A 71,545-nucleotide genomic window follows, 5' to 3' on the forward strand; every position below is an offset into this window, starting at 1 on the left:
CTCAATGGTGGAGGGTGGGGGGGGGGGGGCGGCATCAGAAGCCAACTCCACTGCAAGGGGCATCTCTTCGGGTGGATGGATGTACCCTTCCGGTACATTGGACGCTGAAACATTTGAACAGAAGCAGCACCATATGTGCCTATATAAAGTTTATATTTAAATAAATCAAGTACAATAACAATAAAATAAACAAATATTAAACAAATAAATAGAAGTGCTCTTAAACTTATATTATCCAAAAGAATGAAATATCAGGTTTTCTTAAGTTTTTCAATTTGATGAATATATAATTAATAACATTCAATGTAACAATAGGAAGACTCGTCCAATATTCAATTCTATATTTATTGTAATACACCAAAACTAAATAAACATTTTCTACTACACGGGTTCGGTTAAAGAGATCTTGGGAACAATGCTGGTGCCTTTTAACATGTTCACTGTAAGATTTCAAAAACCAACAGAAAATGCCTATTCATTTATGTGTATTTCTTAAAAAAAAGAAAATTTGACTTATTGATTGAAACACATTTTCGGACTTTCAACAAATTCTAGAAAAGTGAGCAAAATTAAACATAACTTCTTTTATGGTGTTGTCCGCAGAAGCAGAGGAAGCGAACTCCACTGCTAGTAAAGCTGCATCCCGCCAACCTGAGAAAATAAGATTAATTAACTTTAAATGGGCAAAACTTGAAAAGTATAAACGAATCGATTCATCAGCCTTTTTTGCAATGTGAATATCTTAAATGCGAAAGTTAGCAATAATCTTCTTCTTCTTCTTCTTCTTCTTCTTCTTCTTCTTCTTCTTCTTCTTCTTCTTCTTCTTCTTCTTCACACCCCCCCTCTTCACTCCCATCATTTTCAACATCGTCTTCACCTGTCATAATCTTCAGCTGTCATAATCTTCAGCTGTCATGATCATCCTCTTCGTCATTCCTCATTCATCATCATCATCATCATCATCATCATCATCATCATCATCATCATCATCAGCAGCAGCAGCAGCAGCAGCAGCAGCAGCAGCAGCAGCAGCATCATTATAAGCAGCAGCAACAGCTGTCATCATCATCATCATCTTCATCATCATCAACAACATCATTATCAGCAGTATCATCATTATCAGCAGCAGCAACAGCAGCAGCAGCAGCAGCAGAAAAAGAAGTAGCACCATTATCATCAGCAGCAGCACCACCACCACCACAACCACCAGTAGCAGAACATTCTTCTTGTGTTCCATCCGCATCTTCATCCATATCCTCACCCGCCTCCTCATCTTTATTCTCCGAATGCAAGATTATTATCACCATCCATTACATATTCAACCCTTGAATTATCACTAACTATACGCGTTTTACCCATCTCTATTATCATTATCTTTTTTATCAATATAAAATATAGATATATATATGAATAAGGTTTCTAGACCTATTCTTACCTCATCCAGTCCCGCTATGAGCCATCGCCTCAATGGTGGAGGGTGGGGGGGGGGGGCGGCATCAGAAGCCAACTCCACTGCAAGGGGCATCTCTTCGGGTGGATGGATGTACCCTTCCGGTACATTGGACGCTGAAACATTTGAACAGAAGCAGCACCATATGTGCCTATATAAAGTTTATATTTAAATAAATCAAGTACAATAACAATAAAATAAACAAATATTAAACAAATAAATAGAAGTGCTCTTAAACTTATATTATCCAAAAGAATGAAATATCAGGTTTTCTTAAGTTTTTCAATTTGATGAATATATAATTAATAACATTCAATGTAACAATAGGAAGACTCGTCCAATATTCAATTCTATATTTATTGTAATACACCAAAACTAAATAAACATTTTCTACTACACGGGTTCGGTTAAAGAAATCTTGGGAACAATGCTGGTGCCTTTTAACATGTTCACTGTAAGATTTCAAAAACCAACAGAAAATGCCTATTCATTTATATGTATTTCTTAAAAAAAAGAAAATTTGACTTATTGATTGAAACACATTTTCGGACTTTCAACAAATTCTAGAAAAGTGAGCAAAATTAAACATAACTTCTTTTATGGTGTTGTCCGCAGAAGCAGAGGAAGCGAACTCCACTGCTAGTAAAGCTGCATCCCGCCAACCTGAGAAAATAAGATTAATTAACTTTAAATGGGCAAAACTTGAAAAGTATAAACGAATCGATTCATCAGCCTTTTTTGCAATGTGAATATCTTAAATGCAAAAGTTAGCAATAATCTTCTTCTTCTTCTTCTTCTTCTTCTTCTTCTTCTTCTTCTTCTTCTTCTTCTTCTTCTTCTTCTTCTTCTTCTTCTTCTTCACACCCCCCTCTTCACTCCCATCATTTTCAACATCGTCTTCACCTGTCATAATCTTCAGCTGTCATAATCTTCAGCTGTCATGATCATCCTCTTCATCATTCCTCATTCATCATCATCATCATCATCATCATCATCATCATCATCATCATCATCATCATCATCATCATCATCAGTAGCAGCAGCATCATTATAAGCAGCAGCAACAGCTGTCATCATCATCATCATCTTCATCATCATCTACAACATCATTATCAGCAGTATCATCATTATCAGCAGCAGCAGCAACAGCAGCAGCAGCAGCAGCAGCAGCAGAAAAAGAAGTAGCACCATTATCATCAGCAGCAGCACCACCACCACCACAACCACCAGTAGCAGAACATTCTTCTTGTGTTCCATCCGCATCTTCATCCATATCCTCACCCGCCTCCTCATCTTTATTCTCCGAATGCAAGATTATAATCACCATCCATTACATATTCAACCCTTGAATTATCACTAACTATACGCGTTTTACCCATCTCTATTATCATTATCTTTTTTATCAATATAAAATATAGATATATATATGAATAAGGTTTCTAGACCTATTCTTACCTCATCCAGTCCCGCTATGAGCCATCGCCTCAATGGTGGAGGGTGGGGGGGGCGGCATCAGAAGCCAACTCCACTGCAAGGGGCATCTCTTCGGGTGGATGGATGTACCCTTCCGGTACATTGGACGCTGAAACATTTGAACAGAAGCAGCACCATATGTGCCTATATAAAGTTTATATTTAAATAAATCAAGTACAATAACAATAAAATAAACAAATATTAAACAAATAAATAGAAGTGCTCTTAAACTTATATTATCCAAAAGAATGAAATATCAGGTTTTCTTAAGTTTTTCAATTTGATGAATATATAATTAATAACATTCAATGTAACAATAGGAAGACTCGTCCAATATTCAATTCTATATTTATTGTAATACACCAAAACTAAATAAACATTTTCTACTACACGGGTTCGGTTAAAGAGATCTTGGGAACAATGCTGGTGCCTTTTAACATGTTCACTGTAAGATTTCAAAAACCAACAGAAAATGCCTATTCATTTATGTGTATTTCTTAAAAAAAGAAAATTTGACTTATTGATTGAAACACATTTTCGGACTTTCAACAAATTCTAGAAAAGTGAGCAAAATTAAACATAACTTCTTTTATGGTGTTGTCCGCAGAAGCAGAGGAAGCGAACTCCACTGCTAGTAAAGCTGCATCCCGCCAACCTGAGAAAATAAGATTAATTAACTTTAAATGGGCAAAACTTGAAAAGTATAAACGAATCGATTCATCAGCCTTTTTTTCAATGTGAATATCTTAAATGCAAAAGTTAGCAATAATCTTCTTCTTCTTCTTCTTCTTCTTCTTCTTCTTCTTCTTCTTCTTCTTCTTCTTCTTCTTCTTCTTCTTCTTCACCCCCCCCTCTTCACTCCCATCATTTTCAACATCGTCTTCACCTGTCATAATCTTCAGCTGTCATAATCTTCAGCTGTCATGATCATCCTCTTCGTCATTCCTCATTCATCATCATCATCATCATCATCATCATCATCATCATCATCATCATCATCATCATCATCAGCAGCATCATTATAAGCAGCAGCAACAGCTGTCATCATCATCATCATCGTCATCATCATCAACAACATCATTATCAGCAGTATCATCATTATCAGCAGCAGCAACAGCAGCAGCAGCAGCAGCAGCAGAAAAAGAAGTAGCACCATTATCATCAGCAGCAGCACCACCACCACCACAACCACCAGTAGCAGAACATTCTTCTTGTGTTCCATCCGCATCTTCATCCATATCCTCACCCGCCTCCTCATCTTTATTCTCCAAATGCAAGATTATAATCACCATCCATTACATATTCAACCCTTGAATTATCACTAACTATACGCGTTTTACCCATCTCTATTATCATTATCTTTTTTATCAATATAAAATATAGATATATATATGAATAAGGTTTCTAGACCTATTCTTACCTCATCCAGTCCCGCTATGAGCCATCGCCTCAATGGTGGAGGGTGGGGGGGGGGGCGGCATCAGAAGCCAACTCCACTGCAAGGGGCATCTCTTCGGGTGGATGGATGTACCCTTCCGGTACATTGGACGCTGAAACATTTGAACAGAAGCAGCACCATATGTGCCTATATAAAGTTTATATTTAAATAAATCAAGTACAATAACAATAAAATAAACAAATATTAAACAAATAAATAGAAGTGCTCTTAAACTTATATTATCCAAAAGAATGAAATATCAGGTTTTCTTAAGTTTTTCAATTTGATGAATATATAATTAATAACATTCAATGTAACAATAGGAAGACTCGTCCAATATTCAATTCTATATTTATTGTAATACACCAAAACTAAATAAACATTTTCTACTACACGGGTTCGGTTAAAGAGATCTTGGGAACAATGCTGGTGCCTTTTAACATGTTCACTGTAAGATTTCAAAAACCAACAGAAAATGCCTATTCATTTATGTGTATTTCTTAAAAAAAAGAAAATTTGACTTATTGATTGAAACACATTTTCGGACTTTCAACAAATTCTAGAAAAGTGAGCAAAATTAAACATAACTTCTTTTATGGTGTTGTCCGCAGAAGCAGAGGAAGCGAACTCCACTGCTAGTAAAGCTGCATCCCGCCAACCTGAGAAAATAAGATTAATTAACTTTAAATGGGCAAAACTTGAAAAGTATAAACGAATCGATTCATCAGCCTTTTTTGCAATGTGAATATCTTAAATGCAAAAGTTAGCAATAATCTTCTTCTTCTTCTTCTTCTTCTTCTTCTTCTTCTTCTTCTTCTTCTTCTTCTTCTTCTTCTTCTTCTTCTTCTTCTTCTTCTTCTTCACACCCCCCTCTTCACTCCCATCATTTTCAACATCGTCTTCACCTGTCATAATCTTCAGCTGTCATAATCTTCAGCTGTCATGATCATCCTCTTCGTCATTCCTCATTCATCATCATCATCATCATCATCATCATCATCATCATCATCATCATCATCATCATCAGTAGCAGCAGCATCATTATAAGCAGCAGCAACAGCTGTCATCATCATCATCATCTTCATCATCATCAACAACATCATTATCAGCAGTATCATCATTATCAGCAGCAGCAGCAACAGCAGCAGCAGCAGCAGCAGCAGAAAAAGAAGTAGCACCATTATCATCAGCAGCAGCACCACCACCACCACAACCACCAGTAGCAGAACATTCTTCTTGTGTTCCATCCGCATCTTCATCCATATCCTCACCCGCCTCCTCATCTTTATTCTCCGAATGCAAGATTATAATCACCATCCATTACATATTCAACCCTTGAATTATCACTAACTATACGCGTTTTACCCATCTCTATTATCATTATCTTTTTTATCAATATAAAATATAGATATATATATATGAATAAGGTTTCTAGACCTATTCTTACCTCATCCAGTCCCGCTATGAGCCATCGCCTCAATGGTGGAGGGTGGGGGGGGGGGGGCGGCATCAGAAGCCAACTCCACTGCAAGGGGCATCTCTTCGGGTGGATGGATGTACCCTTCCGGTACATTGGACGCTGAAACATTTGAACAGAAGCAGCACCATATGTGCCTATATAAAGTTTATATTTAAATAAATCAAGTACAATAACAATAAAATAAACAAATATTAAACAAATAAATAGAAGTGCTCTTAAACTTATATTATCCAAAAGAATGAAATATCAGGTTTTCTTAAGTTTTTCAATTTGATGAATATATAATTAATAACATTCAATGTAACAATAGGAAGACTCGTCCAATATTCAATTCTATATTTATTGTAATACACCAAAACTAAATAAACATTTTCTACTACACGGGTTCGGTTAAAGAGATCTTGGGAACAATGCTGGTGCCTTTTAACATGTTCACTGTAAGATTTCAAAAACCAACAGAAAATGCCTATTCATTTATGTGTATTTCTTAAAAAAAGAAAATTTGACTTATTGATTGAAACACATTTTCGGACTTTCAACAAATTCTAGAAAAGTGAGCAAAATTAAACATAACTTCTTTTATGGTGTTGTCCGCAGAAGCAGAGGAAGCGAACTCCACTGCTAGTAAAGCTGCATCCCGCCAACCTGAGAAAATAAGATTAATTAACTTTAAATGGGCAAAACTTGAAAAGTATAAACGAATCGATTCATCAGCCTTTTTTGCAATGTGAATATCTTAAATGCAAAAGTTAGCAATAATCTTCTTCTTCTTCTTCTTCTTCTTCTTCTTCTTCTTCTTCTTCTTCTTCTTCTTCACACCCCCCTCTTCACTCCCATCATTTTCAACATCGTCTTCACCTGTCATAATCTTCAGCTGTCATAATCTTCAGCTGTCATGATCATCCTCTTCGTCATTCCTCATTCATCATCATCATCATCATCATCATCATCATCATCATCATCATCATCATCATCATCATCATCAGTAGCAGCAGCATCATTATAAGCAGCAGCAACAGCTGTCATCATCATCATCAACTTCATCATCATCAACAACATCATTATCAGCAGTATCATCATTATCAGCAGCAGCATCAACAGCAGCAGCAGCAGCAGCAGCAGAAAAAGAAGTAGCACCATTATCATCAGCAGCAGCAGCACCACCACCACCACAACCACCAGTAGCAGAACATTCTTCTTGTGTTCCATCCGCATCTTCATCCATATCCTCACCCGCCTCCTCATCTTTATTCTCCGAATAAGATTATAATCACCATCCATTACATATTCAACCCTTGAATTATCACTAACTATACGCGTTTTACCCATCTCTATTATCATTATCTTTTTTATCAATATAAAATATAGATATATATATGAATAAGGTTTCTAGACCTATTCTTACCTCATCCAGTCCCGCTATGAGCCATCGCCTCAATGGTGGAGGGTGGGGGGGGGGGGGCGGCATCAGAAGCCAACTCCACTGCAAGGGGCATCTCTTCGGGTGGATGGATGTACCCTTCCGGTACATTGGACGCTGAAACATTTGAACAGAAGCAGCACCATATGTGCCTATATAAAGTTTATATTTAAATAAATCAAGTACAATAACAATAAAATAAACAAATATTAAACAAATAAATAGAAGTGCTCTTAAACTTATATTATCCAAAAGAATGAAATATCAGGTTTTCTTAAGTTTTTCAATTTGATGAATATATAATTAATAACATTCAATGTAACAATAGGAAGACTCGTCCAATATTCAATTCTATATTTATTGTAATACACCAAAACTAAATAAACATTTTCTACTACACGGGTTCGGTTAAAGAGATCTTGGGAACAATGCTGGTGCCTTTTAACATGTTCACTGTAAGATTTCAAAAACCAACAGAAAATGCCTATTCATTTATGTGTATTTCTTAAAAAAAAGAAAATTTGACTTATTGATTGAAACACATTTTCGGACTTTCAACAAATTCTAGAAAAGTGAGCAAAATTAAACATAACTTCTTTTATGGTGTTGTCCGCAGAAGCAGAGGAAGCGAACTCCACTGCTAGTAAAGCTGCATCCCGCCAACCTGAGAAAATAAGATTAATTAACTTTAAATGGGCAAAACTTGAAAAGTATAAACGAATCGATTCATCAGCCTTTTTTGCAATGTGAATATCTTAAATGCAAAAGTTAGCAATAATCTTCTTCTTCTTCTTCTTCTTCTTCAGCAGCAGCAGAAGAAGTAGCACCATTATCATCAGCAGCAGCACCACCACCACCACAACCACCCGTAGCAGAACATTCTTCGTGTGTGCTATCCGCATCTTCATCCATATCCTCACCCGCCTCCTCATATTTATTCTCCGAATGCAAGATTATAATCACCATCCATTACATATTCAACCCTTGAATTATCACTAACTGTACGCGTTTTACCCATCTTTATTATCATTATCTTTTTTATCAATATAAATATATAGATATATATATGAATAAGGTTTCAAGACCTATTCTTGATACATCCAGTACCGCTATGAGCCATCGCCTTAATGGTGGAGGGGGTCATCAAGGGGCATTTCTTCGGGTGGATGTACCCTTCCGGTGCAATGGACGCTGAAACATTTGCAGATTTTTATATTTAAGGTAAAAAATTGATGCTTTATGCATTATGCAAAAACTAAAAAAGTTATCAAAACGGTTAATCTGTTAGAGTGCAGCTTTAAGATCGGAACAAAATCTATAACTAGCTTTTCGCATAAATTTCAACATGAAACATTAGTACAAAATCGATCGATTTAATTTATAAAAAGGTATGTCGCTTTTCTTCTACGAAATTACTCCCAGTTTTAACGGGATATTTTTTAACCAGTCCAAAAGTAAGAAAGGTCCAGCAAAAAATACTTAATCTCTGATATAATCATGATCTTTTTCTTTCTGTTGTTAATTCAAAGAGTAACGGCTATGATTTGTGTTCATTACTTAGACTTTAAACCAGTCATATAAATAATAAACAATAAAAAACATTCCAAGACACAACATTTAATCACGAGAAGACATGACGTTGACCTGCCAGTGTTGTCCAATTCAGCGTCTCACCAAATTAAATAGAAATCCATGACCCTAAGCTCGAAAACGAATAAGGCTACAAACAACCAATTTATAGAGTTCCACGGTCAATGATTTTTTCCATTATTTACAGTACAAACTCATTTCTTTTTTAATACAGAGTCAGATTATGTTCAGTTATATGAAAATAGAGCACCCGTTTCTTCTCTTTAATTCATTTTTAATAAACTATTGTATTTGAACACAGGCACTCTTTTTTTCTGTATTAACATCCGGATCTTGGTCAACGGAGGGGTAGGGGAGATAACTGTGGTATTAAGTGCATCCTAGACCACATACGGGAACTTGACATTTTGTTATAACATACCTTTACTGTTTAACTTTTCATGATAATAATTTTCATTTTATATTTCATAAGCCTCTCCTAAAATAGTATCAGTAATCTCATTAAAACGCAGTCCGCTTCGGAAAATGTCTGCACCAATGTGCAATATCATATTTATGACAACATATATACACAGAAATGAATCAAATAGTTTCTGATAATCGGGTTAGAGGTCTTTGGAAAGATGCTAAGAAGTCTAAACCCAAAAGAAAATTTGTGTTTGTTTCATGTGTATTTCTTAAAGCTGCACTCTCACAGATTGAACGTTTCGACACATTTTTTATGTATTGTCTTGAAACGAACCAATTCTTGCGAAAATCCATTGAAACCAGTTATAAAAGACTGCTGACAAAAAATAAGTTTGCAGGTTTTTATAAATAAGTTCAAAACTTGATGTTTTATGCATACTTCTTAGACCGTTAGTAAAAATTGCTCTTTCCAAGACAAAAAATTAAAAAAAGTTTTAAAAATGGTAAATCTGTGAGAGTGCAGCTTAAAATTCAAGCTCATGAAATATAAAATTACCTATTTAGTGAAACATGCGTTTTGATTATTTTTTTATTTTAATTGTGCTAAACGTTTTCATTGTTTTACTTTCGTCGTGAATTAAAATGCAAAAGAGATTTTGCGTTCTTGTGGTAAACTTGGAAACACGAGCACTATTTTTAGAAAATATCATGCATGTTTGTTTATCTTTTATAACCAGGATACCTGTAACCTAGCATTATTGTGTATTTTTGTGTGCCAGGTCAGTAATAATATAATATGTAATAATTTATACCAACTATAATAATAATAGAAATAATAATAATATCTTTATTTAGAATATGGATATACACATTATGACATAATTACAGGTTCAACCATAACAACTTCATATTTACAATGTGGCCTTCTATGAACAAAAAACAATCTGATTTAATTTTATTTACTATGAATAACATGCTAATCAGGTCACTTCAAATCTAATTTGAGCTGATATGCATTAGTTATCTTTCATATTTTTAAAAATACGGAATATATTACAGTTTGTCACGTCCGCACACCCGGCAAAACGTTGACTGACAGACGCCGACTCCACCCAAAAATTGATTGACAAAGCCAGGGAAATAATCTAGTGGCGCGGCACCGGTTCTTTGATGTCACGTGATGTCTGGTGCGGTACATGCAGACCTAAGAATTAAATTGTCGCAGTCTCATCAACATTTTACAGTAAACAATACAGGCTCCGCCTACACTCTAGAAAAGTCACGTAGGCCAAATATCACTGTATTTTCTCTGTATCGGAGTTCATATCAGGAACGAATTGCAGAATATGGGAAATATTTTTCAAATTTAAAACGAAATGCAGCAATCTCATTGGCTTTCAAAGTAGGACCAACTGTAATGTGATTTCTTATGCCATTTTTAAAACAAACACGTTTGTGCCATTTACATTTATTTTTATCTTGTACTAATATTTTTTAAGCTCTTTCAAACCTCTTTTTGTAAGATTAGCATGTCTCCCATGGTTTTTATGTTGTAATTATGTATGTTTTACTCTCTTGTAGAGCTGCTTTATAAATGTTAACCATGTACATTTGCTAAAATGTCGGTTATAAAGGCTCAACAGAGCTTATGTTGTCTGTATATCTGTCTTGCCGACTTTAAATAAATCTTATCTAAGCACTACGCTCTGGTTCTGGTTAACCCACAAACACTACATAATACCATTCGGAACTCCTCGGCCTTTTTTTCAAAAACAACGTCGGATGTATTTGGACGGTTTACATACTAAAAAAGTGGTACTTTTAAGTCCGCTGCAAGTAGATCGCGTAGTAATTTTATTTAGCAGTTAAACTTTGTGACTTAACTCTTGGGGTATTTAATTATGTTTGCAATAATACAATTCAATGGCAATCAATTTAAACTTAGATCAATAAATACAACTCTAAAATACTACATTTAATTAATGATATAATTCAAAAATTTACGAACTACTTCAACTGATATACCTGCATACATCCGAGTTTGTTTTTGAAAAAAATGGCCGAGGAGTTCCGAATGTACATAATACTATACTAATGGCCAAAAGTCTTGTCCGGTATGGGTTTCATTTGTGCCTTGCCAATTTTCAACACATTACTGTACCGGCAGTACTGGCGCTAATTCCTAAATTCGTTTTTTCATTGAATGCATATTAATGTCCGTTTTCCATCGATACTTAATTTATGAGTGTGCGATATAAAACAAAACAGATATTGTAGTTTTTGTAGACCGGACAAGTCTTTTGGATTTTGTAGTTTTTGTAGACCGGACAAGACTTTTGGCTATTAGTATACAATGTGAGCAAAATTGAAATTACCTGTAAATCATTATGGCGTCATTAAGCAGTACAGTGATGGAGTTGACAACTTGACGTGGGGTGCGGGGTAGTTTTTGTGCCAGTACGCGGGAGTTTATGTTTGATCCTGCGAAGTTATCTTGCGATGGTGACTCAATGTACGTTCATAAACAGATAAGTTCCGCTTCGGATAACAATTCATTTACATAAAGTCCAACCAATAGTAATATCAGGAAGCATTATGCACTCAAATACCTATAAACAGAAACATTTGTCCTGATGACAGCCATTACGAAACATCCGTCTTGTACCTCTCCTGCCTTCACCTGAGTGACCAATGTACATGCAATGCTGATCACCCGACCCTCTCCATTCATTCATACCGAAATATTCACGTGCCCGGGGGCTAGAAAGCATTGTTCGAATACAATACAATGAATACACAGTATAATATTTGCTGATGCTTTAATACGCGTTGCATTGACACGGATCATTCGAAATATATACTGCTCTAGTTGGTACTGTCCTGGTGGGGTGGCGTTAAATCATGCATATATTGTATTTGTATGCTAGTGGGTACTGTCCTGGTGGGGCGAAGTTAAATTATGCATATATTGTATTTGTATTCTAGTGGGTGCTGTCCTGTTGGGGCGTAGTTAAAGTATGCATATTATATTTGTATTCTAGTGGGTACTATCCTGGTGGGGCGTAGTTAAATTATGCATACATTACATTTCTATTTCAGTGGGTACTGTCCTGGTTGGGCGTAGTTAAAGTATGCATACAATATATTTGTATTCTAGTGTGTGTTGTCCTGTTGGGGCATAGTTAAAGTATGCATACATTATATTTGTATTCTAGTGGGTGTTGTCTTGGTGGGGCGTAGTTAAAGTATGCATACATAAAATTTGTATTCTAGTGGGTACTGTTCTGGTTGGGCGTAGTTAAAGTATGCATACAATATATTTGTATTCTAGTGTGTGTTGTCCTGGTCGGGCGTAGTTAAAATATGCATACATTATATTTGTATTCTAGCGTGTGTTGTCCTGGTCGGGCGTAGTTAAAGTATGCATACATTATATTTGTATTCTAGCGTGTGCTGTCTTGGTGGGGCGTAGTTAAACTATGCATATAATTATTATATTTTAAACAGTAGTCCCTTTAAGTGTTTAGTATATTTATGCATGTTTTATTAACTGTTTTATATTTAAGTGCAATATGGACAATTGACAGTACTATCTGTGACGTAGGTAACACATCGGCAAATAAGGGGTCAATCGGAACACCTCTGCATGTTTTCATAGAAAACAACCTCGGAGTATATGGACGGTTTAAAATGTCATAATTCTTTCATTTTGCGGCATTGCAAGTGGATTGCGTAGTAAATTTAATTCATAGAGGATAGCATTTTAACCAAAGGAATTTTGATTATTTATGCAATATTTAACTTCACTTGGTATCAATTTGAAATACGTAATACAAATTACACTTTAAAACACTACAATCAATTAACATTGTTGTTACATTCAGCTTAGGAACAACTTCCAATTAATACAGCGAAATACATGACCAATACTTTCCGATATTTCCCAATACGGCATTCAAGTATGTAACGTTGGTTACACCGGCGGTCTCATACAAGTATAGGTTAGAGTTTATTAAGTAATTTCTTCGTGCATAAGTAACCTAAGGAAGCGGAGCGCAGCGAAGTGACCGTGATTTCTTATTCACAATATGACTATAGGTCGGATACGAAATGGCTATCTTAAGGGTACGAAATGACCAAAAACGGAGTGTACGAAATGGTCAGGGTAAGAAATGACTATTGGTCGGATACGAAATTGCCATCCGAAGGGTAAGAAATGACCAAAATTCGGAGGGTACGAACTGGTCAGGGTATTACATGACTATAGGTCGGATACGTACGAAATGGCTATCTAAAGGGTACGAAATGACCAAAAATGGAGGGTACAAAATGGTCAGGGTAAGAAATGACTATTGGTCGGATACGAAATTGCCATCCGAAGGGACGGAAATGACCAAAATTCGGAGGGTACGAACTGGTCAGGGTATGACATAACTATAGGTCGGATACGAAATGGCCATCTGAATGGTACGAAATGACCAAAATTCGGAAGGTACGAATTGGTCAGGGTACGAAATGGCCAGTTCCCAATGTGTCTACCGCTCAACCGAGAGGTTGTGGGTTCAATCTCCAATACAGGTACATACCCATGGCCTCACAAAATGGACACTGGTACTGGCCCCAATTTCTCGAAACTTCTTAAGTCCCTTTTATCAGGATTAAGCTAATCCCACTATTTGTGTTGTTCTATAAATTGTGTTATATTAACTTCTTCAAGAAGTTTTAGAAATTATGTAGAAATTATCTGTATGATTATCAAAATAATTCATTTTTCATTTATCGAAATCCATTTTCAGTATGTATTTTGGCTAATTGAAATAATCGACTTAAGCCTGTTAAGCTTAAGAAGTTTCGAGATATTGGGGCCTGGTGTCTTCGCAGAAAATATACGCGAGAGGGATTATATAAGCTATAGTTCCAGCCTTATCTTTCTCATATTTTCGTAATTTTTTCCTAACTGGTTTCAAATATGACGTGGCAGTTGATTTTTCATCTGACAAAATACGAATATCTTTTTATGCATATTACTGTAAACTCGTGTTTTAACATGTTTAAGGTGTAAGTGGTTTTAGCACATTTGCAACTCACCAAGACGACCCGGGTTCGATTCCCGGTCTGGGGGCATGTGAGTTTGGTTGGTGGTCACCAAACCGGACAAGTGGGTTTTCTCCGGGTACTTCGGTTTCCCCAACAATCCAAGACCACCCTCGCACAACATCCTGCCGATGAGAGTGACTAAGTGAGCATAAGTAAATATAACTTTCTTCACAATCGTTGTAAAATGAATAAAATTAATAACGTTTAAACTTTTTACGCTTATGTGTATATATATATTGTTTCCCTTGGACAGTCGTTACATAGTGGTATCAGTATGACAGTGAAGTTAGCAGTCTGGCAGACTGGCAGCGCTAAGTAAGCAGCCTGGTAGCATGGCAGTCTAGCAGCGTGAACTCAGCAGCCCAAGAGCTTGGTACGACACTAAGGGAGATACTAAGTTGTTTTTAAACAAACCGCTGTAGTAAAGATTTTCGACAATGTTTTGGGAAAAAATGGACATTTTCTCATAGCCTTTATTCAGTTATCAAAATAAACTGAAAAGGTAGGTTATATTCTAAGCACTATTTCTTCATACTTGCTCCTGTATAAGGTGAGAGGTGTGGGCGTCTTTCGGCGCTTTTGTTCGTCTTGTTCTTATGTGTCTGACCTTAGCATGTTAGATACAATCGCCCTAACGACACAAATAAGGTCCGAGAACATTGTTCCACACTACCCACCAACCGGGAGGACCGAGAACTACACGAGAACATAATGGCTTATAGTAAAGGTAATGCACCAGTCAATTGTAACCACGCCCCCCCCCCCCACCCCGTGGTTTTCCAGGGTGTAAATTATTGCAAGTATAGTTGAAAAACATTTAACCATTACAAACGCTTTCAACGTGCGATTTTTAACCAGAGGGCCCTAAAACGCAAAGGGCCACAACTCTGTAATAAAGCATTAAAAAAAGGTTGCAATTTAAACATATTTTTACTGATGACGATGCCTTGTTTTATATTTTTAAAGGGGTATGCAATGAAGCTACCTGTAAAGTTTTATTGAATTTGGCCTGGTAGTTTCAAAGATTTTTCTAAAGCAAAACAGTAAGTTGGCCATTTTGTTGATGCTGTTATTAATTAACGGTGACCCCTTGTTGTATTTTTGTAGAGGGACACCCAAGCAAGCTTGGTGGTCCGACACTGTACATGGTCTGTATTTGATCGAAATAGTAGAACAAATATTCTGTAATTTTTCATTCTTATTTTATTTCATAAACATATCTAGCATTACTATCGGTAACAATCATTTATTTAACATATTACACAGTGGTAAAATAACTGAAATAAGTATAATAAACAGGCAGGTAAATCTAATTAATATTCCATTTAATATAATTCTAAATTATGACATAATTTTAATAATGATTTCTTTGTTTACAATATCTTATCTATGACAACTAAAGGGACTTAGCACCAGATGATACCAGAATAAGAAAAAAAGAAGAAAAAATGTCAAAAAATTACATTAAATTGATTAATAATCGTTGTGTACAACGCATTGACTCTTACTCACTGATGTGTCACATGGCTTACGACAAATGTATCTTTCGCCGTTTTTGCATAATTTTTCAATGCGAAATTTACTGGGTTTGACTACCACGTAAATCCTAGTAAAATTAAAAATAGCGTCGGTAATTGTATCTGTACTAATAACGGGACCTTTACAGACTACCGTAAATATACGCATTATAAACTGGGAAACCATCATGAGCTATTTTTAAACGTGTAAAGTAAGCTGTGACAGCGATAAAATATTATTCCAATCTAGTAAAATAGTGTATTATTGGCCTCATACTAGCTCATATTGAAAGGTCTAGAGCTATATATAAGTCTTGTTTTGAGAAAATACTGTATTTTCCGATTTGGGACCATCTGGTGTCAAGTCCCTTTAACATTACCAAATCATAAACAAAAAGAGACATTCGAGGGTCCTTCAAAAGATTCTGATATGAGGAAAGAAACATGAAAAACCACAATAGATACAGAAGAGCCTGTGTTCTAACAAAGGCTTGAACAATTTGTTTCAATATTATTTTTTTAGTAAAATGACAAAGTTAAAAATATTATATCATTTACTTGTTATAATTTATACTCTGAACTATTTAAAGTACCCTATTACCAACAGTCTAACTTATGGCTGAATAAATTTCATCAGTCATTATAATAACAAGGAGATATAAAGGAGATATAAATGAACAAAACACTTTATTTAATTTTAACAATTTATAAATAAAATTTTAAATACAATCAAAAAATTATAACTCCGGAAATATAACTCGTTGAATGTGCTTTTTAAACATATAGACAATTCAAAATAGCTTTGTAGGCAAAATGAAACTTTTTAAAGACAAGACTTTACAATAAACTCCAACGTTAAGTTTGTATTTCACTTGACACAATTTATCCAACTGTAGCTAACTTTCTATGTGAAGTACATACAGCTATTATTGATATATGTGAAAAACATCCATTTTGTGTACTTGTGAGGAAAAAAACTTACACATATATATATAAATATAATATGCAAAAAGTGTAGATAAAGAATTCATATATAAATACAATGAAAAATACAGGGAAAAGCTAAGTAGTCTAATATTCAATAAGAGATGTTTGTCAAACATTATGCACCCCCATGAGGTCAAGAATATTTGGACAATTGAATGAACTATGCATGGACCAAAATGACAGCTGATTTGTCATTGGCGTTGGATGCCTTTTGAGGCAGCTTAAGATAATGATCATTCAAAGTGTGGGGATTGTAGGTACAGATTTTAATTATGCTCAGGTAATGACTGATCTTTGCAGATAAACATGTATCCTCTTAGCAGCAGGAATTGAGTAGATATGATGTAATTTTAATGACCAGAGTTGTGACCTTGACCTCAACTTTATGACTTTAAGATCCAAAGGGGACATCTACTGATCACCCCCAACCGAAATGTCAAGTTTGAGGGTCATGGGTACAAGCATTATTGAGCTTTCACACAGGCAAGGTTTTTGCGTTGCAGGTCACTTTGACCTTAATAAATCAATAGGGGTCATCTAGTGGTCAGGCCCAACCTTCATGTCAAGTTTGAGGGCCATGGTTGTAGGCATTGTCAAGATATCACTAAAACCTTTTCACATTCAAAGTCTCTGTGACCTTGACCTTTGACCCGTTAAATAAATAGGGATCATCGACTGGTCAGGCCCAAACTTCATGTCAAGTTTGATTACCATAGGTCCCGGAAATGTCGAGTTTGTGTTCAATGTCATTGTGACCTTGACCTTTGACCCTGAAAACAATAGGAGTCAACTACTGGTCAGGCCCAACATCAAAGTCAAGTCTGAGGGCCATGAGTGCAGGCGTTGTCGAGTTATCACTAGGACAACCTTTAAGCATTCAAGGTTATTGTGACCTTGTCCTTTAAGCCAATGACCCCTAAAATCAATAGGGGTTATCTAATTGTCAGGCCAAGCCTCAATGTCAAGTTTGATGAGCCTAGGTCCAGGCATTGTTAGTTATCACTCGAACAAGCTTTGACATTTTTCCCCATTAAAGGTCACTGTGACCTTGACCTTAGACCTGATGACCCCCGAACCACACCCAACCCACATGTGCAAAGCAATATACCCACTCTTCCTCGAAGGGGGGCATAAAATAAACCCTGTTACGGGGCACAAAGCAAGGGCCCAAACAATAAGACAACATGTATTTTAATGATTCAAAATATCACACAACAACATCAAAAGAGAAATATATTTAAAGAATTTAGATAAATACAACAAATATAACATTAAGTAAGTTTCATAAACTCATTATGAGCATTTCATTATTTCTTAGACTTTCCAACATGTAATATGTCCTTTATAATGCCATATGCCCAAATTGAAAAATACACATTGCATCTTCTAAAAATAAAAAATGCTCTTGTACCCATCACGACAATGCCCGATATATATTGAACCCTCTTTATCCGAAATTGACATCATTTAAGATTGTTAAGTCATTCTGACATCATCTAAAAATGAAAATTATTCTGACATCTTGTGAGAATGTAAGTTATCTTGACATCGTGTAAGAAAATAAGTTATTGTGACATTGTGTAAGATTTTAACTTAAATGAAAAAAAAGCGATGTTCTCGACAAGAGCTTAACAGGACAAGAACCAATGCTGATCAAAAACACTCCATGAAGCCAAATTTACTATCTTACTAGGCTAGTAAGAAGGTTTTCCATGCCCGGTCTTGGATACAATGTCTGTCCATTATAACAACAATCATCTCTGTACTGAACAACAGTCATTTTCTGAACCAAACAATGGTACTGTCTGTATTCAATACAGAAAACAACACAGGCCGATACCAACGTTTACAAACAGTCTGAAGTCTGTGTGTATAGACTGAAACTCAAAATGGCTGATCTTTATCTAATTTTAACTCTTTTTTCTAGCAGTGCATTATTATGCATATGATAAATTTATTACCTTTCCAAAGTATTTTCATTGTTTACACAAGTTGTGTAATAAAATGTAACATAAGTTATGTCTTTTTCTGAGTCTGAAATCAGACTTGAGCATGGGTCGTAAACATGACCCCTGGTCTTTCATAGTTCTTTAATCACAGTAATCATCTATTATGAAACACCTGCCATTTTCTCAATCAGCATTGAACAGCTTCGGAAACACATCTGAGTCAACTGTGAATTTTTAAAACTGTCCATCTTTAAAGCTGTCCAATCATATCTGTCCTCAATAGAAATAGGGGCAACTTTCTCATATAACAGTTTCAAATCAACTGTAAATTTCCTTTTGGGGCATAAAACCTTCCATCTTTGAAACCATCATATCAAATCAGTCCTCATTAATATGAAACACTGGCCACTTTCTTAACCAGCACTGAACTGTTTCAAACACCACAACGCTAATCAACAGTAAATTTTCCTCAGGGGCGTTAAACTTTCCATATTTAAAGCTGTCATATCAAATCAGTCCTCATTTATATGGAACACTGGCCACTTTCTTAACCAGCGCTGAACCGTTTCGAACACCATGAAGCTAATGCCTGCGGATACAGGGCCCTTTATCCAATTCATAGACAAGCCTTTATACAGTCCGCCCTTGATACCCTCCCTTTGGTAGACCCTGCGTGCCGTTCCCAGGATCGTGGTGTAGTCTAAGGAGTGACCAGTTACCCCTGGAAACGGAAAATAAAAAAGATAGTTGAGGAAGGAATAACTCAAAAGGGGACAGAAGCTGTACGTCCTAGGTACTAGTTGTATTAGGCTTAAGCTTTGCTCACTTGGCCCATTCTTAATCATTTAGGTCATCTAACTATTACGAAAATTTGACTACTAGGCTTAATCATTAAGCTTCGCTCACTCTACCCATTCTTAATCATTAAGATTTTAATTCAGGTCATCTAACTATTACGAAAATTTAAGTACTAGGCTTACCGGTAATCATTAAGCTTCGTTCACTCTGCCTATTCTTAATCATTAAGGTTTTAATTCAGGTCATCTAACTATTACGAAAATTTGAGTACTAGGCTTAATCATTAAGCTTCGCTCACTCTGCCCATTCCTAATCATTAATATTTTAATTCAGGTCATCTAACTATTACAATAACTTTTTATTATTGTATCTGTTTTAGAGCTTATCATACCATACCCTAAAACTCACCTTAAAATACTTAAATTAAACATATAATGTTTTTGCTCCACACAATATTTCATAAAAACAGATAAAAATATGTGATAACATGCAATATATACAAGTAAAGAAATGCAAATTTAATACATTAGTTTTAAGTGTAATCCATTTTACCCATTTCATGTACTGCAGGGGAACAAATGTGCATGTGTATGGTTTGCTTTTATCTTTTAATGGTTATGTTTGAACACTGTCGTTTATTTCTACTTATAAAATATTAAACGATTTAACTTGATTGATGAAATAAATATTGCTGAAAATTAATATTAATGGTGAAATGTATAATTTACATTGTGCAATAAAAAGTGAATCAATCTTAAGTTGCAATGCAGTTAAAATCAATGTGTTTTAGCATCCTATGCGGTTGTTGTAATGCATCTGAAATTAAGAACCGCAACACTGTATTTTGATGGTTTTAAAACAAACAACATAATGTAGAAAAACATGCTTGAAGATGCTGGAGTAGAGCTTTTTCATATTTTTTCTACAATTTAAGTTCAGGTTAATACAAAATGTTAGTGTAAAGCTTTACTCCAGCATCATCAATCTTGCCTTAAAGATGCACACTTACTCTCAATAAGATTTACAACAATTGTTTGAATATACCAAAAAGGATGAATATATGTCGAAAACAATGGTTTTTATGAAGGATACCGAGTTTAATTTGCAAGAAAGGTGCAGAAAACATGGTATTTTTACCTTATGAGATGATAAGCAGATCGCTATAAATCTTTTGGAATTGACAAATCATTTAATATTTTTGCGTTTTCGGCTATTAAATACACGGTTACAGTCTTGTTTTAGGTTATTAATATTTTTCATGAATGAATTATTTTGGAAGTAGTTAAAGGTTTTTCACTCAAAATTGATGTTTGTTTTACATGTGTATGTATTGTTTTTGAATAAGAGTGTCACTTTAACTACATTAATAATAATGTTGTTTCTTTCAAAACCATAAACTGCATTTTGATTTAAAGTTTGTTATGTGTATAAGGTAGAGTTTTAACTACAGACTTAACACTTAGTTGTACATGTTTAAAATATATATAGGCTACGAAAACAAAAAAAAATAGTTTGCTTCTGTCCCCTGCGGAATATATCAAACTTTACAATTCTATTATGCATACATGCCATATCCCATGGTAAAAGGGGGAAAAGCTCCTGGAATTTGGATTCACAGCCAGTCTATGTACAGTCTCGTGGACCAAGAAGGCTAGAGGGTTATGAAAATACCTGGCCCCGATTTCTCGAAACTTCTTAAGTCCCTTATAACAGGATTAAGCTAAGCTCACTATTTTTGGTGTTCAATAAATTGCATAATATTAACTTCTTTAAGAATTTTTATGCTTTAGATAGGAATTATCAATATGATTATCACAATAAACCATTTTTCATTTATCAAAATTCAATTTAAGTATGTATTTTGGCTGATTGAAATAAGCTACTTAAGCCTGTTCAGCTACAGAAGTTTGGAGAAATTGGGGCCTGGGGCCTTATTCATTAAAAATCATTTCTTAACTAAAGCAAATTTATTTAAGTTAAAAAAAAAAAAATCATAAAAATATGTAGCTTGAATCAAATCAATGATTAAACATTGCAGAAAAACACTGATTCACTAATTAAGATATCAAATATGTCACCAACTACCTCAGACAATGATTGTGGGTTTGAATAATGTGTTAATAAATTTGTCTGAGTTGGTAATTAATACCTTTTTCCACCTCTTTTTCTTGACATTTGATTGAGTATTTCAAATATTATGAAGCAATAATATCATATTTTGATAAGTATGGTACTTAACTTTAGAGAATGACTTAAAGCTGCACTCTCACAGATTGAACGTTTTGACCCTTTTTTATTTTTTGTCTTGGAACGAGCCAATTTTGGCGAAAATCCATGGACACCAGTTATATAAGACTGCTGACAAAAAATTGGATTGCAGATTTTTATATTTAAGTTCAAAAATTGATGTTTTATGCATTTTTCTTCAACAGTTAGCCACAAAACATTAATTTTCGAACGGAAATATGAAAATCTACGATCTGATTTTTTGTCAGCAATCTCATATCATTGGTTTGTAGATATTTATGCAAAAAATTGCTCTTTCCAAGACAAAAAATAAAAAAAAAGTTGTAAAAATGGTAAGCTCTTTAAGTTAGAAAATGACTCAAGAAGTTTCATTAATACCGCCCCTGAACTTGACATCTTTGAGAATAAAAGACATGCTAACGAAAAGACATGCTAACTTTTAGAAACAACATACCGGCAGTTTGCATTCTTCTGCGTACAATGTCTAGGGGGTAAGATGTGCACTGACCCAGGATGCCGGCACACGCCCCAAAACACCAGCGAGTGAACGGCGTTGGATCCACCCCCTTAGAATAACCTGGGGTTAACAAGATATGTATAAGCAACTATAGAATAACCTGGGGTTAACAAAATATGTATAAGCAACTATAGAATAACCTGGGGTTAACAAAATATGTATAAGCAACTATAGAATAACCTGGGGTTAACAAAATATGTATAAGCAACTATAGAATAACCTGGGGTTAACAAAATATGTATAAGCAACTATAGAATAACCTGGGGTTAACAAAATATGTATAAGCAACTATAGAATAACCTGGGGTTAACAAAATATGTATAAGCAACTATAGAATAACCTGGGGTTAACAAAATATGTATAAGCAACTATAGAATAACCTGGGGTTAACAAAATATGTATAAGCAACTATAGAATAACCTGGGGTTAACAAAATATGTATAAGCAACTATAGAATAACCTGGGGTTAACAAAATATGTATAAGCAACTATAGAATAACCTGGGGTTAACAAAATATGTATAAGCAACTATAGAATAACCTGGGGTTAACAAAATATGTATAAGCAACTATAATATATCTTCTTAATCAGTTTTGAACTCAATAAACCCAAAATCAACAGATGTTATAAATGCTCTCAGGAAATTCCCAAAACACCAACGAATGAGTGACATTACAATGGATCTACCCTGAGGCTAATAGCTGACATGTAAGGGTTTCTTGCTTCAATTGTAATACAACCATCACACTCAGTGTAATATAACTTGACACTGACATTATTTTACCCTACTGATGAGTGTTAAACTTTTTGCTAAAGAATCTTACATTCATTGCCATTTAATACAAGCTATTACGAAAGTTGTTATGGATGCGACGCAAAGCAGTATAAGTCAAGACATTATGGTAAGTTGGCCGTCTATATACTTCAACAAAACAATAAATTAAGAATGGCGTCAATATATCAAAATTCCCACTTACTGGCATGCTCTTTCTTCAGCGTTTCATAGGTGAAGAAACTGATTCCTGAATAGATGCAAGAGCCTATCACAGTTGGTGTATACCCCCGCATTACAATTCGCCATCCCTCCTCTTTCCATACTGCTGTAAACACTGTGACTATGTTACCATATCTATAAATAGAATATTACATCATGTTACTAAAAATAGGTCAAGGAACCGTCTCCTGAGAAGATACAAGAGCCAGAAATATTCAAAGTACTTGACAGTGAAAAGCTTCAATAATATTATAAGGTTGAAATTCCATGAAGGACCATGATAACTAAGTCCAAAAATTACTGGAATTTGAGTGTATTTCTGTATTGCAGATATTGCGCAAATTTTCGTCGCGTAAAAATCCCCTGGTGTAAAATCAAAATCCCCTGGAATTCAGACCAAAATCCCCTCAGAAATATGGCATATATGTATTGCTCAAGTTTTATTTGAACATCTTAGATATCTTTAATTGTTTTTGAGTAACAATTACGGTTAAAGTTTTTGCAGGATGCCAATGATTACGCCAAAGCTCATTTTTTTCATTTGAAATAATACAAGAAGTAATAAGAACTTTACATTACATCATATTACCAAACTAAGGGAGCCGATCAGGTTGGGGAATACCCTCAAATAACTGCTTGCCCAAGCAAAGTCTAATGGATGTGTAAGACTAGTGGCTGGTACAATGGCCAACCACCTAGCATTTTTTGTCTATTAAGTTGACCAATATGTCTAGCCCTATTTACATTACCAGCATATGAAAAACCAACTCGTATTTTTCAAGTTATAGCCATGCTTGCCCTGGCAAAGTCCAGTTGATATGTAAGCCAAGTAGCTGTAACAATCGTTAATGACCCAACATATTCTGTCTATAAAGTTCACCAATGTTAGCCCTATTTTAATATAATTTTTCGTTTAAGCATATGAAAAACACACTTGGATTTTGCAGTTCCAGATATGCTTGCCCTGACATGGTCTAGTAGATATGTAGGACAAGCTAGTTAACCAGCAGCTGTCTATTAAGTTAACCAAATGAATGTGTCAGCCCTTTCAATCTTATGGGCATATGAAAAACTCAGCATCTATTTAGTCAACCAATGTGTCTTGCCCTAATTATTTTATGAGCATATGAAAAACTCACTTGGATAATGCAGTGGCAGCCAAATGTGCCCTGGAAAAGTGCAGTGGTTATTTAAGACAAGTTTGTGTAACAATCGCTTATTACCCAGCATCTCTTTAGTCAACCAATGTGTCTGGCCCTATTTATTTTATGAGCATACGAAAAACTAACTTGGATTTTGCAGTGACAGCCATTCGTGCCCTGGCAAAGTCAAGTGGATATGTAAGACTAGTGGCAGATACACCGGCCATTGACCCAGCTAGGGCTCGTCGTACTGGAGGTAGATGTCTGAAACAATACAAAAATAAAATAATAATCCACACTTTATGTTCCACACCAGTCAAGTTTCGAGAAATCAGGGCCACACTTTCACATAGCATCATGCCAACTAAAGTGATTTATATTATGATATTTTTTTTACAATTGCTTTAAAACAAATAAGTTTAACCAGAAAGAAAGTTACAATGAAATGAAGATTCGCAGTTTTGCCACTTGCCTTTGCAGGGATCTAAATTTCGAAAAAATGCACTTGCCCGTTTGGACAACCACCTGGGAATTATGACTTGCCCGAAACAGTATTTACTTGTCCCGGGCTCCGGGCAACCCAGTTATGACGAAGACTGCACTTTTGAGTCTGAACTTTTGCTTTGGTCCGTTAAATGTTTGTGTGCCAACTCAGGTTGGTCAATATAATGCATGAAGACCCTCAGTAGTCTTAACTTTTTCATAAATAATGTATGATATTACTAAATACAAATTTAATACTATCAAAGTTTCACTTACTTTTTCCTGATGTCAGTTTTAAGCAACATTTTATACTGCTCGTGGGCAGTGTACTGGATGGCGGCGTACGGAACAATGCGGACCATAGTCGCTGAGTTCCCACGCCACAGAGCTCGGAACCCTTCATTGTTATACGTCTTTTTGATGAACTCGAGTGCTTTCTTTGGTGAAAACTTCTTCTCTGATGCTGAAATGACAGAAATCAAACTTTTTTATGGCTCTTTTGTACATAAAATGCAATTTTAAAGCCATTTTTATTTTATTATTAACATTTAGTTTTATTGAAATGCTGTATATTTCACCAGGAAAATGGTATTAACGCTGCGTACACAAATCAACCATTATGACAACTTTTTAATTTTTTGTTTTGGAATAAGCCAAATTTGGCATTTAAATGTCTGAAATAAATAATCAGACTGCTGGCAAAAGATCAAATTGCAGTTTCTAATATTTACGTTCGAAAATTGATGTTTTATGGCTAGAGGTGTTATTTAAGCTTTAAGAAAAATGAAAATTTCAGCAGTTTTCAAACGATTGAGATCTGTTCCATTGTGTGTTATCCTATATGACTGATTTGAAGCCACTGATGCCAAACATAATCAGCTGACTCTGATACAAAAAATAAAAAAGTCAATCTCTAAAGTGCAGCTTTAAAAGTGATAAGAGGGTCCTAAAAGTATTACTTAATTTGACCTACCAGCAGTCAAGCTAAAACATAAAAAAAGATTATTTTTTTTACTGTTTGGAAGGTTTCTTTTGGTTGAAGTACAAACTTGCAATATTGAGGCAATAAGCCCTGATAAAATCTATAATTAAATTTGAATTCTGAGCATACATATAACTGCATGAAAAAGCTACACCAGATTAAAAGTATACTTTGAAAGTTGATCTTTGTCCTGTCCAAAGGAGCTATCGTTGTCTTGGCTATGGCCCCTGCCAGGCCCCCGGCTATGAAGGATGTGATTATCTTGTTCTTGTTCGATACCTACAAAAGAAAGAAAGGGAATTGACCCACCAATCCTAAGGCCAAGTAGAAATATGATCACCACTGTAAGTCAACAATCTAAAGGCTCATGCATTTTTTTTTAAATTTCAATGCATTATCTTTAATCTGCCTAATTCTTTGTATCATGTAAAGTGATGTTTTATCAGCCACACTTTCACTTGAAAATACAGTGTGTGTATACTACGTGATAAATTACGTCATAATTATGCTACGTCGGAAGGCAATATTTTGCTTAAAATAAAGACTTAAATCAAAGATAACTTTTCGCTTACTTCACCATTTTAAATGAAACAAAGGCCAGTCTATGCAGCTTAAAGAGCCCCACCTTTGTTTTATAACCGGAGTTTGATAAGGTGATTAGTTTCATCAAACACTTCGACAAACCTGTTTCCCAAACAATGTTTTGACAGTGCTCCGTCAGACAGCTGTATCGTGAAAAGGTTTGTTGAAGTGTTATAAGAAACTAAACTCTCAATCAAATTTTGGTAAAAGACCGAAGGCAGGGCTTCGTAAGCTGCATAGAATGCGCTATGTTTTATTTAAAATGGTAAAGAAAATGAAAAGTTATCATTGTCTTAAGTTTTTAATCGAAGCAAAATATTGCCTTCCGACGTAGCATTTATGACGCAATTCATCACGTGGTATACACACCCTGAAATATAATTATGAAGGAAACTAAAAATACACACAATTTTTATGTTGATTTTTTTAACTGACAAGATGTCCACCACCCTAATATAAATAATCATAGCTTTTAAACTAATGGAGAGATAGTAGGAAACTACTTAGAGTAGTGGTAATCTGATTGGTCAAAATTATCATTAGAGGGCCGAATTGACTCGCTAAATAAGAGCCAGGACCTTTTAACCCATCTTTGCTGTAGCCGATACCCAAATTCTTCCCAAAGGGCCATACCCTATGCCTTTCCCCAAACTCCATGTAACTTCTGATATATTCCTCATTTTCAAAAAATATTTTTTTGTTTTGTTTTAAATGTTATATAATGCAATCCTTAAGATTCATTAAACGATGTTTCTGAGTGACATATTTACTTCAGGTGCTATTGATATTTTAATCCATTTATAAAACTGTCTTCTCCAAATTGTTTGAACATTTAAAAGTACTTTTTTCAATAATTTTTACTCAAAACTGAAAATACATGCTTTCCCCCCCCCAAAAAAAAAGAAGAGCTATGGCGTCTTTCTCATATTATAATGGGTAAAAAAGCCCTTTGAGCTCCACATAGCGAATGCCAGTGCTTGTCTGTTCATGTTTTTTCAGTCAAACAAGAAGTCAGTCATAGCCCAGTTTGCACAACAATGCTGACCCAGACAACATGGCTATGACAATGCCCTGGGCTTTTTCTGCCCATTTTGGGAAAAAGACCCTAGACATTTTGGGAAATTTTGAGTCGTGAAAATGCCAAAATTGGGAAATTTTACAGTTAAAAGAAAAAGCTGTCTAGTCTCCTGCAAATAAGGAAATTATTTAAAATTAGTTTATTTTCCCTTTAAAAGACCCCAAAAGTATCAATCCTTAGGCTAAAATATCTATTGCAATAAATCATGACAGACAATATTTCATACTCATCTCTGAGAGTGATGAAAACCTATGATTTTAGAGTTCAACGATCAAAAAAACTTTACATCACATAATTATTAGGATGTTGAAAATGAACCAGTACAGGTAAAGATTTTTTTGATTGGAATTTTTCATAAGATTGGGAAAAATATCTTATATTTTGCTTTGGGAATGGGTCCGATAGTCTGACCCATGGGTACTATAGAAAAAGCCCCGATGCCTCGACTTTTTTATTCAAAAAACATTATGATCTTAAAATGAACAATAACAGCCAATTATGGGGTCAAACAGTCGAAAAGTAAAACATTAAGAAACACACCTTTTGAGGGTGAGAGTGGTCTAATGGTATAGGTGTCCGCCTATCACTCAAGAGGTTGTGGGTTCGATCCCCACCAGGGGTACTTTTTCATGGCCTTTCAAAAAAGACACCAGTTCTGGTTTCTGCCCAAGAAACGGACTCCAGAGTGATCTTATAAGCCAGTGATTTTTTTGGTGCAATTTACTGCCTTCTAAAGGCTGTTTCCCCTAGCGGAAGTGTTCATTTTTCCCCAAAATCATTATATTTTCCTAATTAACTGAATACAGATCCTGTGAATGAATAAAAAAGCAATGAATTTATTAAAAAATATACAAAATCTTGACAAAATCAGTTCTTTTACAGCATAATGTTTGCATAAAAAAGTAAAAACATGTATATTTGCTATTATATTTGCTATTTTATCATGATTTTGTAATTTTTCCCAAAGTCGAAAAAAATTCCCAATTTGGAAAGAACAGGTGGTGAAAATAATTCCAAAACAAATCACTGTTAGCTTATATCACTATTAGCTTATATCACTATTAGCTTATATCACTATTAGCTTATATCACTATTAGCTTATATCACTATTAGCTTATATCACTATTAGCTTATATCACTATTAGCTTATATCACTATTAGCTTATATCACTATTAGCTTATATCACTATTAGCTTATATCACTATTAGCTTATATCACTGTTAGCTTATATCACTATTAGCTTAAATCACTGTTAGCTTATATCACTATTAGCTTATATCACTATTAGCTTATATCACTATTAGCTTATATCACTATTAGCTTATATCACTATTAGCTTATATCACTATTAGCTTATATCACTTTCTTCAACAATCAAGCTAATATAAATAACTTAAGTATGAAACAAACCTTTTCATTGATATGGTGTTCCTCATGGTGATAGTGTTCACCATTGTTGTTGCTGTTGTTGCTGACAACACCACCATCATCATCAAATGTATTGGTGGAAGTTGTGGCAATATTTCTGCTGTTGCCAGTACTTTCAAGTGACTGTCCGGTGTAATTGACTTTATCTCCTATTGATTTCTCCTCTGCCTTGCAGACTGACACAAATCTTGACAATACCGCTGGTATCTTCATTCTTGAAGTTGATACACTAGGGGAAGTCATAGAATGCACATTATTGATTGCAATCTGGCTCTCCATTTTCTCCATTTCATTTGGATCACATATTACTGACAATGGTATGTCTTGTTCAAGTTTAACATTGATACCACTTTCTATTGCATTGATCTCCTGTTGAAATATTTCATATTGAAATCTGTTTATTGCTTCGAGTTTCTCATAACTTTTGACAGAAAATTGACATTTTTCTTTTAAAGTAATTGAAGGCCGGTCATTCACAAAATGTTCAGGCGAACATTTTGGGGTTTCCATTATTGAATCATTGCTGTCAGCAAGTACACTTAACCTACTGGCAATGTCTTGAACTAAACTATCAAAGATTGAATGTTCGTTGGTGCTTTGAAACTGATTTCTGTTGGTGTAGCGTTTATTTACTGTGGCCCAATTCATTATATTGAACATTGAATAATTTTGAGCAAATTCTGTTTGATCTAGTAGATCACTAATACTATCACACAATGATTTCTCAGACTGGCTTGTCTTGAGTATATTACAGATTGGGTTGGATTTGAAAGACATAGGGACCTTTGCATACGGATTCACTACTTTATAGTTAATCGTTTTATCTAAGTATTCTTTAACCATTCCATCAGACTTAAACACTGTTGATCTCAGTAAATCGTCATTGAAATAATCAGACTTTAAATCTGCTGATCTAATTAAGTCGTCATTGAAATATTCACAGCAAAACTGTTGAAACTGAAGGAGGTTTTTCGTACAACCTTGAAGCTTCTGTTTTGATGCTGTGCATCTGATATCTAAACCACCTCGCATGTAAGAGCCTGTAACGTCCCTTTCTCTTGAACAAAATGTCTCCATCAATTCATCCATTTTCTCTCAGCAAATATTTAATAAAACTATCTGAAATATATATCAAAAATATATGACTTATGGAGTCAGGTGTTCAATGTACATGTAGAATGGAATTTTTTTTTATTTTTTTTATTAAAAATGGCGTTTAAAAAGAATGTATCCCTAACCAAACCATTCTACTTGTGGCCTAATTGCACATAATTGAATACCTTATGATATAATTATATAATTCCCTCCATCATCTAAATGTACACCATACTGTCAACTCACGATGCTGCATCTTATCATTTCGCCCTTCAATCATTCACATTTTCTGAGGGCATTGTCTTCAGATGGTCAACTAAACTCTGAAAAAAGTGAGATTATTTTATCATTTAAAACATGTGCGAGTACTCACTCACTGCTGTGATTTTTTATTGGACAGCACTGCTATAAAGCATATATAGTGAATCAGTGGACGTGAGTTTGAAATTTTGTTTTTCTTAAAGCTTAGTCTGGACCTCAAGATATATTTATAAGACATTATCTGAAACTCTATGATAGTTAAATTCTCTCTTTAATTTTGTTCTCTAATTACCTAATTCTAAGTGTCACTGAGTCTTTAACATAAACATACATTTTTTTAGTTGATTTTTATCATCAAGAATGTTGATGTGTCGAAGAAATGTTTTCAATTATCAGTAAATAAATTGTCCAATATTAATTTTGTTACCAATATATTAAGTGTTATTATATACCAATGTTTTTTCCCACCTTTCTTTGAATGGGTCAAGGGCTGATAGAATTATGGAAATAGTGACAAAATGCCTAAAAATGTGAAAATACTCAGTTGAGAGTAACAATGCCTAAAGGGTTCAATTCATTTTCAGATCTTTAGCTTGCATTTAAACATATCTGTACTGGTTGTTAAGTGGATTTTTTTGCCCAACATTGTACTTGAGTCCAATCTTTCTGACACTGCATCCACTGTGACACTGCCTTAACAGTAATAAGTAGTAATATAGAGGAAAGTTTAAAAGACATCCTAATATATATGTACATATACCATGCATTGGATGCAAAAAAGCACAAGCATGCAAGTTCTGCACTGGTAAAATAATTTGCGGGCTTGTTCAAATTTTGAATTATAAATAACAGGGGTTGTTGAAATATTTTGATGCCTAACACTTTTTTACCTTTTTATGAATTGGGCCTGATCTCTTGGAATTGTGAAAGATAGGGACAAAATGCCTAAAATTGTGAAGTTACAATAATATAATCCCTAGTAACAAAGCAAAACCCCTTTAAATCCCAGGTTTCAAGATTTTTTAGAGAAAAAGGCTGCATTAAGACATATATGTTTTTGTATTTTTCTGAAAGTCGATTTTTTCCCAAATTGCAAGGCACAGGCGTTAAAAATAGTTCAAAAAAAAAATCACTGATCCCGTTGAGGGACCTGTGTTGCACGATAAGCATCAAGGTCAGTTGCATATTGACCATTGTCTCCGAATATTGGAAGACGAGTTTCAAAATGGAGGGGGAATGTGTATTCCATATGTATATAGTGGCACTTAAATTGTTCCGCTAAAGAGCTAGCTTTTATAGTGACATGGTAGAGTGTCTGCCTGCAGAGGGAGAGGATGTGTGTTCAAATTCTGCCAGATGCACATAGCAATTTGTGCAGCCTGTTACAAAATAAAATGCAGGAATTGGTTTGTGGAACATAAACATAGGCTTTAAGATACACATCTACTGATGATACATTATTTATTTCTTTTCATTACGATTTGTGTTAGGCTAGTTGCCCAAGCAACACCAGGCGAAGACGAAGACCTCTTTGCAAACATGTCATATAATTATTCTGCATATCCAGTAATATGCATCATAACAAAAAATCAAAGTCATTAGTTTCAACAATAACATTCACAAACACAATGACCTTGAGGCGTGCTGTTAAGAATGTTTTTATGTAACACGTTTTTATGAATAATTGAGTTAGAACTTGGCCCGACATGTTTTACACCTACACTATTGCAATTAATAGCAAAAATGCAAACTTGTCAATGGGGTTATAAAGCTGAATATGAAACATAGTTATTTTATGCAACCAACATTACGGTAAACATGTACCTGCAATTAACGAATACTGCTAAAAAACAATATTCTTTACATGTTAGAAAATAGAACGTCAAAGTTTCTTCAAGGTCTCCAAGACGTTTGTTTTTCAACTTTTTAACCTTGATTTACTAAATATCGAATCAATTTTGCTCGATAATCCACATAATTGTTCATCATCGCTATCATCGCATCGCATACATCGCATCGCCATCATCATCATCATCATCATCATCATCATCATCATCATCATCATCATCATCATCATCATCATAATCATTAGCAGCAGCAGCAGCAGCAATAACATCAGCAGCATCACCACCACCACCAACACCACCACCACCACCACCACCACCATCATCATCATCATCATCATCATCATCATCATCATCATCATCATCATCACCATCGCAATCGCCATCGCTATCGCTATAACTATCAATCATTCATTATCAACATCATCATCATCATCATCATCATCATCATCATCATCATCATCATCATCATCATCATCATCATCATAATTATTGTCATTATCATCAGCAGCAGCAGCAGCAGCAGTAGCAGCAGCAGCAGCAGCAGTAGCAGCAGCAGCAGCAGTAGAAACATTAGTGGCAGCAGTAGCAGCAGCAGTAGTAGCAGTTTTAAATATAAAGAGAACAGATCTCGTACCATGCACGACCACACGTCACTCTCCTTGGTTCTTAGAGTCACCATCGTATTCATGTGTACGTGGTCGCACATGTAACGAGAGCTTTCCAATTCTCTACTACTATTCCTACCAATTAAGTATAGTGTATATAATTCTCTACCACTCTTCTCTCATCCTCTTTATATTTAACTATCTATTCAGCTTCCCATTTTCTCTCTATTTCTTGATATGTTTCTCCCCGTCTTTCCATACTCCCACCTCTTTCTCCCCACTACCCTCTTTTCACATAACACCCTATTCTCCCTCTCCTGATGCATCTTACTCCTACCGCGTCTGTGCCTCAGTTTGAACCCTTTTGTGTGTGTTTTTTTTTTTATTCTTTCCACCAACCCCAATTAACATAATCTTACTACCTCTTCTCCTCGCTCTCATCCCTACCCTCACTTTTTATACTCTGTCATCCTCCCCCCACCCCTTCTTTCTCACGCTCTAATCTACTAACCTCTTTCCCTCTTCCTCTTCCTCGCAGCCCCTCTTCCTCCTCCTCTCATCCACACCCGCTACATCTCTTTCTCACCAACACCGTCTTCCTCTTTACCCAACAAATCTTCCTCCCTCTCTTGTCCAAACCTTCTATCTCTGCTTCCCTTTCTCATCCACACCCTCCCCTCTCCCACATCCACACTCTCTTCCGCCCTCTTTCACCCAAACTCGGCCCTCTCTACTTAAACCATCGTCATCAACACCTTCTTTCCCTGCTTCGCCTTTCATCCACACCTTCTTTTTCTGCTTCTCCTCTCATCCGCACCATCTTTCTCCGCTTCTCCTCTCATCCACACCCTCTTTTTCCGCTTTCCGTCTCATCCACACCCTCTTTCTCCGCTTCCCCTCTCATCCTCTCCCTATTTCCCCGCTTCCCTTCTCATCCACACCTTCTGTCTCTGCTTCCCCTCTCATCCACACCCTTTTTCTCCGCTTTCCGTCTCATCATTGCAAAACCTTCTTTATCCGCTTCCCCTCTCATCCTCACCCTATTTCCCCGCTTCCCCTCTCATCCACACCCTCTTTCTCCGCTTTCCCTCTCATCCTCACCCTATTTCCCCGCTTCCCCTCTCATCCACACCCTCTGTCTCTGCTTTCCCTCTCATCCACACCCTCTTTCTCCGCTTTCCGTCTCATCAACACCCTCTTTCTCCGCTTCCCCTCTCATCCTCACCCTATTTCCCCGCTTCCCCTCTCATCCTCACCCTATTTCCCCGCTTCCCCTCTCATCCGCACCCTATTTCCCCGCTTTCCATCTCATCCACACCCTCTAACTCCTCTTTCCCTCTCGCCCACACCCCATTTCTCTTCTTCCCCTCTCACCAAAAACCTCTTTCTCGGCTTCCCCTCTAATCCACATCCCCCTTCTCTTCTTCCCCGCTCATCAACACCCTCTGTCCCCGCTTCCCCTCTCATCCACACCCTCTTTCCCCGCGTCCCCTCTCATTCACACCCTCTTTCTCCTCTTCCCCTCTCATCCTCACCCACTTTCTCCGCTTCCCCTCTCATTCACATCCTCTTTCCCCGCTTCCCCTCTCATCTACATTTTCATTCTCCGCTTCTCCTCTCATTCACTCCCTCTTTATCCGCTTCCCCTTTCACCTACTCCCTCTTTTTCCGCTTCCCTCTCATACACGCCCTTTTTCTTCTCTTCCTCTTCCATCTACAACCTCTTTCTCTTATTCCCCTCTCATCAACAACCTCTTTCTTTGCTTCCCCTCTAATCCACATCCCTTTCCCTGTTTCCCCTCTCATCCACGCCTCTTTCTCCGCATCGTCTCTCATCCAAATTCTCTTTCCCAGCATCCCCTCACAGTCATACCCTCTTTCTTTGCTTTTCTTTGTCACCCAAACCATTTCTTTAATTCACCCTCTCATCCACTCCCGCTATTTCTGCTCCCCCTCTCATCCATACCCTCTTTCTCTGCTGCCCTTCTTTTCCACACCTTCTTTCTCTTTCTAAATCCATGTGTAAAGATATTGTTTAAGAAATATCAAATACCACTGAGGGTGGTCATATTACAATATATGATATTCTGAACGCGATTTAAAATGTACGGAGCGTGTATGGTGATCCGGGTTTTAGTATTAGTCGATTTGATCGGAATCCAACATATTTTCATTCGTCAAAAAAACAAGGGAGGTCACTATTATAATCTGAAAAAAATGGTTCGTGTTTACATTTTTGGTTCTTTAATTTCTGACTTGTTCTGAAGTTGTTTTACGACTTTGTTTATTTAATTTTATATTTCTTATTTTTCAGGCAAAGTTCTTCAGTCAGACCGATATAGATCGTAAGTATTTGAGAACATCATTTAATTTGTTTACCACCTGTCAAATATGCCACACCCATTTACCTGTTTAACCACTGTATCAACTATCATATTCTGATGCTGTGATGGTATTGATCCAACAGGAAGAGGGAGGAGGGTGTGGCATTACACTAAGTGAATAAGGGCATACTATAGTGTGTGTGGGTGTTAGAATCAGCCGCCCGGTTAGCTCAGTTTTAGAAAGGCGTGCTAGTGTTCCGGCGGTTGTGGGTTCTAGCCCCACACTGGGCTTATTTTTCCTCCTAGGTTTACTTAACTGGTGGCAATGGTAAATGGCAGGATTGCCTACATAAGCCTAATAGGTTAATGGGGAGGAGTGTAGTGTGTGTGGGGCTTAGAACCAGCTGCCCGGTTAGCTCAGTTGGTTAGAGTGCTAAGCAAAATATTGAAAAACAAAAAAAGTGAGCTTAGCTTAATCCTGTTATAAGGGACTTAAGTAGTTCAAGAAATTGGGGCCTGCTGTCCTCTCCCAGGAGCAGGGAAATCATTTGAAAAAAAACTGTCTATATTCCCGCTTGGGAGTCCAAATCCTGCATAATGGAATTCACCCACTGTCCAGTTGTAGCAACCCCACTCCTCTCCTCTGGTAGGTCAAAACATTGGTAGTTGCATCTGCAACTTACTTCTACTTCATTACTGCCTAGGGCATAAGAGCATTGCATGCATGTGACGACATCAAAGTGGTTAAAGCCGCCAACAAGAGGCAACATATTGATGGCCTCACTTTAAAATGCCGAAGCTGCATCTTTTTTTAAACTTTTGCCTCACTAAAATCATAAAAGCAAGCCGCATCTAACTGCTAAATGCTGAGTAAATAGTCCAATGAGAAAAAAGTGTTGTATCATGTGATCAAAATGTTGAGCAATAATTGGACATCTCACAGAGGAGCAAAAATGCCGAACATTCAGAAATTGTAACTACAAAAATTGTAACTTCTGATCATCATTTTGAAAAAAAATGTGTGATCAAACGACCAAGATTAAATACTAAAAACTTTGCTACTGAAAACATGGGATTTGTAGCTTCAGCAATTAAAAGTGAGGCCATCGATATATACTTCAAGATCCTTAATGCTATTGATATTCTTTAAATATATATGAACATGGGTCTATTTTGATGCTAATTTGAACCCATTAAAAGTAGTTTTATCCCAACATAACAGCTCTGAATGCTTTAAATAAAACAAAAATGTAAACTAAAGAAATATAATGTGTCCAATAGGCAACCATTGCGCTGGAAAACTTAGCAATTCTTAACAATGTAACTAAAACAACAAAAAGTATATTTACTTGTCAATCTACTACTTGAATTCTTGTTTAAATTCTTCTACTGTTTTTCAGTGTTCAAGGAGTGTTTCTTCTTCATTGCAAAGAGAGGCTACACGCAAGATGAACACCAAATGGGACAGATTATGAGGTCTCTATCATACAGCCCGACAGAGGAAGAAATAAAAAAGTATTTCCAAAAATATGTGAAAGGTGGGTTCCTGGAGTGTAGTATTTTTATTTCTATTCTTAATACATGTAATTGATCGAGACAAGTTACTGCTCAAATCTGATTTCATTCTTATTGTTATTGAGAAAAAAAATCAAAATTGAATCAACTGTATCAACAATATTTTGGTTGAAGCAGTCAATTTTTTTATCAATTGAATTTCATTTCATGACTGAAGAATGTTTTTGATTACATTCATGTACTTGTAATATTTTTCATTCATTTCATTTAATGTTAGTTTCTCATTAGTTTAACTTTCATTTATTACAATCATAAAAAAACGTGAGTAGGATTTGAATTAACCGTTGGCAGTTACTGATGAAGGATTTATTTTGTGTCATGTGTTTGTCAGTTCAATGATTGATTTTAATTACCTCTTACTCTGGCATTTTTCAGATGACAGGATTGATTTTGCGTCTTTCCTGGAGGTGATGCATGAACATAACATGAAGGAAAAGGCAGTAAAAGAGATCATCCTGGCATTTAAAGGTACTTTCACATGTATTTGTAGCAAAAAATAAGATATTCATTTGAAACTAGGTACACATGTTGCTAGAGACAATGCACATGTGGGCAGCAAGGCCCATATAACTGGCTTGATTTAGAGGAGTTGGGCCAATTGTATAAACTGATTATTATAGAACTGAATCCTGGTACACATGGTTTCGTTTTAAATTGGAAAATTCAATTAATTATAGGCTCGCTCATACATACCAATGATAAAACTTATTATGGCAGTTAAAATGCCAATTGAGTCAGAAAACATTTTTACCTTGTTTGTTTTTAAAAGGAAAAAAACTACAAGGAATTGATAACGCTCTGGTGTTTGTCAGTAGTAGTGTCATTGTTATGCATTTTTTTAAAACTTTTCCATAACACTAAACATTCAAGATATTCAAATGTAACTTGGTATGCATGTTGCCTGAGACAATAAGCACATGTATCGCAAATCCATAATTCTTGTAGTTTTTATTAAGATCTGCCCCTTTTTTGACTGTTAAATAAAAGGCGAGTGTTAGTGTTCACCCCACAGCGCTCTTGTTTACTATAACTTAGTATTTAAAATAATAAATAGTAATCCTCAACATAATGGTGAATCTTAAATAGGGCTATTTCATTTTAACATATAACCCCCGGGGGAAAGCACTTTTAAATTATGCCACCCCCTACAGAAGTAAAATTACCCTTGTGGGGTCTAAATTAGGGAAAAAAGACGCCCACCTATATACTATTCAAATAATTGCCTTCCCCATGGGTTGTATATTTTAATGGCCCTTAGGGTTTCTATTTAAAGTCCCTTATAGTCCCTTGAAATAAGCGACTTACGCCTGTTAAGCTTAGGAAGTTTCCAGAAATTGGGGCCAGGTATTTATATCTTGCACTTGACATTTTATCATTATCAGTTGTTGGTTAAGTATGACAGAATGTAAATAATAAGCAAATTGTTTACGTTACAGCCCATGACACTGAAGGTCGGGGTTACGTCCAAACAAACGAGGTCAAGAACATCCTTGCCAATCTCGGAGAACAGCTGACAAAGCGAGAAGGTAAAATCATGTGCGCTCTTGCTAAATGTTGTCTTAAGAGACCAGAATTTGTTTGCTAACTAGTCTGTAAGTTCTCCTTTTGATGTGGATATATCGCAGAAGTCATGTAAAGGTGTTAAAATCCTATTTCATTGGAAACACCATATCATGATAGCGGTGTTAAATTTGTAAACACATTGGAATAAAGCTGATAAAATCTTATTCCAGTGGAGGCACTGTTTTCCTGATGGCACTGTTTAATTGTTAAAGCCATTTCAATAAACCTGTTCCAATTCCAGTAGAGATACTATTTCATAGTGCCAATGCTTAATTTTTGAAGTCATTACAAAAAAAATGTTATTATTTATTTATATTTTCCACTCGCTTCTTAATTTTTAAAGCCACTGAAATAATCCTGATAAATTCCTATTTCAGTGGATGCACTGTTTCGCGATGGCGGTGTGAATGGATCCCAGCTACGATACCAAGACTTCATCAACAATATTTCACAACCTGTCCCTGACTATTAAATAGTCCCTGGCTATTAACTCATGATTATTGTTTATCATTCTGTTCTCTTTCAATACAAAGTTATGCATTGGAATTTTAATATTTAGAAAGACTTTGTTAGCAACGTTACGCAATCTGTTCCCAAAAATTGACTCGTTATAATTCTTTTATATCTTGACTTAAGATACCTAACGATAGATTGGACTTCAAATTCCAGAAAGTCTGTATAAACAGTGTAATGCATTTTTTTTCTAGACTATTTACTCTTTAACATGATCATGTTTTCATATTCTTCAGAAACGTCATTATGAATTTGATTTAAAAGCATCAAAACTTTTCAAACATTGTTACACATTCTGTTTCAGACTATTATCACATTAGGTAAATTTGTAAACAGATGAGATATTTAATTTAAAAAAATGTCTCAAGTAATGAAGGAGTATCCCTCTGTATGAAATACAATTGATACCTTATCGATGTAGACTATGTTTAATCAGCAAAGAACTCTATATATCTTATTTTGTAAGTTTTTCACCATGCACTGTTTCTTTTTTTTACTGCTAGAATATATGATTCAGTTTTGCTATTTGCCTTTTTGACTACTATGCACTTTTGTTGCTGTTAAATATCGTAAATTAAATTGACAGTAAAACTGTATAATATATTTATTCTTAACATGTAAGACTTTTTGCTCTGGTTGTAATTACTAATGAATAGCACGCCGTCTGATGACATACATTCCGAAATCTTTAATGCATATCTTATATATTGTTCCTTTATTTACGTTATGATACAGATAGTAAATGTTTTGTGAAGAAAGTGTTTTGTGAATTTAATTGATATCTTTGCTGTGTTTTGTAATTTATATTTATGCAACACTATTTTTGTAATAAACAATTTTTATTTGTGTTTTTTCCGTTTTTTTCTTATTGTTACTGGAATGAGGGATTCGACATTTGTTAGTGGAATGAGAGATTCGACAATTGTTACTGGAATGAGGGATTCGACAATTGTTACTGGAATGAGAGATTCGACAATTGTTACTGGAATGAGGGATTCGGCAATTGTTACTGGAATGAGAGATTCGACAAATGTTACTGGAATGAGAGATTCGACAATTGTTACTGGAATGAGAGATTCGACAAATGTTACTGGAATGAGGGATTCGACAAATGTTACTGGAATGAGAGGTTCGCAATTGTTACTGGAGTGAGGGATTCGACATTTGTAACTAGAATGAGAGATTCGATAATTGTTACTGGAATGAGGGATTCGACATTTGTTACTGGAATGAGCGATTCGACAATTGTTACTGGAATGAGGGATTCGACAATTGTTACTGGAATGAGGGATTCGACAATTGTTACTGGAATGAGGGATTCGACAATTGTTACTGGAATGAGGGATTCGACAATTGTTACTGGAATGAGGGATTTGACAATTGCTACATACCGTGATCTTGACATTTGTCTTGTATATTAATAGGATAATGCAACGACCACTACAGTAGTGCAAACATGCATTGACTTGTAAAATGTCTTACATATTATAAATACAAGAATACAACGAACACTACAGTAGCATAAACATACCTTGTTTTTGTTAAATGTCTTACATAATACAATAAAATACAACGAAAACTACGGTAGCATAAACATACCTTGATTTTGTTATATGTCTTACATAATACAAGAATACAACGAAAACTACAGTAGCATAAACCATACCTTGCTTTTGTTAAATGTCTTGCATAATACAAACACACAAAGAAAACTACAGAAGCATAAAACATACATAGATTTTTGTAAAATATCTTGCATAATAAAAAATACAATGAAAACTACAGAAGTATAAAACATACATATATTTTTTTTAAATATCTTACATAATAAAAAAAATACAATGAAAACAACGGTAGCATTAAACCTACCATGATCTTGTTAAATGTCTAACATAATACAAGTTGTCTACAAGAATACAAAGAAAACTACAGAAGCATAAAACATGCATAGATTTTTGTTAAATATCTTACATAATAAAAAATACAATGAAAACTAAAGAAGTATAAAACATACATAGATTTTTGTTAAATGTCTTATATTATACAAAAAAACAACAACGAAGATTACAGTATCATTAAACATACCTTGATCTTGTTAAATTTCTTACATAAAACAAACACACAATGAAAACTACAGTAGCATAAAACATACCTTCATCTTGTTAAATGTCTAACATAATACTAACACAAAATGAAAACTAGAGTAGCATAAAACATACCTTCATCTTGTTAAATGTCTAACATAATACTAACACACAATGAAAACTACAGTAGCATTGAACAAACCTTCATCTTGTTTAATGTCTTACATAATACACACATACATTGAAAACTACAATGAACAGCTCAGTAGCATGAAAAGAAATTAACAAATGGTAACGAGACAATCAAACCAAAGATATAAGTACACTGTTAACAACAAAACCAATCAACCTTTTATGTTTTACACAATGCTTAGTTATGTCACATGTCTCTAGCTAGTAATGCACCAGTCAATTGTAACCAAGCCCCCCTCCAGGTCCGGGGGTTTACCGGGGATAGCCGGGGAAATTGGCCGTGTTTTTACCTTCCAGGTGACCTCGCAGTGCCGGGTGAATGCGGTTGTTTTGTCTTCGCCCAAAATATAGCGGGGAATGGGTCTTACCTAGAGTCCCTTGGTTGCGGGGGCGTTTGGCGGGGATTTCACCAGCAGTTCGTCCCCGCAGAGAGGGGTTTTTGCCAGGGTTTGGCTGGACCAAAGGTCAAAGTCCCCTCTATTTCCCGGACCTGGGGGGGGGCGTGGTTACATTTGACTAAGTAATCAACAAACGACCAGAATAGGTTCATAAATGGACATTCATTTAATGCCGTAACAATAATGTTCATCAGTTGTATAAACAAGGTACAGCTTGGTGACTTATATAAACCTTTTATTGTTAAATTCTTGGGTTTAGTTAGACAATTAGTACAAACCAATGCAACGATGGACAACGTGTACACGTTTATTACCACATATATTGACAAACAAAAGTATGTTCATCGTTACAATTGGCAGAAGAAAGGATCATGTTCTGGCCCGTTTGGGACATTGACATCAACACGCATTTCTGTTGATCTATACCGGTATGGTCATTGTTATGAAGTAGGTCACTTGAAATCACGTGATTGTTAATGGCCCAATGGTATTGGGATGTTGCCTGACTGGCCGTGGCTCCCACCCACATACTTGCAGAAGCTGTAAGTTATGTTCATGAGTACATGTATCAACATATGTTTAATATATTTACTTAAACGGTCTAGTGGGTAGTAAACCATTGTTATTAAGGCTTAATAGCAGATGAACTATAAAGGTTGATAAATAATGAAAATAGGTTTACATTTATTCCTGTACATTGAATCCTATATTTTTTTTTAAAGTTTAATGCATAATTATGTTTAACTCATTTGACATTTGATTAAAACAAAAAAAAGAATAGTATTCGTGTTCAGATATATTAACGATATTAAGGCCCTTTTTAATTTAAATTGTGGCCTCAAACTCACATAGCTATTTTTTATAATTGACGTGAACTGAGTAAAAAAATATAATGCATTAAAATAAAGTCGCTTTTTTAGCTTGGAAAGTTGTGGCAACAAACACACATAGCTATATTTTGATAATTGAAGTGAAATAAGCAAAAAAAAATATAATGCATTTTAATAAACAAACATCATTTTTGTATCAACCTATATTGTGCCGCGTTAACGTGCGGACGATGAATAATTTGCTCATACGTATTTAAACGCGGTCGTCAAAACAATCCATTGGATTATCTCCATTTGTGTTAATCCTTCAAGCCAAATGCCTTCATTAATGCTGAACATATTACCTTTCAATATACTGCCAAAGAAGTCCAGCTTGTCTATGCTGTCCGGTGCGAGCAAATTCGCATGCTCTTTGACACAGTACGCATTTGCCTCAGCCCACGTGACTCTTTCTGGTATCACGTGATAACACAGGTCCAGATGCGAACTATGGAAGTACTGATACGTGGTATTAGGACACCGTTCTAGAATCAATAAGCCACCAGATCATAATGATAATACATAAATTATACTTAAAACCAAACAGCTTTAGTATTTAGATAAAATCAAATGAAACAATACGATTTAATAATAAAAGTATTTCTAAGATAGTCTAAAGATTCACACAACGAAATACACTGACCTTGTAGGTATAATGTGTGCATTAAGGGTTTATATTACTCGAAACTGGATGATTATATTAAAAATGACACTTGTGACATTATAAATTGGATGATGACATTAGGGATGGGATGATGCCACGTGTAAGACAGTTCCAGAAGAAGGGAAACATGCTCAACAATAGTGTTGATATATAACATGACGCTAACATTATAAAACACAGATTAACAGTAAGGCTTTCATTAGCAGCACTTACTTTCTAACTACACAGCGAGAGAGAAATGCACAGATAGTGCACATCTACGAAAGTACATTCAGACTTAATATTTAAAAGCATTGCATTTTAAAATTATTACTTAAAGAGAAATGGCATTCCCCAAAGAAAGTTGTCCGGGAAGCAAAATCCTTTACACATTCTTAAGAATTTGTTTTACATAAATTGTTACCCTGAGAGTGCTTTCATGTATTGTATGTATAAAGTACAAGAAAACCGTGTAACATTTAACTTATGTTTGACCAATTTTAAGATGAATGCCATAATTTCTCTATTATGAAAACGTTTTAAGATCATCTAGTTTCGTGAAACATTTTGCCCCAAAACTACAAAAATAATTCTGTCCTATTCAGAATGCACCCACACCGTTGTGTTTTCCCCAAAGTTAAAGTTTGCCCACATGTATATTCACCTGTACGTATGTATTAAAGATGTACTCTTATTCCCAAAAAGACTTACCACCACTCATACAATTGTTTAAAAAACCCAAAAAGGATGAATACATGTCAAAAACAATGGTTCTTATGAAGGATACCGAGTTAAATTTGAAAGAAAGTTGCAGAAAACACGGTATTTCTACGTTATAAGACTATTGTAAATCACATTAAATCTTTTAGCATTCACCAACCATTTAATATTTTTGCGTTTAAGCCATTAAATACACGATTACAATCGTGCTATCAGTAAGTTATATTTTCCATAAATGCATTATTTAGTAAGTAGTTTAAGGTTTATCACTTAAAATGTATGCTTGTTATACATGTGTATGAATTGATTTTGAATAAGAGTGCCACTTAAACTATTAAGTATAACTAATCCATGTTCACTTTGCAAAAATGGTAATAAATCCCCTGATACCTTCACAGATGTAAAAGTATGGGTTATCACAGTTGTCATCGTTGAACGCGATGCTGTCTGGTGTTGGACCCTCGTTGGAAAACTTAAAGTCTAGACAATTCTCATGCCCTGAAATTACGTTCTTGTGTTAAGATATTTAAAACTAAATTATTGATTTCAATTCCAAATATACCAAACAACGCATATGTAAATACCAAACCAAATACCACTGCGGTATCAACAAACAAGACAATACACGTCTACGGTTTCATCAAACGAATCTACTCTCTAACACAATTTACATTTTCTTCAACATATTTTAATCAGGATTTTCATTCATAAAACATCTTTTCCTAACTAAAGTCGATTTCCTAGTGTGTCCATCGTCAAATTGGTAGCAATATATACATCATAGGACAAGTGAGGCATTTAAATTAGGAAAAAGATGGCTTATCAATACTCCCTTAAACAGCAGTCAAAACAGCTATGGTTTTATCTAAGCAAACAACACTCAAATACAACTACATTATAAATTAGCTAATACAACAATATAATACGACTAAAATACGACTAGAGTACATTAAACGATACGATGATTACCAATGCCTACGCTACTACCAAACAAAACAGCACTCGAGTTTGCTTCCAGCATCGAACAAAACTATGACGAAACAGTTATACAACTTCCGTACTATCAAATAAACAAAACGACTATGAATTTGACATTCGAACAAAACGTCGACGACTACAACATTCGAACAAAATGTCTACGACTACAACATTCGAACAAAATGTCTTCGACTACGACATTGGAACAATCTGACTACGACATTCGAACAAAATGTCAACCAATACGACATTCAAACAATCTGACCACGACTACGACATTCAAACAAGCTGACCACGACTACGACATTCAAACAAACTGAACACGACTACGACATTCAAACAATCTGACCACGACTACGACATTCAAACAATCTGACCACGACTACGACATTCAAACAATCTGACCACGACTACGACATTAAAACAAACTGAGTATGACTACGACATTCCAACAATCTGAATACGACTACAACATTAAAACAAACTGACTATGACAACGACATTAAAACAATCTGACTTCGACTACGACATTGGAACAATCTGACTACGACTACGACATTCGAACAATCTGACTACGACTACGACATTCGAACAATCTGACTACGACATTGGAACAGTCTGACTACGACATTGGAACAGTCTGACTACGACTACGACATTCGAACAATCTGACTACGACTACGACATTCGAACAATCTGACTACGACTACGACATTCGAACAAAACGTCTACGACTACGACATTCAAACAAACTGACTACGGCATTGGAACAAAGCATCTACGACTCTCTAACAAAACGACTACGACTAAGACACTAAACGGAATAAAACACGACTACAACTTATTTTAACAAAGAAATTTTTATTAAAAATATAATATCTAATAAGCAAAAAAGACTCAATAGAATACAACACCATTTATATCAAACAATCATAAAGATAATTCAACGTTATCATGTTTTTACCTTTATAATTGTTAGGCTCGTTTGCATCCCAGGCCATTGCTGTATTACCACCAACCCGTTGTCCGTTAAACCAATAAAACTGTCCGTCTCTCCTCTCTGCCCCGAGCCAATAGCGGTTCTCGTCATGGTCCCGATCTGAGGGAAGGTAATTTTTTGTTGTATTAAGTTCAAACTAGTTCTAAGTAAGAGCGGCAAAGCTAGTTAAGATGATGCTAGGTACAATCTTTGCTAGTGTCACACTATTTTTGACATTATTTATTGTAATGCTGTACATCTGTGTAAAAAAAACTGAGCAATTTGTTTACGATAATAAATTCTTATGCACGTCTTCATTAGTTCAAAGGTTAAGACTATCAAAATCATGGCCTCTCAACCAGATTGTTCAAGAAACAATTAGAATAAGTTGTCTTTCTGAATTATATAATGATATTACGAATATTAGAATTAAAATCAAAGACAACCCATATACTCCTTAAACCTTTATAAGGCAGATTTTGAAACACTTGTTCGATCCATCTAGTCACAATCTGGAGCAGCTCAGCTCCTTGGACATGGCAAGAGCGTCAAAAAGAGCATATTATAAAACAAATCCTTCAGATGACCTTTTAAATCACGAAATTACCGACATTACAAATAAAATCAAAGAACATATATTTATCTTACCTTTATAAGGCAGATTTTGAAACACTTGTTCAATCCCTCTGGTTCTAATCTGGAGCAGCTCAGCTCCTTGGACATGGCAAGATACCCTCGCATCAGCTTGCGGTTTACGTTCATTGTCATATACTTTGTAACATAGCCCAAGGTCAGGACGCGGTGTGTAGTCGGCATTACGACAGAACTGTCTGTCATACAAAGGCTGTTGTTTCGTTAAACCTGAAACGTAATATACCAGAGCGCCAATTCATTATAAATATCATAGTTGAGCAAATAAAATGATGAAGCCAAAGTACAGGAAAAAGCACAAGAACGAGTTGACTGGACAAACCCCACGAAACAAACCTTTTCTGACAATAGTTAGAGGTTAGTAAACGGCGCTGGTGTGCCGTTTGTCCATAGTAGCTCATCTGGTTGACACTGGCCCGATATACACTACGAATCATGTGTCTCATTATGTGAAGAGGGCACATCGGTGCCGTTTTGTATCCCTTCTATTACAATTGTTATAGCCAGACAAAATACACTGCCCGGTGTCATGGTAGAGAAATATATTTCCCCCAACCCAGAAAAGGACATCTGGATCCAAATAGTTTGCCATGCTTGAGATCCTTATCTTGCCAACGGGCAAAGATAAAAAAGTACCAGTGTGGAACTCCTTCTTTTTCACTAAGCCACCCAAAAAAGAAGTTCCAGCGAGAAAAAGTATTTTTTACTACATTTTGTTTAACTCCAGTGGGAGAAAAGCATCTAACATGACTGCTCGTGTAAGATAGGTTAATCAAAACCCTTGTGCAGGGTTGAGATTATAAGTATCTTCCATGGCCGAGAGTGTAAGATAGGTTCATCCCAACCCGAGCGCAGGGTGTTTTGCGGAAACGAGGTTTACCGAGATGAAACTATCCTACACGAGTGGCTATGGAAGATGCTTTTTCTCCCATCTCAGTTAAACAAAATTAAGTAAAAATGTACTTTTTACTGAAACTCTTTTGTGCGTGGTGAAAATAAATGCATATGGATAGGTGATAATTCGTGGTTGTCATGGATATGCGCGCAGTGATTCAGATTATGTTAAAAGTCAAATCGGTATTTAAATAGTTCTGAGGACAGTGAAGCATTATTTCTTGAAAGGTGCGTGAAAACTGTTTTATGGTGACATTTGAAGCCATAAATAATTAATTAGCAATCTAAATATTGCCACAAGACAGGTATTTTATGATGGTACAGACGACAGTCTTCAACAAGGGAGGTAATTATAATGTGATGACCATTTAAAAGTAGTTCCATACGGGCGTTTTATCTTCACCTGTGGGAAAGATAAGAATTTCTAGCATGGTTTAAATTCTGGATCAACTTATCTGAGATGGAAGGAAAACCTGTCTTACACTCTTGGCCATAACATATACTTATAGTCCGTATAGCTTAAAATGATACTATACTTAAACACATATGCAATAACCTTGTATGTTTGAATTTAAAGTTAAATGACCAGGTTATAGTATATAACTAAAGCCGCACACAAAACCTTACACCATTTAAGTTCAACTAGATTAAACTTGAATTGAGACCATACAAAGCGAAGACGACACCGACTGATAGAAGGTAAACTAGTTTAAAGTTGAGTTTTACTTTGGGTTTGTCCCTGTTGTTATCATGGTCTTATTGATATAGCAACTGAACGCCAAGATCAGTATTTTGTAGCTGTAATCTTGCCATACCTCCGAGATCGATTCCACATATGAATTTAGCAAGTGTTCCATCACAAACGTCGTCGTTCAACAGAATTGTTCCGTCTATCAGAAACAAAGATGAGCAGTCTTCGTGTTCGCCATGACTTGGCTCTCCGGGTAGAAATAAGTTCTGGTTAACCTGAAATATTCTTGTATAATTACATTCGCATTTTGTTTTTGTTTTCTGTACCATTGTACTTGCGTTCATTTTGCATGAGCCGGTCGACCTTTCGTGACCCCTGTAGGCGGAGTTTTACACTCACACACCTAATAATGCATATGTAAAACACGAATTGACCCCTGTAGGCGGAGTTTTACACTCACACACCTAATAATGCATATGTAAAATACGAATTAAAAAGTCCGGATAATTTTCTTGATAAACGCGAACATTATTGCAAAACCTTTTAGTCGAAAAAAGATGAAAATGGAAAAACGTTAATATAAAGATTGATTCCGTTCGTGCATTCACTTAGTGTTAACACTCGGCCGCGATTTTGCGAATCCATAAAGAGCACTAGCGTCATCATTCAACAGAATGGTTCCATCGTTCAGAAAAAAAGAGGAGCAGTTTTTTTTTTTTTTTATCACGCCTTTGCTTTTCGGTTAGAAATAAGTTTTGCTCAACCTGTTCTTGTTAGAATGTGGAACGTAATTTGTTTTTGTTTTCACATTGACTTTGCTCTCCGGGTAGAACTAAGTTCTGTTTAACCTGATATATTCTTGTGTACAATTTGGAAAGGTTTTATTGTGAAAACATGTTGTCTTGGTTTATGCATTGGCTCTCAGCCAATCGAGTGCCTGTCAATCTTCCAGTGGTAAATTCAAATAATTATGCTGAGACCAAGAGCCCTTTTCTGACACATTTTTGTGCTAAAATGGAAGCTCAGATATTAATACTTGTATACTGAAGAATATTTCTAACAAATTTCAGCAAAATATGTTTAATTGATATATTGCAAATTATGATTCACCTCTAAAAATGCAAGTTTAAGTACACAATACGAGTGGTCATTTCCCTACTTCAATATAATTATGGCTTAAAGTCTGATGATCTGTATTGCTGTTTTACAAACTAGCGTCCTGTTTACCAACCAAGTACATTCGAAACTCGCTATGTCAAAGTAGTTGGGACCTCGGGAAATACTTTGTGATAACGAACATTCGATATAACCGATCGATCTGCGTTGAACTAATGAACAGGCAATTTAAAAAAAAAATACTTGTCATAGGCCCGCATGAAAATGCAAACACTATGGAAGAAAAGACGTAACTTACTTTCGTTTCATTGTCGATTGTTCAGAACAATGTTGAAGCTTATAACTTGATAAGTGACATTGTTTTTGTTTGATATATTTAAAAATGTTTAATATATTTAAAAATAATATGTCATATATTTGAATTAAACATGTACAGCTGAAAATAATGTCTCAAATTCCGTATGCAGATCTGATGTTTATCAATTAAAATTGAAGAGTTAGCAACGTTTATAAAGTTCATAAAAGTATCAACTAATTCTGAAAATGATCAAGACAGAAAACACTATATATATTTGACAGGCAATCAAGCAAAGCAAAGAACGTCACCTGAGTTCCATCCAGCCATGTCCAGTTGCCGTTGCCATTGGATACCGCACCAACAAAGTACTGGATGTTAAAGCTTAAGTCACCTAGAATGTAATGCTTTTTTTAAATGAAATGCGTACAGATCAAGCATTTATCGTTGTGTTAACATGTACTACTTTGAATATTGTTGTGTCCATGATTTGTTTTGATAAAATGAATGTTTTGTTCAAAAATATGAAATTATAGAAATACTAATACAAAATTCAATTAGACCTGAGTATGTTGGCACAGCTTCTAAATCCGCTTAGGCACCTAAAAAGCGCAAGACACTTTTCTCTAAATCAAAGGGTCGCATGTTCAATCACAATCGGCACAAACACTTTAAACGCCGGTCTCCTGTGACAATGCTTAACATTGGTGCACGTTAAAGACCAACAGTAACTTTAAGTAGTGTTAAACCCTCTCTGTGATCTATGGCCCACAACTTGACAAGACTTAAACTCTCACGGGGACTGAAGCTGATTGATGAATTTCCCGGTGGCGTCGTAAAATAAACGTACATCCGGCCTCTCCTTCGTTGTGATCCACACCTGGCATTTGTTGCTATGGCGAGACGCTAATGATGCGAGTCAACAAACGCACGGACATTGAAAATATTTAATCAAATCTTTGATATAAGCGTACTTGACGCATTGTGTTAATATTTACGTAATATCTGTGCTTTTTAGATGCCTAAGAAGACTTTTTTTTTAAAAACAGATGGACATATTTATTGATACATTTATATATTGATTCGGGCAATAAATATTCCACATATGTTTAAAATTTCTCATCTTGCCATGACAAGAAAATATCCGTGTGGATTATTCGGTAAATATCCAAGGATATCTCAATTGATAACCTGTTTCACTCACCTAAATGATGTTTAGACCAGGCGTCCAGTATGCTGCGATCAGTCACATGCTTAAACATGGCCAATGTTCCTCCATCATGACGACACGCGCTGTTCGCATCTCTCCATGACAACGGATGGTCGGTATGGATTTTCAGACAAAGGTCCATGGAATGGTAATATGCGTAACCTAGCAAGCTGCACATTCTTTCTGTGACAATAAAACACAAACACATTGTTTTAATAATAATCGCGGGCAGAATTATATACTAGTAAGCCATTTAATGTCCTTTGTATGAACACTTTTTAATACTGATTGTTTAATTCACTAAACTGATTGCAAGGCAAATAAATGGAATATGTCAAAAGACATAGATACTGATATTTACTAAATCGTTGATCAATTCTTGTTAAAATAATTTCAAGCTGACACAAATGACATACAAATGTCTCAAAAAGAAAAGTGTATTCTCATTGGCTAAACTATAATAATAGTAACAGCTATTAAGTGTCAGATATAACTGATAAATTTGATCACAAAAGTATTAAATAAGGGGTCGATTGATTAGAACCTTGTACAAATTAACAGAGTTGTTAACATAATCCTTGTTAACTTTAAAACCTCAATCAAAAATTTATACTCTGGAAATTGAATCGATGCATTCGGGATTTAAGTATTTCAAACAAGATTTGAGTCTAATGCTCCATCTAGACTTGTTTATATTAACATATATATATATATATGATCAAATTAATTAAACGTTCAATTTGAAAGTTAACAACGATTTTGCTTACAACTTACTTAATTGAGTTCAAAACGATTGGCCCATTCATCGCATTGTTCACTTTAACAGTGTTCTGAACAATTGACCGTTTCATCATATTGCTCACTTTAACAGTGTTCTGAACAATCGACCGTTTCATCATATTGCTCACTTTAACAGTGTTCTGAACAATCGACCGTTTCATCATATTGCTCACTTTAACAGAGTTCTGAACAATCGACCGTTTCATCATATTGCTCACTTTAACAGTGTTCTGAACAATCGACCGTTCCATCACATTGTTCACTTTAACAGTGTTCTGAACAATCGACCGTTTCATCATATTGCTCACTTTAACAGTGTTCTGAACAATCGACCGTTTCATCATATTGCACACTTTAACAGTGTTCTGAACAATCGACCCATTCATCATATTGCTCACTTTAACAGTGTTCTGAACAATCGACCGTTTCATCATATTGCTCACTTTAACAGTGTTCTGAACAATCGACCGTTTCATCATATTGCTCACTTTAACAGTGTTCTGAACAATCGACGGTTTCATCATATTGCTCACTTTAACAGAGTTCAAAACGATTGGCCCATTCATCATATTGCTCACTTTAACAGTGTTCTGAACAATCGACGGTTTCATCATATTGCTCACTTTAACAGTGTTCTGAACAATCGACCTTTTCATCATATTGCTCACTTTAACAGTGTTCTGAACAATCGACCGTTTCATCATATTGCTCACTTTAACAGAGTTCAATACGATTGGCCCATTCATCGCATTGTTCACTTTAACAGTGTTCTGAACAATCGACCGTTTCATCATATTGCTCACTTTAACAGTGTTCTGAACAATCGACCGTTTCATCATATTGCTCACTTTAACAGTGTTCTGAACAATCGACCGTTTCATCATATTGCTCACTTTAACAGTGTTCTGAACAATCGACCGTTTCATCATATTGCTCACTTTAACAGTGTTCTGAACAATCGACCGTTCCATCACATTGTTCACTTTAACAGTGTTCTGAACAATCGACCGTTTCATCATATTGCTCACTTTAACAGTGTTCTGAACAATCGACCGTTTCATCATATTGCACACTTTAACAGTGTTCTGAACAATCGACCCATTCATCATATTGCTCACTTTAACAGTGTTCTGAACAATCGACCGTTTCATCATATTGCTCACTTTAACAGTGTTCTGAACAATCGACCGTTTCATCATATTGCTCACTTTAACAGTGTTCTGAACAATCGACGGTTTCATCATATTGCTCACTTTAACAGAGTTCAAAACGATTGGCCCATTCATCATATTGCTCACTTTAACAGTGTTCTGAACAATCGACGGTTTCATCATATTGCTCACTTTAACAGTGTTCTGAACAATCGACCTTTTCATCATATTGCTCACTTTAACAGTGTTCTGAACAATCGACCGTTTCATCATATTGCTCACTTTAACAGAGTTCAATACGATTGGCCCATTCATCGCATTGTTCACTTTAACAGTGTTCTGAACAATCGACCGTTTCATCATATTGCTCACTTTAACAGTGTTCTGAACAATCGACCGTTTCATCATATTGCCCACTTTAACAGAGTTCAAAACGATTGGCCCATTCATCGCATTGTTCACTTTAACAGTGTTCTGAACAATCGACCGTTTCATCATATTGCTCACTTTAACAGAGTTCAATACGATTGGCCCATTCATCGCATTGTCCACTTTAACAGTGTTCTGAACAATCGACCGTTTCATCATATTGCTCACTTTAACAGTGTTCTGAACAATCGACCGTTTCATCATATTGCCCACTTTAACAGAGTTCAAAACGATTGGCCCAATTCATCGCATTGTTCACTTTAACAGTGTTCTGAACAATCGACCGTTTCATCATATTGCTCACTTTAACAGTGTTCTGAACAATCGACCGTTTCATCATATTGCTCACTTTAACAGTGTTCTGAACAATCGACCGTTTCATCATATTGCTCACTTTAACAGAGTTCAAAACGATTGGCCCAATTCATCGCATTGTTCACTTTAACAGTGTTCTGAACAATCGACCGTTTCATCATATTGCACACTTTAACAGTGTTCTGAACAATCGACCGTTTCATCAAATTGCTCACTTGAACAGAGTTCCGAACAATGGACCTATTTATCATATTGTTCACTTTAACAGTGTTCTGAACAAAGGACCTATTCATCAGGGTGTTCACTTTAACAGACCTCTGAACAATAGATCTATTCATCATATTGTTCATTTTAACAGTGTTTTGAGCAATCGGCCCATTCATCATATTTTTCACTTTAACAGATTTCTGAACAATCGGCCTATTCATCATATTGTTCACTTCCCAACAGAGTTCTGAACGATCGGCCTATTCATCACACTGTACATTTGAACAGTGTTCTGACAATCGGCCCAATCATAATACTCTTCATTTTGACAGTGTTCTGAACAAACCGCCCATTCATCACACTGTACACATTAACAGTGTTCTGAACAATTGGCCCATTCATCACACTGTACACATTAACAGTGTTCTGAACAATTGGCCCATTCATCACACTGTACACATTAACAGTGTTCTGAAGAATCGGCGCATTCATCACACGGTACACTTTAACAGTGTTCTGAACAATCGGCCAATTATTAAGTACGGTTCCTACCACGAGTAACTGATGAATTGACGGTCGGGACGACCACATTTTGTGTAGTTCTTTGTACAATAGGGTTTGTGGGTTTTGATGGATTAGTTGAAGGTGGTGTTGCTTTTGTTGATATGCTCACTCCACTGTTGACTGATGTATGAGTTGTGGATTGATGAGGTTGCACTGTTGTAGCGGATGTTGTAAGATGAGTCGAAGGTACTGTTGCTGCGATAGTTGTCGGTGAAGAATGAGTGTTGGAGGTAGATGTATTTATCGCACAATCTCTAAAATTCACAACAGCCGTGAGGTTAAAATACTTGATAATACATTGGCATAAACAGTGACAAGGTCAAGGTCAAACAGACACTACACAAGAAATCTATGTAATAAGACGTACGCAGTGATTATCGGGGTGAAAGAGCAGAACAATGCTTTCTGAAAGAGATATCATTGACAGCATGAACTACTTTCTAATAAGTACAGGAGAAGTCTTACACATTCGGAACACATTGACCATTTTCAATCGAAAACAAACTCGGATGTTTATGGACGGTTAACATCAAAAAAATGTCAAAAAACTTCACATTTAACTACGCTGCACATAAATCGCGTTGAAATTTCAATTAAGCTGTTGACTTCAACGGCAATCAATTTAAACATAGATGTACAAAAAACATGTTCAAACACTACAATTAATTTATAATATTATTTAAAATTTTACGAACTACTTCTACTACTGAACCGGCATACATTCGATGTTTGTTTCGATGGAAAAAGGCCGAGGAGTCCCAAATGACAAATACAAATTCGTACCGTATCTGGAGAAGTCATTCCATGTATATTTTTTCGTGTTGATGCTAAGTGTAAATGTTAACAGCACTATTGTGAAAACAAGGCGACTTGTTAGACTGTTAGTGAATATCTTAACACTGCATGTTTTTAACTTCAGAAACCAAGGGCTAAAGAGATTACTTTTATCTTCGGTAATGTTTTGGTATGTATCATATATACATACATATGGGACGAATTCTTCAAATATGGTAAAACTTCGTAGTTGTACGACCTGTTTTTATTCAATTCAAAGTACAAGACAGAAGATGATGCTGATTGGCAAATGTACGCAAATTAAGTCTTATGTAATGCAGCTCAGGCACGTTGTTTGTACCCATCACAAATGTTGTTGTTTCGATAAGTCTACATACATTTTTTATCAAGTGTTTTGGAAGACATAAATATCCATACCTGTTACAGAAATCTGTCTTGCAGCAGCCTGTACATGATGACTGCGTTGTTGCAAGTGTCTCACACTCCTGTAAACATATTTGATGCACACAAGATTATTCGACGACTTTGCTTTGTCGATTTCATAATGCTACCTCAGTAAATTTGAACCGTTAAAAGTAGTTGATGCAAAAGTGGCATGTTCCAATTTCTTCAAATATGATAGAAGATGTGAATCACTTTATGTTGTTTTGGACACTTTACAATATACTAGTATCTAGGTCAAACATCCTGGAACTCTAGAAATATCTAGATTTTCTCATTGTCCACCTCATCGAAAAATAAGTATTAATGCTGCGCTCTCACAAATTGACCGTTTTGACAGCTCTGACAAGAAATAGTTGCGCTAATGTCTTGAAATAAGTGAAATAAGACTGCTCACAAAAGATCAGAATGCAGATTTTCATATTTTTGTTTGAAAAAGTGTTTAACGGCTAAAAGTGTAACACGCTTCAGGAAAAAAAATGAGTTCTTCGGCAGTATTCCCAACCAATGAGATCTGTTCTTTAGTGAGTTATCTTATATGACCGAATTAAAGGCATTGGTGCAAAAATCAGCTGATTCTGAGAAAAAAAAATAATTGAAGTCAAAACTGTCAATCTGTGAGAGTGCAGCTTTAGAGTCGATACAAAAGTGACATGTGCTGATTTCCGCCGTACAAAAAAAAGTGTTTAGTGTTAAAATATGCATATAATGGTGTATTTCAAATATGATAGAAGATGAGTATCGCTTTATGTTGACTGTGTGGGACACTTTACAATTGACTACGATCTAACTATCTAGGCCATCCATCCTGGACCTCTCTCTCTCTCTCTCTATGTAATCGTTCTTTTTGTCCATCTCAACGAAAAACACTTTAAATAAACGTTTCTCTTTGTGTTATTTGTATATGTTTATATCATTTTTGTGCGCCTTGTTTAAGTCTGAAATGGCGATAGACATAAATATGCCGCTCTTATCGTAAACTTAGAACGTGAATTTGAAATTTGAAATTATGTGGGACGATTAACATTTTAGTGTTTGTTGTTGTAATAGTTATAATGTGTCGATTTGTAACATTTTAATGATTAAGTATGGGCGGAGTGAGCGTAGTAAATGAGCCTTTCTTAATTATTAAAATATTACTTCATGTCATCTAACTGTCTTATATAACCTCATTGGCTGACAAATTGCCAACGCCAAATCTGACGCAGGGATTGTGTAACTATGAGCGGCAGTAGGTTGACCTTTAATTACCCCAGAAGGTTGAACTTCTTAATGATTAAGCCTAGTACTTAATGATTGCCTATCTGCAACTTCATTGGCTGAAAATGTAGGTTGAATTCTAAATTGTTGATGCAAATGTAGCTTTAGCAATTGATTACATGTGGTGATATAAACGATTCATGTGAATCTATGTCAAGTTATTTGTGGCGTTAAACACTAAGTTGTTTGTTGTTGTAAGAGTTATGAACTGTCTATTTGCAACTAAACATGTTGAGGCAAATGCAGCCTTGGCAAATCGACGCCTTGTTGAGACAAGTTGTGTAAATGCAAATGATGTGTAGAGTAACTCCAGAAATACAAAATATTTATAAAATATATACTAGCGGAGTGAAGTAAGTTTACCGTGAACTGTTGATGTTTGCTCAACCTTGAAAACCCTGTTTAATCGAACTTTCTTCATGTTAAGATGTATGAATATCCTTGTGTTTAAACTTGTATTGGTGTGTTTTATTAATTGGGTAAATAACACAACATCCTCAGATGCTTTTAGAACATGTTTAGATTGATTTATTATCATGGACAGTGTGTTTCAATTTCATGTTAAGGAAAGAGAAAACGTTACCCTTTTCGGTCTACAGCCAGTCTTGTACCGGGTTTCATGGCTGAGCGGATTCTCGAATGTGGTTACATAACAAAGCTGAAGAGAAAAAGAACACCAGTGAATTTATTTTATCATTTCGGAATCTTATGATGCGAAAAATCTCTTTGTTTAAGATGAAAGACAAATTTAGTTTTACAACGATTGTTAAACAAGTTGTTACAACATTATATAAATCACTCTCGTTGGCACGATGTTACGCGAGAGTGTGGTCTTGTTTTGTTGGAGGAACTGGAGTATCCGGACAAAACCAACTTGTCCGGCTCGGTTACCACAAACCAAACTCACATACGCCCAGGCCGAGAAATTGGACCAGGGTCGCCTAGGTGAGAACCGAGTATGCTATCCACAGCGCTTATCGGACAATCGAAGTCTACAGTCTAATTTGAAAGAGTTGTTTAATGCGTTTCATGTCTTGCTAGTCCCTTGTATCATTCGACTATTACACTTGTGCCATTCAGTGATCCAACCAACAAAACAGCTGGTTCTCAGATAGGCACATTAATCTTAAAGACTTAATTTTGGGTGTCTCGTAACTACATATAATTTTGATATCATTTGATAAGTATTAGTTTGCTGATTACTGATATGTAAAATCAATCACTATAAGTACATAAAAAACATTATACCATTTTGTTTAATTTGCCCTTTATTTATAATGAAATCGGAAGTAAATTGACCACTGTTTGTAATATTTGAAGGTGGTAAAAATACTCCTTTTGTTATAATTCCGTATTTTTGTTTACATTTTTCTGCATACATGACCCTTTCAAATGGTACCATTTTAGTAACTTGTATGGGATCACCAGCCATCTAAATTCACATATTTGTAGGTCTGATTCCTTAAACAAGATGAAAGAGACTTGTCTGCTGCACCTTCTCCATTGTTAACCATTTATTGTTGTGATCTATGAATATAAACATAGATGTATCAGTTCGCAGACCAACTTGAGTTCACAAGAGTTTTTGACTGTCTCGTGACTCGCATTTCAGTTACCTATTCATGTGACAATTTAGCGGTTGCTGCTCGCCATTATACAATACTCGCTCAAAGATGTCCATATTGGACTAGGGCCGATTTTTTTTTTTGCTGTGAATGGACATATAAATCCATGTTTACCTGATCCACCGAACAGGTCATCATAGTTTCACAAGAGTCCATGCTGATGTGTGAATCACAGTTAAAGCACAGAGGTCCCCTGTCTGGCATCCCTGGTGGTGCTGAAGTAAAGGTGACGATTTATGCGTGGCTAGATTTCATTATTTATGTGAAAAACTACAAAAACAAGCTCAGTAGCCAACTATTTAAACATAATTATGTCCAACTGACAAGTAAAAGCTCAGGAGTCATATTATATACAACCGGTTATTTCTTTGGTTTGGTTAAAGTAAGTCAAACTATGTATTGATTATTCAATATTTATCCAACTTTTACTATTAAACTGCCCTTTTGTGCAAACTATCCAAAAGATAGCCGTAAGATATTCAACTTATTCAGTTTGGTACACTTGACTGCAGCGGTCCAAAAATTTGTGTAAAACACATATATATAAATGTGTTGCCATAGCTAAACCATGCATCAAGAGTATTTCTAGAATATAACTCGTAAACATGAATTGGATTTAAGCTAATTTTAGTCTCATTCATTAGAATTTTTGTTTTTCTTAAAATATTGACCAAATATTTATATCAATATAATGTATGAGAGAATGCGCTTTCAAAAGGTGAAAAACATCCATAAAAGGATGATGCTATGCAGTTATAATATAAAATATTGAGACTGTGAACTCACCTAAATAATTTGTGGTTTGGGACATAAATTTGCAGCGTATCATGCAGTAGTCGAAAGGTTAAAAATAAACCCCGTTAATGGCACAGGGTCAACGTCAAAGACATAGAACACAAGAACAAACATTCACCAACCAGAAACATGGAGCTACAGCACAAAACTAAACAAACAACACAGTACATGTATATAGATACTACATAAAAATAAGGGGTGTTTATCAAGGATTGTTAGGTACCGCTTTGGAACGGTCAGTAAAATGTAAATAAAATATACCAAAACAAAACTAGTGTACTGAGACTGACCCTGTTACAAGGGACTTAACACTGTATCAGAAATTAGGACCAGTGTTTGTACTAGCTTCCCTTTTCCAACGCCAAGGTATATGACTTATAGTTATAAGTTTTTGACCAAGTTAATGTGATTTGCTGCAGGATCTTTTCGTAACGAATAATGACAACATCGCAATGACAATTAACAATGTGTATTTCTGTCTGTGATGTGTCTGTTTGTTATCCTACTGTTTACTAACTTTTTAATAAGTATGATTTTCAATTTGTTTGACTAATGAACATAGACTATTACAGGCTATCTAAGATATTTTACTGATTTGGAATTACTACTTTTCTTCAATTAGATGCGTGAGGCACCACACCATAGTTAAAAGAAGTTCTTGCTTCGTTTTCACTGACTGTTCCAAGGTAGCTAACCCAACATCTACAAATATGGATATTCAATAGAGCTGTTTGTTTAATGTAAGCTGTTTTGTTTTGCTGTGTGCCTCAAATGTTTTTTGTTTTGCCTTAATCGTTGCGTCTTAAAGATTAGTCATCGATCATTAATACAAAGTTTCATTTTAAAGTTATAATATGTTAAGTTTGAATACCATTACCACTGAAAGTCTTTTTAAAATAAGAATTGTGCTGCTGTTCCATGTTTATTGTATGTCTTTGGCGTTTACCCAGTGCCATTAAACGGGGTTTATGTTTAAACTTTTGGCTACTGAGCTTGTTTCTGTAGTTTTTCACATAAGTATTGTTATATCTAAGAAATAGATTAATACCATTGCTTTATAATTTAATTATGTTTTATTATCTCCCTTTAATATTTCGTATCCTTATAGTATCGTATTCAAAGTGTTATTAAAATGTTATCCTACAAAAATAATATAATGGTTAATCAATATAAATAATATCGATTGTTATATCTAAAATACATCAAAATAATGGATGGCTTACTTTAAACAGAACATTTGTTATGCAAATCTGCTTGTTCTTGTATTTTCCACTGTTCAGTTGATAAATATTTGCTATATTTAATTCAAGTAGCGCAAAAATACATTAGAGTGACACTCAAAATCAATAAAACGCATGTATAACAAACATAAATTTTGTGTGATAAACCTTTAACTACAACCTAAACATGCATTGATGGAAAATATTAATTACTATTAACAATAGTATAACCGTATATTTAATAACTGAAAACGCAAAAATATTAAATGATTGGTGAATGCTTAAATATTTCCTGCTTTCTACTATGGTCTCATAAGGAAGAAATACTATGTTTTCTACACATTTCGTTTAAATTCAACTCGGTATTCTTCATAAGGACCATTGTTTTCGCCATCTGTTCATCCTTTTTGGTATTTGGCAAAACAATTGTATTAAATGTGTTAAATCTTATTTATGAATAAGAGTTTATCTTTAATCTTCTAAGTAATAAGTTCTGGCTAACCTCTCGACCCGCAACCCTGAATGTTGCAATAGTTCCCATTGCAGCACTCTCTGCACGTGATGATGTCACCAGTGATGTCATCAAGCTCATTGATTGTGACGTCACGTTTGGTTTGGCATTTCTAGTTTCAAATGATAATGTTGTAATATATATATTTTATAATATGTTTTTTTTATGAATTTTACATACCACATTATGACATAAAGTATCTTACTTCAAAGGCAACACAGATATATCAAGAACTTTATTTCACATCTCTCGGTGGTTCATTGGGAAAAATGTGATTCATAATTTACTACATAAAGGATAACTTACTGATATATCGAAACAACCAACATCAAAATATATATGCCCGCCATCAGAAACAAATTGTTGAACGGAACAGCTCTGAAACATTCAAAAGGCATAAAAAATACATTTGGTTCGAACTACTATACCCTACCTACGAAACAGGTGCCGAACCTACCGTGCTTTAGTCAGTTTGAAAAACAACCCATACAAATCTAAACCAAAAATATTTTAAGTAATATGTACTTTCAAACCTTAAATGCTTTATACAGAAGATTACTTTACACCATTCTCCAATGATAAAAATGACATTCTTATATAAAGCGCAATGAAAAAAAGAGCCTACCTACCCTACCTATTTTTGAAAAAGATGTAACCATAACCAAACCTTTTTTTCGGCCAAATCAACATAAACGGGGATTCACAATCATAGTATTTATAAATCCTTTCTAAATCCAACTTTGCCTTTATGAAAAAATGTACATACAAATACTAGGCATACAACTGGTTTAAAATATGTTTAATTCATTTCATATGTATACATAAAAACAGAAAAAACACTCCACGTTTAAACCTCAAGTCAATTAAAGCTGCACTCTCACAGATAGAAAGCTTTACCAACTTATTTTATTTTTTGTCTTGGAACGAGCCAATTTATGTGAAAATGCATGCATAGCAGTCATATAAGACTGCTGACAAAACACTAGATAGCAGATTTTTATATTAAAGTTAAAAAAATGATGTTTTATGCATTTTTCTTAAACCGTTAGTAACGGTTTTTGCTATAAAACATTAATTTTTGAACGGAAATATGAAAATCTGCGATCTGATCTTTTGTCAGCAATCTTTTATCACTGGTTTACAGATATTTGTGCAAAAATTGCTTATTCCAAGACAAAAACGGTTTCCCCTTCATCACAAGACCACACTCTCGCGGACCATCGTGCCAACGAGAGTGACTTAGTATAAGCTATCATAGCTTTCTTCACAATCGTTGTAAAATATGTATAATAACGTTTAAACTAAATATACATGTAGATCATACATATATTTATAAAATGTACAAAAGTTATGAACCGGAATATGCCATGAGAAAGTATTTGAGTTTTCTGATTTTGGGTGTTAGTTAAGAAAAAGGAGTAAGAAAAGAAGACTATGTAAGGGTCCATCTATCATGAAGTGTAAGCAATATTTTTTTGGCCATAGCTATTGTCTTTTCTGTTTGGAGCATCTTTGAAAACTATGGAACTATTTCCTTCACACTTTGATTTGGAGATAAATATTTTGCAAGAAGTATTACAATGTTAACTGCATAGTCATGTTTCTCGTATTAAGACATAAAGTTACAAAAGGTCACATCGCTGTAATAGATTGTACAGATGTATCAATCTAAATTACGTTTGTAGGAAAGAGTGCGCTTCTCATTGTACCCCCATTTGGAACTCCTCGGCCATTTTTATCAAAAACAACCTCGGATGTATGCCGGTACATCAGTTGAAGTAGTTCGTAAATTTTTGAATAATATCATTAATTAAATATTGTGTTTTAAAGTTGTATTTATTGATCTTAGTTTAAATTGATTGCCAGAGAAATATATTATTGCAAAGATAATTAAGATTTCCAAGAGTTAAGTCATAAAGTTAAACTGCTAAATACAATTACTACGCGATCTACTTGCAGCGGACTTAAACGTACCACTTTTGTAGTATGTAAACGTTCCAAATACATCCGAGGTTGTTTTCGATAAAAAAGGCCGTGGAGCTCCGAATGATTGTATCCCATGCTTTCAGTTTAAAGTGAAAACACGGGTCCCGGTAACTTAAACTTTACATCAATTTTAGTATCTATTATGTAGTTGAGGCCCGTCAACGGAGACTTTATGCATATTAATGTATATAATGATCGTTTTACCTCGTGAGCTTCGCATTGTATGACATGGCTGCAATCCAGTGGAAGAGGGATGCGTGTGCAGTGAAAACACAGAGGCCCGTCAGCTGAAACTTGATAAAACATAAATTGAGGATATTACAGGGGTGCAAATTCAATAAGAGATTTATTTAAACAAGAATGAGTCTTGCCGATTTTTTTTCAGTTTTAATAAACGAGTTTAACAAATTTCAAATTGAATTACAATAAATGTGATATTCCATTTAAATTGATGATGAACAGCGAAAATTTAACAAATTTTGAGGAAATTAAATAATTATTAAGGGAGGGAACTCTTTCTCATTGCCAAAGGTTCAGTTGTCCGCCCTTCTCATTTTGGCGCCTTTTTCATTTGTTCCTTAGTTTTAATTCGGTTTGAACGAGTGTATTCCATTTAAATTGATGATATACAGCCTTAGTTACATAATACATCGCTATATAGCGCGTCCATTTTCAACTTTTGCGTTTTTTGGTTTAAATTTAGAGCTACTTAAGCAACTTAAAGTTAATACTTAATTTTATTATTTTAAGTTGCTACTTAGTCTAAGGCAATTGCTTCTTTCTTTCAAATGTAGTCAAAATAACGCGGGGAAAGATAAACCACTTGAAATCACTTTTAAACGTATAATTGAAACACTGGCAACAATACCGTGATACCGTGATACCGCATATACAGGATAAAGGCTATGCTGCCTGTAACTCCCGCTCAGGTCCTCTTGGAAAGTTACTCGACGACGCGTGCGTGGGACGAGTGTCAAACAGTCGTTCTTTCCAATACATGTCTAAATTGCTCTTAAAAGTTTTTATGTCTTTTGAGCTGACCACAAAGTCTGGAAGGGCGTTCCAGTTATTCACAACCCTGAGACCAAAGGAGAACTTGCGGATGATGAGCCTACCGCGTTGTTTTGCCAGCTTCATGCTGTGACCCCTGGTTGTTGTCAGTTTGGACTTTGGAAGCAGCTTCTCCTGGTTTATTCTGTCTTTGCCAGTAATACTCTTGTACGCCTGTATTAGGTCACCACTCTCATGTCTGTAGTATAAAGATGGCAGTTTCATTTTCTTGAGGCGCTCTTCATAGGGTTGGTCTTTGAGGTCTTTGCATAATTTGGTTGCCCTTCTCTGTACCCTCTTGAGTTTGTCCATGTCTCCTACAAATTGTTGGATCCTAGGTGCATTGCCATACTTTAGGATTGGCCGAACCATTGTCATGTATAGTCTCTTGATAATGGCAGTGTCTTGGCTGACAAAAGTGCGCCTGATAAGACCTAGCACTTTGTTGGCCTTGTTTACAGTCTGGTTCACATGCTTGTGGAAGGTCAGCTTGTTGTCGATGTGAAGACCTAGGTATTTCTCAACATTCGTTTCTTCAAGAGTCCTATAGCTGCCTTCGTTGTTCCTCATTTGGTAGCTGTGGTGTGGGTTGTTGTTGCCAAGGTGCATAACGCCACACTTTTCTGTGTTGAACTTCAACAGCCACGTGTCCGACCAGAGTGATAGTCTTTCAATGTCTTGTTGCAGCCTGGATCTGTCCTCTTCAGTTCCTGCCTTTCCAAAGACTTTTGTGTCATCAGCAAAGATTCGAGTTACACTGCTTAAAGCATCCGGAAGGTCGTTTATGAATATGACGAAGATGATAGGGCCGAGCACGTTGCCCTGGGGGATGCCGCTTGTGACATGTTCCCAGTCTGAGGTGTGACCATTTAATGATACCCTTTGCGTTCGACCCTGCAGGAAACTCTTGATCGATGTTCCAATCTTGCCTCTGATACCATAGCTGCTAAGCTTGTTGCATAGTCTTTCATGCGGGACTGTGTCGAATGCCTTTCTAAAGTCAAGGTAGATTGTATCGATTGGATCTCCACTGTCTAAGGCTTCAGTCCATTCGTCTAAGCATACCAGTAGCTGAGTCATGCATAAGCGTCCTGGTACAAAACCGTGTTTCTCGTCACAAAACAGGTTGTTTCTCGTCATGTGGTCCATTACCGCCTTTCTAATGATGGATTCCATGCTCTTGCTGAGTACTGATGTCAAACTGACCGGTCTGTAATTCCCTGGTGAACTTCTGTCTCCCTTTTTGAATAAGGGCGTCACTTGGCCTTGTTTCCATTGGCTTGGCAGATCTCCGGATGATCTTTAGAGGTGGTGTGATGCTCTGTGCAATCTCTTTCAACACTCTAGGGTGAAAACCATCAGGGCCTGATGATTTACTGATCTTTAGACTCAATAGACTCAATAGCTGCTTCAGAATGGTCTCTTCTGTAATGTCTATATCTCGTAACTCACTGTCACTAGGCCTGTCATTCAAAACTGGTACAGTTGATATGTCCTCGTCTGTGAACACACTACAGAATAAACTGTTTAATAGTCCTGCTTTTTCTCCATCTTCACTATGCGTGTTACCCTCTCTGTCTTTCAAGTCACACACTCCACTTTTTGGGTTTATACATTTAAAATATAAAAAATAACACTTCCTAAAATGTTGATTATTATATTTCACGGGACCTTCTGACACATTTCAAACAATAACAAGATAAATAGTTTTCAGGAATATTGTTATGCGATGAATTGCGATCCGAACATATCCGAAGACGTTGCGTTCATCGATTGATAGACGCAATTGCCGAAAGGCAGTTCATTTAAGGAAAGGAAGTTGAGGTATAAATATTTGAATACAATTTCTCATTAGCATTATATATCAATACATGTATATATTATGTCACTGAGATTATATAAAAGATATAATGTATTTTCCAACTAACCCAAGGTTTTCAGAAGTGTGACAAGCAACAGGTGTATGACACATAAGAATCCATTATTATAGTTCCCCATACTAGCAGCATGTACACATTTAGCTCTTCGTACGAATCACATATCATTTGACCTATTATCAGAACAGGGCATGATAAGGACACATTATGCACATACACAGTGACATAGTTTAATTACTACTTAGACAATATAAGACTTTTATGTTCGACGTCATGAATCAATAAACCATTTAAGATGCACTCTTACTCCCAATTAAGATTTATCACAATTAGTACCATTGTTTAATTTACCATAAAATTGAATAAATATCGAGAACAAGGATTCTTAATAAGGATACCGAGTTTTATTTGAAAGAAATGTGCAGAAAACACGGTATTTCTACCTTATGGCACGATAGAAGATCACAGTAAATTCTTTAGCATTATTTATAATTACTATTAATAAATATGTTTGCGTTTTCAGTTATTAAATACACTGTTTGAATCTTGTTTTTAGTAATTAAAAATTTCCATAAATGCATTATTAAGGAGTTAGTTAAAGGTTTATCACTCAAAATTTATGTTTGCTTTACTTGTGTATGCATTGATTTTGAATAAAAGTTTAAGCATATCCCTTATCATGTTTTAAACACATACACGACTATGCAGTTTTTACAGAGATCTACTAATACACGCTTCTAACATATATCAATAGCGGCAACTTTTGAACAGAACATACTAGTGAAAAGACTCTTAACTCACAGCAATGGATGGAAAATGGATAACAGGTGACGTCATAGAAATAATAGGTTTTGAGATCGATAATGCTGCTGGATAACAGGTGACGTCATATAGGTAATACGTTTTAACGTTGGTAATGTTGCTAACAAGCATTTGCTAGATAGTGGATAACAGGTGACGCCATAGAAATTAAAATGGATAACAGGTGACGTCATAGAAATGAAAATGGATAACAGGTGACGTCATTGATATAATATGTATTGACATGTGGCTGACAAGCAATGGACAGAAAACAAATAACGGGTGACGTCATAGATATTATAAGTTTTGAGGTGGGTCATGTAGCTTATTAGCAATGCTACTAAATGAATAACGACTATCGTCATATAAAGTATTGGTTTCGAGGGGAGTCTTATGGTTAACAGTTATACCTATAACACACATGCAATAATGAACCCGAATTACATCCCATTGCACACATACTATTTCAATTTAATTTATGTCAATTTGCCTATCGATTATTTGAAATATTCTTCAAATAATAGCGAGTATTATTGTCGGCATTTTTGCAATCCATGTAATGCCGTCAAGGCCTGCCCCAAAGCACAAAGCAAGCATGTTATATGAATAAGTTCCGTTGTAATGTATCAGAATTTGTTTTGAAACATTGTAATTTATAAACGATTTAGCTGCATAACTTGGTTATATAAATTGTATATGTGTGTCCTTGGTTCACGGAATAAGTTGATGTAAATTGAGGAAAAGTACTTAAGAGTATTTTCTCCACTGTATGTCAACTATCAATCCCAACTTTATAAATCGTGACAATTTGAATGTCCTTTATATTATAGAACCTGCATTTCAATGTAACGAGGATATTTATTTTCCGTAATTAAAAAAAAATAGTTTCAATATTACAAGCTCTTAAACAAATATAGTAACAAAGCATAATTCTGCAACTTAATGAAACAAAGTAATTCGTTTTTTTTCAAAATTTCAAGCACATTTATATTTAGAAGCATCGTATGTGGACATCTTATATAAGCAATCCCCGATTCAAATATATTTAAGTGCATCTTTAGTAAGAATCTTATTAATAATTCACAATTGAACTATGTTTAAGTGCATCTAAGTAGGAATCTTATAAACAGTTCACAATTCAATTATGTTAAAGTGGATCTTAAGAACGGACAACATGTGATGCTGATGCCTACTTTGTTTCAGATACGTTAAGTCATTACTCTTTGCACGTATTCTGATTTGAATTGGAATATACGAGGGCTGTTCGTGGACAACATTTAAATTGATTAGTATGTTTAGATAGATAAAACAAATGTTTTACACTCTTAAAATACATTTAATTCCGCATTGGATACACGAACACGTGTCAAAATACATAGAATATAATCTGTTTTACAGCGGCGTTACGGTATACCCTATCACAACCAAGGAGCACTTCGACGTAAAAAACGCAAAAATATAAGGTCACGTTACATTTTTTCCAAATATTCTCCCACGCAGTTCTTGTAAATGTCACACGGAACCACGACTTGTCATGTGTAGCAACTGTAAATCGTACGACAAGTGCGACTTCCTGTATATCAGTGAATCGTTGTCTACGTAAATCCCCCTTAAGGCGTGGAAAAACAGCAAAGCCCACGGGACAACACGGAAAGATACAACGCAATGTTCAAGTTGTTTTAAACACTATCATGTATTGATGAGTATCAAGATTGATCATATACGTAAACGCTATCAAAATATTTTGAACATGAAATAAGTGGGGGGGGGGGGGGGGTTCAAACCATCAATTGGAAATCGGTTTGTATTAAACAAACTTTTAGTGTGTGTGAGATGTACGCTACAAAGCACTTACTTGCTTTACACGTGGCTATCATTGCGGTTATTAATATAAACCAATATACAATCATAATTATAAATCCATGTGTGATCGTGTGCCAATTAATTAAAAATATTTTTTTCATGATTGGTAATTGTGATTGTACTAGTGTACTAGTGCGCACGAAGTTCGTGCATTGTTTCAAGTAAATTGATCTTCGTCTTCGTCGTTTATTTCTTACATTTTAATAAAATTTAATAGGTAACATATACCAACAAATTCATTTAAAAATAGCTCTAACTACTTTTTTGTACAAATTCAAGACTATCATTTGTACTTTCGTAGAATAATAAAAAAATATAATAGGTTGCGTTGGAAGCGTACAACATTACTGCTCATTATTATTATGAAGTTGTGTAGCAGGAGTGCTACATTAGACTCCCTGGTAGCCATCCTCAGTGCAAAAGGTGGTTTGAACGACCAAAACAAGTGCGAAACAACATTACGGCTCATCATTATAATGAATTTGTGGAGCAGGAATCCCACATTAGACTCCCTGGCAGGAATGCCACATTAAACTCCCTGACAGGAATGCCACATTAGACTCCCTGGCAGGAATGCCACATTAGACTCCCTGGCAGGAATGCCACATTAGACTCCCTGGCAGGAATGCCACATTAGACTCCCTGGCAGCCATCCTCAGTGCAAAAGGTGGTTTGAACGACCAAAGCCATCGTCGGCAATACCGTGTACTTTCTTCTGTTACACTTCATACATACCGTGGGACAATTGACTGACACAATCTCGTTTTAATGAATATGCATGATGCAGGAGAGATAACTCTTCTTCCAATGATTTTGCATGTTAAACTCAAATATTGTTCAGTGTATTAGCCTTCTTGGCCGTGTGATCTTGACTACTGCCAAATACTATTGTTCTATTGTACTGAGAATGCGGACCCGGTTCAACTCCGGCAATTGGCAGAATATTTTTCAACCGTAAAGCATCTGGTTCTTTGCGGAACCAATGAAACTGCCTCATTAATTATTCATGATTACGAGATTTTCCTAGCTAAATTGCCCACAGTACACAAGTAAGCATAGCGAAGTTGGTATCGGGGATATCCGACGATGGACCAAAACAAAACGCCGGGTAATCTATTTTTAACTCGTTCTTCCCGACAACTTTCGCAACGACAGTACTTTCGACTCATCCCGCAACATCCGCAACTGCAGTTCAACCACATGAATATTTATATGAAAAGCTACCGAAACAAACTCAGTTGCCAAAAGTTAAAACATAAACCCCATTTAATGGCACAGTGTAAACACCAAAGACATATTACACACAAATAAAACAAATCACAAACAAGAAACATGGAACAACATCACAAAACCCCACAAACAACACATTGCATATATTCTATATAAAAACTAGGTGTGTTTATCAAGGATTGTTAGGTACCGCCTTGAAACGGTCAGTAAAATGTAAATTTACTGGAGGTCCAAACCAGCTTGTGTGCACAACCTTACTCTTATCCCAACAATCCTGAATAAAATAAAAACGCAAAAGGTAAATCTTATCAAAGAATGCATATACTTGAGGAAACATAATGATAAAACAATTTATAATAAACTAATAGGTGAACCCCAAGGACTTTAATGATTAGGGATCCCAACTCTAAGGAACGAAGGAACCCACTACTCATACATCAGCTAACAGCGGGGTTTGACCTAAAATGTCAATTGCAGAAAATAGATTTACACTTGATAGATGTATTCATTGTTTTTATTTTAATGCAAAATTAGCCTTAAAGCTGCACTCTCACAGATTGAACTTTTTGACAAGTTTTTTAAATTTTTGTCTTGGAACTAGCAATTTTTTGTCATAATGCATGGAAACCAGTTATATAAGACTGCTGACAAAAAAGCAGATTGCAGATTTTTATATTTAAGTTCAAAAAGTGATGTTTTATGCAATTTTCTTAAACCGTTTGTAACAGTTTAAGCCAAAAAACAGTATTTTTCAAAAGGAAATATGAAAATCTACGATTTGATTTTTTGTCAGCAATCTTATATCATTGGTTTGCAGATATTTACACAAAAAATTGCTCTTTCCAAGATTTTTTTTAAAAAGTTGTTAAAATTGTCAATTTGTGAGAGTGCAGCTTTAATATATGATGCTTTCAACTAAACGTTTCGCGGACATTAATTCAACAGTTATAAAAGCGCCAAAATATAGCTTATGTTTTTTTTATCTGTATACAAGTCATGGTTTTTGATGTTTTGTATTGATTTTTAAAGTCAAATGAGTTGAATATAATAATTCATTAAAAAAAACTTGAATATTTTTTTGTATAAACCTATATCACGCCTTCAACATAAATGACGCAACGCCATTGGTCAAGGACTGGTCACGCGGTGATCCCATGATTTTCCATATTGGGTCACCAAATTTATATTGTACCAAAATGGCGTCTATTTTCCGATTCCAATGAACAATTGAAACACTTAAACATGTAAAGAGGCTGTTGACATGATATGTACGTTACGGGGTCACCTACTTATCCCGTAACTTAACGTATTGTTCGCCTTGAATTAGCACTTACATAATGATTGAGATGGAGGAAATATATTACATCCTTGAATATAAAACAATATATCGAGAGGCCACTTTGTGCTCAGGTCACATCCGAACTTTAAATCAGCTATTAAAGAGCATAAAACTTTCAACAGGGTTCTTAATTAAGAGGACCTTTAGATAATACAAGCCTTGTTCGGAATTGACAAATTTTAATCTGGAGAAATTCGAGGAAAAATGGCAAGCAGTAAGCAGTATTTTGTTTTATGTAAATGTGATAAATTTGACATGAGAAACAACGTAGTGATTATAGTAAATGATTTATATGTAACGAGGTAAGAGATTGTCGTATTGAGCCGATTTTTTAGAACTTTGTTAAAGTTAACAACGTGATTAACGATATCGTTGTTAACTATTAAATGTGAACTATTACATAATGTGCTCATATATTTAAATAAAACAAGTACAACTGGAACAGTTGTCGAATCTTGTTAGAAATACTGCTGATAAACCTGTATCCATTCAACTTCCAGAGCAGTACATTTTTGAAGTTCACAATTATGACGTTAATAACATTATTTTCTAAAACAAAAGTCTGAACAATTGGCACATTGTTTGTGATAAATGTAATATTTTTTTTGTATTTGTTTAGGTCGACTAGAAGTTTTCACTCTGTAATAGAGCTTAAAGAAGTCACACTATTATAGATATAACCAATCGCTGCCGTATGGTAATATATATATAAAACTACAGAAACAAGCTCAGTAGCCAAAAG

The 71,545-nt window shown here is 35.3% G+C and overlaps 4 protein-coding genes across 6 annotated transcripts in view; 3 read left to right on the top strand and 1 right to left on the bottom strand.

Moving 5' to 3' along the window:
• Positions 1-15,592: 15,592 nt before the first annotated feature.
• Positions 15,593-32,335, bottom strand: LOC128221067 (uncharacterized). Of its 3 annotated transcripts, none has more exons than XM_052929505.1 (9): positions 32,242-32,335; positions 30,403-30,479; positions 29,044-30,180; positions 26,143-26,251; positions 25,267-25,453; positions 24,655-24,771; positions 23,349-23,500; positions 22,309-22,431; positions 15,593-19,530 (listed from the first exon to the last, which is right to left on the bottom strand). In XM_052929505.1, the coding sequence occupies exons 3-9, from the start codon at positions 30,148-30,150 to the stop codon at positions 19,322-19,324; spliced, it is 2,004 nt and encodes a 667-aa protein (XP_052785465.1). In that variant the 5' UTR covers positions 30,151-30,180; positions 30,403-30,479; positions 32,242-32,335; the 3' UTR covers positions 15,593-19,321. The 3 variants fall into 3 exon arrangements, with proteins under 3 accessions (XP_052785465.1, XP_052785463.1, XP_052785466.1); XM_052929503.1 differs by having other exon boundaries at positions 30,342-30,479; XM_052929506.1 differs by lacking the exon at positions 22,309-22,431 and having other exon boundaries at positions 30,342-30,479.
• On the top strand, positions 31,721-34,883 carry LOC128221656 (uncharacterized). Its single transcript, XM_052930257.1, has 2 exons — positions 31,721-31,753; positions 33,408-34,883. The coding sequence occupies exons 1-2, from the start codon at positions 31,721-31,723 to the stop codon at positions 34,881-34,883; spliced, it is 1,509 nt and encodes a 502-aa protein (XP_052786217.1).
• Positions 34,884-35,055: 172 nt separating this feature from the next.
• LOC128222239 (calmodulin-like protein 4) lies at positions 35,056-39,690 on the top strand. The gene is made up of 6 exons (XM_052931192.1): positions 35,056-35,089; positions 35,184-35,214; positions 36,594-36,731; positions 37,144-37,236; positions 38,205-38,294; positions 38,709-39,690. The coding sequence occupies exons 1-6, from the start codon at positions 35,087-35,089 to the stop codon at positions 38,801-38,803; spliced, it is 450 nt and encodes a 149-aa protein (XP_052787152.1). The 5' UTR covers positions 35,056-35,086; the 3' UTR covers positions 38,804-39,690.
• A 31,192-nt stretch (positions 39,691-70,882) lies between these two features.
• Positions 70,883-71,545, top strand: part of LOC128222275 (tereporin-Ts1-like) — a 3,876-nt gene continuing 3,213 nt past the window's right edge. The window contains exon 1 of the mRNA XM_052931239.1: positions 70,883-71,017. Within this exon, the coding sequence (XP_052787199.1) occupies positions 71,008-71,017 (10 nt within the window). The 5' untranslated portion in view covers positions 70,883-71,007. The remainder of the gene's footprint in view (positions 71,018-71,545) is intronic.

Source organism: Mya arenaria, chromosome 16, assembly GCF_026914265.1.
Source record: "Mya arenaria isolate MELC-2E11 chromosome 16, ASM2691426v1".
NCBI classification, from domain to species: domain Eukaryota; kingdom Metazoa; phylum Mollusca; class Bivalvia; order Myida; family Myidae; genus Mya; species Mya arenaria.

What these genes read in the sequence shown, in the direction of transcription:
- LOC128221656 (XM_052930257.1), top strand. Translation starts at nt 31,721, where the DNA reads ATGGTAGAGTGTCTGCCTGCAGAGGGAGAGGAT. An exon ending in TGCCTGCAGAGGGAGAGGAT is followed by an intron (nt 31,754 to 33,407) that starts GTGTGTTCAAAT and finishes TCTTCCTCGCAG; the next exon opens with CCCCTCTTCCTCCTCCTCTC.
- LOC128222239 (XM_052931192.1), top strand. An exon ending in CAGTCAGACCGATATAGATC is followed by an intron (nt 35,215 to 36,593) that starts GTAAGTATTTGA and finishes ACTGTTTTTCAG; the next exon opens with TGTTCAAGGAGTGTTTCTTC. An exon ending in GATCATCCTGGCATTTAAAG is followed by an intron (nt 37,237 to 38,204) that starts GTACTTTCACAT and finishes TTTACGTTACAG; the next exon opens with CCCATGACACTGAAGGTCGG.
- LOC128221067 (XM_052929505.1), bottom strand. Translation starts at nt 30,150, where the DNA reads ATGGATGAATTGATGGAGACATTTTGTTCAAGAGAAAGGGACGTTACA. An exon ending in AAAACTGACATCAGGAAAAA is followed by an intron (nt 24,772 to 25,266) that starts GTAAGTGAAACT and finishes GTATTGTTTCAG; the next exon opens with ACATCTACCTCCAGTACGAC. An exon ending in GCTGTCACTGCAAAATCCAA is followed by an intron (nt 23,501 to 24,654) that starts GTTAGTTTTTCG and finishes TTCTATTTATAG; the next exon opens with ATATGGTAACATAGTCACAG.